Here is a 55559-nt window from a genome sequence, read left to right as displayed (position 1 = left end):
TACTAGTAAAAATTTCTTTAAATAATAAAAAAAATAGATTTAATCGTATTTAAAATGTTCAAAATAAAATTACACACTTACTATAAAAATAATTTGCTACTAATAGTACAATTTAAAAATTCTATTTATTTTCTGTACAATTTATTATACTTCCCACAAAGACCACGTAAAAACAGATTAAATATAAACATAATTCTAAATTGAAACCATCCAATAATAAGGGTAATATTGTAATTTCATATCCAAATAATATGTAAAACTAAAGAGTTCTGCTAGAGCTACCGAAAAAGTGGCCCGAATGAGGCTATTGAATAGTGCATTTCATTTTTTTTTTTGTTCTTTTTTTTTCATGTATTTTTTAATCATCATAAACATTTTTGTAAAAAAATAAAAAATTCACAATATCAGTAAAAAATACTTTCTTAATCACTAAGTTAAAAAAAAAAGAAAAAAAAAACCCCATTCGGGACCCAAATTCGAGTCCCAAAGCATTTTTGAAAACTAAATTTACGTAGCCTCTTAAGAAAACGTTTTCATGCGTTTATGTGGTGCAACAGTCGATGAGGCAAGGGTGCGAGATACTCACCAAGAAGGGAGCATGTGACGGCGCAGGGAGCTGGCTGAGGTCGATGGCAGTGAGGGTGGTGCCTGGGCAGTTGAAAATGATAGAAAGGGAGAGAGAGATGAACGAGAGAAGCACACGGTGAGAGAGTGAGAGACAGACGGAGAGAAATAGAGAGAAGAGAAAAATAAAAAAGAAATGACGTGAGCTTATCGAGGCCTGAGGTGGCGTGCAGCATGTGGCGCCCCCAATCCCCCTTATATAAATACACATGGATCGAGACGCCAGGATGGTGACAACACGGTCACGCATCCCAACAAAATGTGCTCGAGTGTGTGCAACATGCAAAGGTGCACAATAAAAGTCGCAGCGGATAATATAAATAAGTCAACTAAGTACCAGAAATTTAAATACAAATATTTAACACAATTTATCTTTAAAAATTATACAGTCATCCCAAATATAATACAAAAGGTAAATACATAAATTGATAAAAACATAACTCACTAAACAGGAGCAATCCTAGGTCACTCCTCCAACGAAGCCAAGCTAAGGCTCGTCATCATCATCTGCATCAAAATCTGCGATACCATAAAATGGTACCACAGGTAAGTATAAACCTAACAACTCTCGGGATAAAAATACATTAATGCAACCAACAATATAACAAAATACATTTAGCCATAAAATACCATTTTTTCCCAGAAAAATGATTATTTCCAACACACGACAAAAATCTCATTTTGGCCCAAAATATCCGTAAAACATTTTCCCATAAAATGATTCACACAAACAACCCATTTATCGGACACTGTAGGCGGGAATCGCAGGCGGGACTCTACCACCGTCCCTGCTTACCACCATCCCTACCGCGTGCACCGTAGGCGGGAATCACAGGCGGGACACAACCACCATCCCTGCTTACCACCATCCCTATCGCGTGCACCGTAGGCGGGAATCGCAGGCGGGACTCTACCACCATCCCTGCTTACCACCATCCCTTTAGTTCCTTTACACACAATGAATACTTAACAGAGCACTGTAGGCGGGAATCACAGGCGGGATTCTACCACCGTCCCTGCTTACCACCATCCCTACCGCGTGCACCGTAGGCGGGACACAACCACGATCCCTGCTTACCACCATCCCTACCGCGTGCACCGTAGGCGGGAATCGCAGGCGGGACTCTACCACCATCCCTGCTTACCACCATCCCTACAGTCTCTTTTACTTTTACTCACATGAAAATCTAATTTTCAATAAACACATGAACATGTATGCAATCATGCGAAAACCCATTTTTCTTTACAAACATGATCATGCATGCAGTATGCGATGTACATGAACAAGCCATAACCAACAACCAACAACCACAATTCACAATGCAAACAAACACAACTCCGTCCACAATCCATCCGACCCCCGAAACTCCTCGGACTCAGTCCGGCAAAACAAACCAATTCACAGATAATATGTGTTAGTGCAAAAATATATTTAAATCATGAAAGTTCTTTAAGGAAAATACTTACAGTGCAATATAACAATTTTCGAAGGATCACGAAGTTGAAAAATGCGAGGTTTGAGCAACACCACAGTGTAAAATACACTGTGGCCGTGGGTCACAAATACCAACTTTCAAATGGAGGCAAACGAAGACCCAAGATTGATAGGGTAGGGCCTAGGGAGGTCGGTGAAGCCAATGGTGGTGGTAGTTTGCCGTGGGTGGTGGCGAAATGGGCGGTAGAAGACCAAAATGCCCAAATCGGAAATGTAGATGGTGGAGCTTCACCGGTGACGGATCGGAGGTGGGGTTGGGTCCAATGGGTTGCCAAGAGGTCGGGGATGAAGTGGTAGGAAGATGGTGGCCAATGGTGGTGCGACGGCGGCGCAGCGGCGGAAAGAGTGCCGCAGCTTCAATGGGCTCGTGGTGGCTAATGGCGGCGCGAATGGAGCTGGAAACGGAGGTGTGGCGTCGCCGGTGGCTGGGGGAGCTGGGGAGCCAGGCGGTGTCTACCACTGCCGGCGCACGACGGAGGGCTGGGGGAGAGGAAAAACGGACGGAGAGAAAGAGGGAGGGAGAGGGAGTTGCGCGCGCGGGGAGGAGAAATAAGGAGGAAAGAAAAGAAAAAAGAAAAAAAGAAAAGAAAGAAAAGAAAAGGAGAGGAAAGAAAAATAGAGGGAAAAAAATTAGGTCCAATTCTCATAACTTGGGTCACAAAAATGATCCAACGGAGATGATTTTAAAACCACAAGTTAAATAAAATAATTTAAACGTAATGATAAATTCAAATTGAAATAATTAAATCCCACAGTAATTAATTGAATATGAAAAACAATTTAAATGCACAACAATAAATAAATATTAAGAAAGCACATAAAAATTAATTTTTACCAATTAAAATCATAGAAATAAACTCATTAAAAATCCAACCAATTTTAAAATACGAGAATAAAATTTAAATAAATAAAAAATAATCCTTTAGTAAAAATACACTAAAATGCAGGGTGTTACACAGCAAACTAGGGTGACGGGAAGTCTTCGTTGGTAGTTTTTGCATACACTTGTCGTGGTTGATGGCAGTAAGAAAGAGCTGGGGATGGCTGTAAGTAGTGGCTCTGTTTCGGTGTGAGAGAGGACAATGGCTGCCAGCTTTCTGATTGGGGCTAGTGTCTTCTATCGTGCAAGGGCCAATCATGTGGGTTGCGGTGTGGAAGGGCTTGGCAGTGGGACTGCCATTCGGTGGTGGTTGTACGATTTCTCGTGGGGCTCGAGCAGTGGCTATCACATGGTAGTACGCATGGCTGGATTGGTGAAAGCGCATGAAGGGTGGTGCATGGCAGCGTGCGTGAAACAACCAATATGCTGCTGGTTGCTGGGCGTTCCTAAACAGGGAGGCTTGGAGATGCTAATTGCAGCAGTAGTGGTTTTAAATAGAGGGCTCACTCGTGGCAGTGAGAAGCCGAGAGAAGCTTGGGCAACACAGAGATTCGACGGTAACAGGGAGATCAGCTTGATAAGGGTTTTATGATGGTTGCTGGCTAGTGGGGGAAAGGTCTGAGAAGGTTAAAACTGGTGGCGGCACTCTAGTCTAGGATAAAGATCATTTATGTCTTCCACGAACAAGTTCTATATATAGGTAGGGACAGTTACCGTGAAAATAGAATGGAGACGTGCGTGAACTTTGAAGTTAACGTATGAATATGTAGGTGATTGGAACACAAAAAAATAAAAAAAATAAAAAAAATACAAAACCCTAAAGCTGAGGAGAAGAGAGGCATATGTCCATGGGAGTGTTAGATTCGTGCATGGTGCGGGTTTAAAAAAAAAAATTAACGTAATTATCAAGCCCAATAAAATCATAATCCTTCAAAACAAAGATTTTAAATCCGTAGTCTATTCAAAAATTAAAATTAGGGCTTGGCTGAGTCCGGGTGTTACAATATATTTATGTAAGTTATTAATATTTGAATATAACAATAAAATAATTACAAACAAAAAATAGAAATTTATTTAGAAGGAACAAGAATATACTGTCATCAGTACTATTTATATTTAAAGCAGAACAGAGACACATTTAGTTTCAACACAATTTCCATGTAAAAGTTTAAATTTGCATATAACAGGCATTCATGAATTATAATTAGTAATTAGAAATTCATATGTTTGTCAAATATAATATATGAATAAATAGAGTAGTCATTACAAAGTAAATAGCACAAGCATATTTCATGTGAGAAAGATAAGTACATATCAGAAAGTATAGGACAAATAAAAGAACAGTGGAAATGCAGAAAATCAACAACAAGCGAGGTCATGTGAAGTCGAAAAAAGTACAACCAGCATATTTATCTGGAAGAGAATATAAAAACAACAAAATATAATAAAGTTAAAATCACATTTATTAAATGAAACTATAATCGCACGTTAACAATAATGATAAATATAACAAATATAACGGATACTTATAAAATTCAAAGTTAAATACATTATAATACTGCATAAAATGATCTGAATTTTTTTTTAGGTCTAAAAATTTTGTTGTTTTCTTCTTTATGTCCTTATATATTGTTTCTTATATTAATCAATGTGAATAATAGTTTTTTTAATTATCGAACTTGTTTATCAATAAATTATATTATATAAAACTATATCAAATGCATTAAGTAATTGAATAGATAGGTGAGTTTATCTAAATTTTAAGAACATAAACAAACCATAAGATATTACAAAATGTATAACCTCTTAAATGTTGTGATTATAACTAAATTATATTTTAGATTTTTAATACAATTTTATGTGCAATTCGTATATTAAGTGAAAAAAATTAAACAAACTATGAACTAATAAATAAGTCCACAAACACATAACAATGAGGCTTTTTCACATTTTGAGCCCAGACGATAAAGTTGGGCCCAATTTATGTGTGCCCAAAACTGCCCATCAAGCCCATCCCATTTCCTAGCCCCAAATCCAAATCTCTATATGGTGATGATTGAGAAAAATAATCCTACCTATCCTCTATTTCTTCTTCTCTCGGCACCAACACTTTCATTCACCTCATCTCTCTCTCTCTCTCTCTCTCTCTCTCTCTCCCCTAAGATGCACATTCTAGAGGCTTCTCCATTCTCATGGTTTCCCGATTTCTTCATTCTTTCTCTTCTTCTCTCCGTCTCACATCCACACCATCACGATACACAATGGTTTCATCTTCCTCTCAGTCGCATGATATTTTGATATTTTTCATTTTTTTCTCTATGTTTCTGGTTCTCTTGAAAGCTCTTTCTTTGAGCTCCATGTTTTTGGTCCTCGAACAAACAGCAGAAAGATGGGATCCGTTGGTTGTCGATGTGTATGGGTAAAACTTTATTCCTTGTTTGTCTAAAGTTCAATAGATCTATACCTTCTAGTCTAGATCCGAGAAGTTTGAAGATCCATTTATTTTTACATATTGTTCAAATCTACGATTTTGACCTTTTAGTTTTGAAGAAAAAAAAATTATCGTTCTTAATTTGCAAACTGTGACAGATGCAGACGTCTTAGTCTAAATACGAGAGGTTGTACTTCAGATCTGTCGATCTATTTACATAGATGTATTTTTTCTTGTGTATTGTTCATATCTAAGATTTTTATCTTCTACTTTTTAAAAAAATTGTTGTTGTTTGTAAACTTGAATAGATGTACGTATTTTAGTGTAGGTCCAGAAAGTTGAAAGATCTATTTATTGTTATGTATTGTTTAAATCTACGGTTTTCACCTTTTATTTTCGGGGATTTTTTTTTTCTTTGCAAACTTTGACAGATCTAGACCTTTTAGTCTAGATCCGAGAGGTTCCACTTTAGATCTGTTGATCTATTTACCTAGATCTATTTTTTCTTGTGTATTGTTCACATCTAGGATTTTTACCTTCAAGTTTTTTTTTTTAAATAATCATTTTCTAGAAAAAGTTCTCGGTTTTAGCTATGAAAAAAGACGTGATTCTTGAGAAATTTTAAATTTTTTAGAAGTTTTCCTCTTTACATCTACATGTCTTTCAGATTCTTTTGATAGCTCAAAATTTTTAAATTGTTTTTTTATTTTTTTTATCTATCTTTATCTTTAGAAGCTTCGAGACATGTATACATTTTAGTTTACATTTGAGAAGTTTTAATTTTAGTTTACATTTGAGAAGTTTTAATTTAGATCTGAAATTTAGACCCATCGATGTACATGGCTAAATATAATTTTCACTCTATTATTTACAATTCTACAATTTCCTGAGATTTAGATTTGTCTATATAAATGTTTTACATTTTTCTTTGTTATTTACTTTAATTGTGTGTAAATATTGGTGAGTAATCTGTTTAGGCCTAATATTCTTTTGCTTATCTGTAATTTCTACTTTCTCTTTTGCCTATCCTCATATCAATTTATGTAATTATTTTTTACATGCAATTATTGGGTCTCAAAGTATCAAACTCCAGAATTTTTGGCAATTCTATTTAGTTACAGTTCTTTTTCTCTAGCTGTAATGTCTATTTTTTTTAACATGCATATGCCAATGAGGTATTTGATGAAAGCATAGAAAAATTCATATTTAACTGAGAAAAAATAAAAAAGTATTTATATTTTAGATGTTAATATTGGGTCTGAATATATGAAAATTGAAAATTCTTGAAGACTAATCTGTAAAAGCATCTCTTTCATTAATAAATGTTCTAGATGAAAAATATTAAATTAAATAAAGGTAAAATATAGAGTCAATAATATATAACTTTAATTATTTAATTTATATCCATCCACCCATTAAGCTAATTTGTTTTAACTTAATTTTGGCAGTTGTCCTCAATAGTTATTTTAAATCTGGATCCTCAATAAACATTTTTTTAATCAAGAATCCATTAAATTAAAACAAAGAAGAGGATCCATGCAAAATATTACTTGAGCAGTCAATACACACAAGATTTTCTCCTTATTTCTTTTTAGTACTAGTTTTTTGCCATTTATAAGCGGCCCAAATGATATGGGCTTTCTTTGAGAAGCTAGGAACAAGGTTTGATGGGCCTTCTCTGTGCCAGAAAAGCTTTCAGCTGTACATTAAAAATATTTGGCCCATAACATTGCAGGCATCTTCTTATGATCTAGACAGGCAAAAGAGAACAAGAGCAGCCCCGAGTGCTACATGAGATGTGTGGAACTAATAAGCTGTTGGTCTGAAATGTATGATGTATTGGGCTTCGACTTCTGGTGAAGATTGAGGACCCAATTTCTGCACTCGACCTCTACTGTAGCCGGCTGACACTTTTGCTCCAATTTGTCGAATTTTCTTCTAACCAAGTTTAAAGGAACCATTCTTCTGAGGAAGGTTCAGATTTTGATTTTACTTCAAATGAATCTATAAGTTTCTTGTATCCTTTTTGTGCGATTAAAGAATCATAAATGTTTTAACCACAAAGAGATCCTGTAAAAATAAATTAACAAAATGACATGACTTAATGTTGTATCTTAGATTGTAAAATTATTTTTATTATAAAGTAGTTCTAACGTATTATATAAAATCATGTCGATTTGTATGTTTATTTTTATATAATCTCTTTACAGCTATAGTACTTCTCTTAAATTAATGGACCCATATAATAATTTTATTGCAAATTTTGTATAACCTCACTTTCTACGGTTTCCAACATGATAACCCACCGATATAAGTACTATCTCCCTCCAACTCTATGTTTCGGAGCTCAAAGATCTTTATAATTCTCAAAGATGAGCCAATGGTATGTCTATTTATGCCATTTTGATCTTTATTTTCGATAGACAATTGATTTGTGATTGTCTATAAACTGTAATCACAAATACATGATTACCATTATATATACAAAATGCAAAAGTTTTATAAAAAATTAACTATATATTGCCACGTGAAAGTATCATTTTTTTATTCTTTTAATACGTTTGACATTTCTCATATAAATAATTATATTTGAAGGTATTTACAGCATATGTTATTAATCACGCATAAATCAAATTATACAATATAAATAATATAGGGTATAAAGACTTTTAAATAGTATTTACTTTTTCTCCTATTTAGCCAGTACAGCCTGATCATGAGCAGAATAGTCTAAAGTTGTTTTGCCAACACGTGAGGATGATATAATACAGGTAAGAGTTACGAACATGAGCTTTTGCTACGTTCATACCCTTATTCAAAAGTGCAAAAACAAGCTGGGGACTGTCTTAGTATATCAAGAAAAAAGAATATTTATGATAAATTATTTACAACAACAAGAATGATTATTAACTATAAAAATAAATTTATTTTAATAAAAAATAATTATTTTTATAAAAAATAATGACGATAATTAAATAATTTTCTTGAATATCATGTATTGTACTCACGACGTGACCACAGGTCACATGAAATGTGGGGACTCTGTCGGACATGAAGAATACATAATGTACGTACGTACGAGATCTTATGATGAGTTACAGCTAGGAAATAATAATGCTGACCTATATTAATTAGAGAGCCAATATTAGCTGTAATTCGCAAAGAATCCATCTTGATGCATTGTTTTGCTTTTTTGCATAAATCAAATAATAAAGAAAAATTTTATATACTAAATAGTCTAAACCATATGACTCTTATCTTACTATTATATATATATATATATATTACAAAAGATTGTATTTTTTGAAATAAAAAATTGTCTCAGAAAACACAATTTTCGTTTAAAATTAAATTTGAAGATGAAAAAATTTCGTTTCAAATTTGTCTCAAAAAGACCGTCTCAAAAAGTTTTTGGAGATGAAAATCAAAATTCGTCTCAAAAAATCATTTTTAAAGACGAAATTGGATGGATCCAGTCGAAACCGTTCGAACGGATAATTGTTTTTTAGATGAACGAATTTCGTCTCAATATATTATTCGAATGGAATATTTTTCCGTCCTAGCCGAGATCTCTATTCGAACAATATGAAATATTCATTTGAATTAATGTCCATATTTATTCATGTTCGAACAGATTTTATGCTTTCGAACTAATAAAATTTTCAGACGACTTGTGTTCGAATAAAAATTATGTCTGTTCGAACATAAATTTTATTTTTAGAAATTATATTCGTTCGAATGGGGTTTTGCACATAACTGTTGCTCGAACAAATAATTTATTGTTTGAACGTCCGTATTTCTCTTTTGTCATTCGAATGGTTTTGTTTTTGTTCGAATGTAATTACAAATGGTAATTTACCGTTCAAACTGGTTATTTACCGTTCGAACTGTATTAATCATATATATCAGAATTTAATTAAAAATATCATATTAATATTACACAATTTATAATTCAAACATCAATTGTTCAAATGTTTTGGTACATCATAATATAAATGCAATGAAAGAAAAGATAAATTTGAAGACTATGGTGGTGGCATAGAGTTTTGCGACATCATTGACTTGAATTGTTCAAACATTTTTTGGTTATTAAACTGCATCCTCTCTTCTAATCTTGCCTCCAAATCCGCTGCTTGATCTAATCGGGCCAACAACTCTTTTTCCTTGAACCTCAATCGTTCTATCTCAAATGATGCTTCCTCCAATTTCTTAGTCTTGTCGTCCTTCGATCTGGCTCGAGAATAGGATGATGATGATGATGATGGTTTTACGCAACGTCCTAAGCCCTTCAAATATCCAGAACGTGATCCAAGAACTTGAGAAAGGATTTGAGCATCGTTGACAGATAATGCATCAGATGGATCCGCAACAGTTTCCTTAAAAGATATTATCTTGTCCTACAAAAACAAAAACATTAAAGTTAGTATAAGTAACAAAAATATTATATGACAATGGAATTAAAAAAACTTAAACTTACATAATTTGCCTCTGCTTCGGGACTAGCCCAAATACCATCACGATTTTTATGTGTTTTAGCATACAATTAGGTCAAATCATAATCAGCATGACTTTTTTCTTTCTGCAAAAAGAAAATTTATATTAGACCTTAAATTAGAAAATGTGTATTATATGTTAATATCTTACGGGCACTAAAATAACTTACCATTCTGCACTCGACCTCTACTGTAGCCGGCTGACATTTTTGCTCTCAATTTGTCGAATTTTCTTCTAACCAAGTTTAAAGCACCATTCGTCTGAGGAAGGTTCAGATTCTGATTATACTTAAAATGAACCCATAAGTTTCTTGTATCTCCTTACTGCGATTAAAGAATCATAAATGTTATAACCACAAAGAAAACCTATAAAAATAAATTAACAAAATGACATGACTTGATGTTGTATCTTAGATTGTAAAACTACTTTATTATAAAGTAGTTCTAGCATATTATATAAAACCATGTCAATTTGTATGTTTACTTAAATTAATGGACCCATATGACAATTTTGCTACAAACTTTGTATAACGTCACTTTCTACGGTTTCCAACATGATCACCCACCGATATAAGTACTATCTCTCTCCAACTCTATGTTTTGGAGCTCAGAGATCTTTATAATTCTCAAAGATGAGCCAATGGTATGTCTATTTATGCCATTTTGATCTTTATTTTCGATATCCGACTGATTTGTGATTGTTTAGAAACTGTAATCACAAATACATGATTACCATTATATATATGAGCTTCGCTACACAACTAACCACTGTTCACCCAACCTCCGACTCTAGCCAACATGGATTTTTTTTTTAAAAAAGAAAACATGTGTTTCGTCCAGAAGGGCATTTCAATTCCCCTACGTTCTTTTTCACTTCTTCAGAAATCCTTCTCCCACGTTCTCTCCTCCACTCCCCCAGCTCGTGACCTTTCGCCGGCCTTACTCTTTGCTCGCCCCCGTGTGGCTCCATCACTCCAGAACTGTGTTGAGTCATCACTCCGCCACTGTCTAACAAATATTCTCCTCTGGGTTGATCATTTCCGTATGGCAACTCCAGCTTCATTATTTCCGCATGGCTTCAATCCTCCGCTGGTATTGTACCTGCTGAGAGCAACGGTATGTCATCTTAGAAGAGTAAGAAATTAAAGAAAAGGATTTTTATTTTTCTCTTTTCGTTTCATCTCTCAATTTCTAGCATTACTCATTTTGTGTGTTTATGCGTTTATGGATCTGCGATTTGATGTTTGTTTGATCGTGTTTTGTGGGGTTTTTGGGTTGTTGATGTTGTATGTATGCCACTGATTTCTTGGTTGTTGATAACATTTGAAATGAGCCGATTTGATATTTGTTTGATCTCTGTTTTGTGGGGTATTTGAGTTGTTGATGTTGTATGTATGCCACTGATTTTTTGGTTATTGATAACATCTAAAATGAGCGAAATTTATTGGCTGGAACTGGTTGATCGCTTAAATGAGCAAAAAATGGGTCTTGAAATGTGGTGAATTGGTCCAGCGGCTCGAGGCTAAATGCTGCGTCGAGTGAGAGTAGGAAGTTTTCTAGGGTTCGGTGAGGGTTTTGTGGTGAGAAAGAAAAGGCGTGAGAGAGAAGAGTTTGAGGGAGGAGAGGGAGAAGAGGGAGAGTTGAGAGGTCTGAGGGAGAATGAGGGTGAGATGTCTGAAGGAGAACGAGGGTGAGAGGACTGAGGGAGATAGGTCGAGTAAGATGTATGAGGGAGAAGAGAGAATAAATCGTGACGAGGGGAAGAGCGGGGTTCGGCCACATCAGGAGTGTGGCGTGCGATTAGGGAACCGGAGGTTGAGTAGATTATTTGTATATATGTACATATATCTATAATTCAAAAACTTTTAAAAAAATTAACTATATATGCCACGTGAAAGTATCATTTTTATATTCTTTTAATACGCTTGACATTTCTCATATAAATAATTATATTTGAAGACATTTACACCACATGCTATTCACGTGGCATAATTTGATTTGGAAGACTTTCAAATCAAATTTTACAATATAAATAATTTAGGGTATAAGGATTTTTAAATAATATTTACTCTTTCTCCAAAAAGCCAGTACAACCTGATGAGCAGAATACTCCAAAGTTGTTTTGCCAACACGAGAGGATGATATAATGCAGGTAGAGTTACGAACATGCTTTTTCTACGTACAAACCCTTATTCAAAAGTGCAAACAGAAATGCTTTGGGGCCCGAATTTGTGTTCCGAATGAGTTTTTTTTTTTACTTAGTGATTAAGGAAGTGTTTGTTAATGATGTTGTGAATTTTTTATTTTTTTAAAAAAATATTTCTGATGATTAAAAAAATACATAAAAAAATAAAAAATAAAAAACTGAAATCCACTATTCGGTAACTATATTTTGGACACTATTTCTAGGACTGTATCACCGCTCAAGTGCAAAACCAAAGCTGGGCCCAGGACTGTCTTAGTATCATGTATTGTACTAACGACGTGAACATAGGTCACATGAAATGTGGGGACTCTGTCGGACATCAAGATTACATAATGTACAGACCCCCGAACCCTCTAAACTCCTCTCAAACTCTCTAAACCCTTGTCCCTCTCGAACCCTCATTACAGACCTGTCTCGAGGGGGTGGGAGCTTCGGCTCCTTCCCCCTCCCCCCATCCTCTACCGTCTCCGTTGTGTAGTGCTCTGATTTTTTTGTGTTTATTGTGTTTGCAGGCTAAATAAGGGAGAATCACAGATCTTGGACGTCCGGCGACTATAGATCAGCACGCGCCTCTCCATGGAGTTGCCTAGCTGCCGATCCTCAAGACTTCCAAAGGCGGCGCCAATCGGAGCGGCGAGTTGCTCGCACGCGCGGCCAAAAGATCTCAGAGACATTCGGCGAATGGCTCTCTGGCGACGCCAGGAGGCCATCTGCCATCGTCACGCGCGGCGCCACTGGGGTCTGTGAGTCCGGATTTTCCAAGATCGGTCGGCGGTTTTCTCCTAGGGTGGCGCGTGACTGCACGTGCCACCATAGCCTTGTGGAGCATTGTTATTTTCTGTTTGCTACAGTAGTTTTTCCATTGTATTTTATTTTCATGTCCTGTTTTTCTTTTTTTTTGAAAAATAAAAAAATCAAAAAATGTTGTCCCTTCGGACCTTGGTCCGAACTGTGTGATGTCCCCTCTCCACTTAGGCGGTGTATGGGGTTGGTGCACCCTACTCCGCAAAGTCGGAGAATGGGTTTTATCGTTTGGTTACTTTTTCTCTGTTGGGGACAGAGTTTGTGCACGACAGATCCTTTAGACCTGGTCTTTAGAGATCTGTCGTCTGGACTAGACCATGTCAGCCATGAAAGTGTGCTGGGGAGCTATTAACGTTTGTAACTGACTTTTTTAAGTCAAAGTTGTATGAATGAAATGTGATCCCTTTTATAAAAAAAAAAAATACATAATGTACGTACATACGCGATCTTATGAGTTACAACTAGGAAATAATAATGCTGAGCTATATTAATTAGAGAGCCAATATTAGTTGTAATTCGCAAAGAATCCATGATGATGCATTGTTTTGCTTTTTTGTATAAATCAAATAATAAAGAAAAATTTTATATACAAAACAGTCTAAACCATCTTACTCTTATCCTACTATTATGATCTAATACTACAACAAATAAAGTCTTTTGGAACGAAAATTTTCATCCCAAAAGATTGGCATTTCGTCTCAAAGTATATTTTAGGAGGAAAAAAAACTGTCCCAAGTTCATCCCTATAAAATTGTCCCAAAAGGTATTTTGGGATGAAAATCACAAATTCGTCCCAAAATATATCTTTTGGGATGAAATTAAGCTGGACCGTTCGATCATGTTCGAACGGATTTTTTTTTCTGGGACGATTTAAATTCGTCTCGAAAATCCGTTCGAACGTCGTAAATAAAGTTTGAACAATGAGGGACTGTTCGAACGGATATTTCATGGCCAGTCAATCGATATCACTCCGTTCAATCAAATACACATGAAGAAACATTCAAACAAAAAAATTGATGATTTAACGCAAATAATGAATTGCCTATTCGAACGCATTCGAACGACGAGCAATTTTTTACCGTTCAAACTCTAACTTGCGATGTTTGAACGGTTGTGTCCGGTTAATATATGTTCGAACGTTTGATGAGAGTTCGAACGATTATTATTTTCTTGGACAATACTTAAAACCAAATAGATATTTATATTTCAAAAATACATTAGAAATTGTTCAATATAAATAAAACTAATCTAATAAGTCAAAACTAAATAAATAAAATACTAATAATACTAATAAAATTATCAGTACATGATATATAATTGTTCAATATGCAAAAACACTTCTAATTAAATTCAATTGTTTGGAGGCCTGAATTGTTGCATAAGCATCTGCATTTGAAGTTGCATCTGTCTTTGTTGTTCTTTCATTTGGAGTTGCATCTTTCTTTGTTGATCTTCTTGCTGTTTTATGGGCATCTCCGTGTCTGCTTGTTTTGTCAATTGAGCCTCTAACTCTTGTTGTTTTGCCATCAATTATTTGATCCTAGAATTTGCATTCTCTAACGCAATGACAGTAGTACTTGACGTTGATGAAGAGTCTAAAGGCTTTACACAGCAACCCAAACCCCTCAAGTAGACCGAACGTTGACACAAAACTTACGTAAAAATTTCAACATCACTTGTTGATGAATTATGATCTGATGTAGTTTTAGCACGAAGGGCAACCATTTTATCCTACACAGAACATATAAAATTAATAATGACACAATAATTTAAATATGATTAATTAAAAGAAATTATAATGCTTACATAATTCTCCCAAGCATCGGGATGAGTCCACTCTCCATTACTATTAGTAAGTGATGCAACATATAATTTTGTCAGATCATAATTGGTGTCTGACTCTTTCTACAAGAGATATTGTTAAGATATAAAGTCTATATTAAAAACAAACTACATAGAATAAAATAAATAAATAAAAGTACATTACCAATTTCTAAGAAATGCGATGCAAAGATCTTGAGCCTGTATGATGATGAAATTTTAACTTCAATCTATTCGTTTTGTTTATAGAACTTTGCTCCTACATAGAAGTTATAAAAGTTAGTAAGTGAAAATTACAAATATGACACATAATGAATTCACTTAATTTACCTTATGATGGATCCTTAAACATGTCACAAAGTTCTCCCCATTCTTCATGTAGGACATCCTAAAAAGGATGCTGGCATGTATCTTCATTATTCTCGTGCTTCTTATAATGCTCATGACACATTGCCTTATACTTGAGGAATGCATTACACATCAGCTCTTCGACAATATTACACTCTTCTCTCCGACCAAAATTTAGTTCGTAGTCATCATTGAAAAAGTATATATACAAAGATATTATTATTTAGAATATTAAATAATATCAATAAAAATTTATTATTTAAATATTACATACCAATCAACGTTTCTTTATAAGCACTTTCACATCGTGCAGGACTTTATGCCATGAACTCATAGCCAAAGATGCATAAGTCCGTGTAAGAGCACCCACATGCGATGCAAGCCAAGCTGCTTGTTGTCCCTCGCGTCTGATATGTTCGTCAAGAATGTTAACCTTAATCTTACCGACTTTACGATATTTCTCCAACGTCACGCTTCTAGTAGTGCCTCGTCGGTGACGAGATTGCACTGTTATCTCTATAAAATAATATTAGTTATTTAGCTTGTATCAATTATCGTATACCTTAATTAAAAAAATGAGTTTTAGTTTTTTACCTTGTTCCATAGAGTCAGTATCTAATGGTGAGTCACACGGACAGTTAGGAATAGGTGGAGAGGGGATGTGAACTTCCTTCCTCTTTGGTGGCATAATTGCGAGATACTGTATAATATGAACACAAAACCGATCAATCATCTGTATCAGTTTCATCTATAGATTTGCTCAACTATCGCCTCAACTATTTCAGCTTCAATATCTTTCCTATGTAATGGGATTATCTCATACTGACTCAAATCTACAAATAAGTTAAAGGCATGTTGACTCTCTTGGTATGCTTATTGAGTAGAGGGATTATCTTCTTCTTCATCTTGTCCCTCCGCCTCAGGGATAACGTCATAAATATTTCTAGGAGAAAACTTTTGTACTACTTACCATTGATTTCCTAACTGAGGATTGTTTAAATAGAATATTTGAGATGCTTGAGAAGCCAAAATAAAAAGATCATCTTCATACCCTTTTTTTGATGTAGTAATACTCAAAAAATATTCATCTTGACATTTTCCCCTTCCAGGATTGCTTAAATCCCACCAATCACATTTAAATATATAAACCATAAGCTCCCCCACATATCTCATTGCAATTATATCTATGATAACTCTATAGAAATCAACATTGTCTCCATCATGACTTCTTTCGACAAGAACACTATTATTTTGTGTTTTCCTATAAAGTTTTCGATCAATTGTGTGATACCTACTTCCTCGAGAAATACATGCAGAATATCGAGCAATGCGTCTCGAGGGGCCATGCGCCAGTGCATATAGTTTGTCTGATATATCGTTCGGATTGTTCGCATGCATTTGTACAACCTACATATTAAATAAAATATAAATATCCAACCGTTAACAATCCTCTCTATTTAAAATATGTTAGTGCAAAATTTCATCTGTATTAATGTCATTACCTGTTGTTCTAACCATTTCGGGAACTCCTGTTCATGTCTCTGGTCTATATCATTTACTTTCAGTTCTTTTAGCACATTAATATGATTACTGAAATTAAAAATTACCAACAATAAGTATATTCGTATAATTGTTTAATAAGTAAATTTAATGATTAATTAAAAATTAATTTAAACTTACTTCATGTGGCTCTCTAATTTAAACAATTAATTTAAGCTTACTTCTAGAACTCCCTTTCACACAAATCATAACCACGCTGAGCACCAAGTGGACGTACTTGTTGGGAAAATACAGAAAATCTGTTCCGTTATCTTGCTTGGTCAACATCAAAGTTTCTTTCCGGTTGATCAAATCTTGTGTCAACGCCATGGAAGTATTTGGAACAAAATGTATGCCACTCATCATCAATATATATTTCTGCAATTGATCCTTTTGGATGGACCTTATTACCTCCTGTGCATTTTAACTTTCCAAGAAACCGTTTAATGGGATACATCCATCTATACTGGATTGGTCCTGCAAGTTGAGGCTCACGTGGCAAACGAACGGCTAAGTGAACCATGATGTCGAAAAATGACGGTAGGTAAATATTCTCCAACTTACACAACATAACTGCAATTTCCCGTTCCATACGATCCAAAGTTTCTACATTCAACATTCTAGCACATAAATTTTTAAAAAATACACCCAGCTGAATTAACGCAAGCCGCACATCTTTTGTCAAGAATCCACAGATACCAACAAGCAAGATACGTTATAAAAATACATGACAATCATGACTTTTTAATCCAATAATTTTTCAGTCATTTGTTCGCATACACTTTGTTAAATTCGAGGCATACCCGTCCAGTAATTTAATCTTTTGCAACTACTAACAAAATGTAGTCCTTTTTTTCCTTGAGAATGTATAGCACCCAATTGGCATGTAAACAGACGAACCACTTTGTTGGAAGTGTATTTCAGGTCTAATTCCCAACCGCTTTAGATCTTTTCGTAAGTTTATATTATCCTTTGTTTTACCTTCAATTGACATCAATGTTCCTAATATGGACTCGCATATATTTTTTTCAATATGCATAACATCGAGACTATGCCGCAATTTTAACTTCGACCAATAGGGGAGTTCAAAAAATATACTTTTTTTTGTCCAATTCAACTCATTCGTACTTTGTTTTCTCTTCCGTTATTTTTTATCAAAATCATTACTTCCGACATCCACAAATTGTGCAATAACATCTTCGCCAGACAATAATGGTGGAGGCTGCCCCCATTTAACAATGTCATCAAACATCCTACCATTTCCACGCTATCTATGGTCATAGGTAAAAATCGACGATAATCCATGAAATATAGTTTTCTCCCATATGTAAGCTATTCGAATTGGGTATGTTTATTACAAGTCGGACATACCAATTTCCCCTTGGTGCTCCAACCTGCCAAGTTTCCATAAGTGAGAAAATAATTTATTGTCCATAACACCACAACATGCATCTTGAACGACTTGCCTATTGATGAATCAAATGTTAAGATCTCATTCTCCTACAAATCTTTCAATTCTACTATCAGTGGCTGCAAATGTATGTCTATATCATTTCCTGGTGATCTCGGACCTAGAATTAGCAAACTCATCATGAAATATAGATCTTTCATACACTTCCACGGTGGTAGATTGTACGGCATAAGTACAACTGGCCAAGTATTATGACTAGTACTCATGTTCTCAAAAAGATTAAATTCATCTGTTGCTAACCCAAGTCAAACATTACGAGCTTCTTCAACAAACCATGAGTTTTTCAAGTCAAATTCCTTCCAAACTTGAGAGTCTGTAGGATGTGACAAAATATTATCATTCTTGGCTCTAGATGATGAGTGTCATGTCATATCTACAGTCGTTGAACGTGATATAAATAACCATTGTAATCTAGGTATCAATGGAAAGTGACGTACAACCTTCCGCGGCACATTTTGCTTCTCAATTGTTCATCTTGATTCATGGCAAATAGGACACTCGTTCAACTGCTCATTCTCTCGCCAAAATAACACAATCATTTTTACATGCATGTATTACATTGTAATCAAACCCAAGTATTTTTTTCAACTGTTTTGTTTCGTAAAAGTTGCGGGGTAAAATATTGTCTGATGGAAGTCTCTTTAAACAGCTCGAACAACATATTAACAGCCTTAATAGATATTCGACACATGGATTTTATATGAAGTAATTTAATTGTAAATAACAACTTACTGTGCCTTCTATACCCTGAATATAACTCACGCCGTGAATCATTGCACAAGCGAGTAAAAGTGTCATGGCACGAATCATTTGAATTCTACTTTCATCCATAAAGATTCTCGCACCAATATTGCTCAGCACTAGCTTCATATCCTCTTCGGGATCGTCACCAACAACCTCAGGATGTACATCTTCATCAGTGTTTTCTTCTTCATCTCAAAGTTCGAATGACGTTGGATACGGTTCTCCATGTAAGACTCAATCGGTATAACCTTAGTCAATACCTTTGACAAGCAGATGCTCTCTCACCAACTCTATCTTATGAGAATGCAAATTATTGCAAAGTCGGCATGGGTATCTAATACGACCGTCACTGCCAATTGTATAGGATGCGAACTCTAAAAATTTCTTAACTCCTTCAGCGTATACATTGTAATCCTCACCCAACCGATCTCTAACTCGCATCCAACTCTTATCCATGTCTAATATCCAATTGCGAACAGTCACGTGCATCAACAAACAATCAATTATCTAACATATTGTTCAATTTCTTCATTTCACCGGATAGTTGGTCCTATCTCATTCGGGATTGTAAGATCATAATCGCCAATCTACCAACTATTATCTGTTACGGCCAACAAAATTTCGGCAGTATCTCTCTATAGTTCTCTAAATATGCTCGTTTGGTAATACACACCGACAAGTAATACATCGATGCACCTTCACATAAACTACATATCCACAGAACAATAAGGGATGACTTTATCAAAATCATAATGTCGGATGCAATAGATATAATTTGATAGTTTACGAAAATGATCTTACAATCCCAAACTGTCCATTCTGGACAATTCAAGAGTTATCAATCAACCGTTTACATGATTAATAACTCTCGAACGGGTCTAAGGTTTATTTCAATGTCAAGTAGAAGATACGATATTAATAATAAAAAATGCGAGAATACAAGATGATACATTATATATATAATGGGTATTTTAAGTATCCCAAATATATCATGGGTATTACTTATTAGCTTAATTATACATTATAGTTAATTTTAAGTATTAATTAAAATTTAATTTAATTTTTGTTAAATTAGTCCTCATAGTTTAATATTAATTATTTTTTATTATTTGTTAAGTTAGTTCTCATAGTATAATTAATATGAGTTTAAGTATTAATAATTCTTATATTTTTATAATATAATTTTAGCACATATTAAGTAATTAGTTGTAAGATAGCTTTTACAATTATTATCTTTTAAATTTTAATATTAGTTTAAGTATTAATAATCCTTATATTTTAGCCCCTTTTAAGTTAGTTGTAAGATATTTTTTACAACTATTATCTTTTAAATATTAATATGAGTTTAAGTGTAATATAATTCTTATGTTTTTATAATATAATTTTAGCACATATTAAGTAATTAGTTGTAAGATAGTTTTTACAACTATTATCTTTTAAATATTAATATGAGTTTAAGTATTAATAATCCGTATGTTTTTATAATATAATTTTAGCCTCTTTTAAGTTAGTTGTAAGATAATTTTTACAATTATTACATTTTAAATATTAATATGAGTTTAAGTATAATAGAATTCTTATGTTTTTATAATATAATTTTAGCACATATTAAGTAATTAGTTGTAAGATAGTTTTTACAACTATTATCTTTTAAATATGAATATGAGTTTAAGTATTATTAATTCTTACATATATATACTATATATAATCTATTATAATATTACATGTTTATATGATAGTTTAAGATAGTTTTTACAACCGTTCGAACACGGTAATATACTGTTCGAACATATTTATACGTTCGAACGGTATATTACCACGTTCGAACATGTTTATCCTTTCGAATAGTATCAACCTAGTTTCCAAACGCCAGCCAATTCAGACGAGACACAATCTCACAAAACATTATAAACTCATATTCAAAAAACACTACAAACATACAACATATATACTTTGAATAACAACCCTCTAACAAACATACAACATATATACTTCGAATAGAAACCCTCTAACAAACATACAACATATATACTTCGAATAGCAACCCTCTAACAAATATATTTTGTGTTTAATCTAACAAACACCTACACAATATATATATATATATATATATATAAACTACAAAATCAATAAAAAAAGTGATAGATTTAGAAGTAAAATGATAAATAAAGTCATACATTTAAGCAAAATATATTAAGCAATCCTCTTTGTAAGATGATAGAATGAAAGTTTGTGTGAAGAAAATGTAAGATTTTAGAGAGAAAATGGAGAAGAGAGAAAAAGAGGAGATAAAAATGAGGGACTGACGGCATGCAGGAAGATGATAAGTTATGGCCAACCGTTTGAATGTAAATAAAGTGCGGTTGAACGCGAAAAATTTCAGCGCGCCAATTTTTCCGCCTGCACAAATTTCTTTAAGGTCGTTCGATCGACTAAAAATTACGTTCGAACGGTAATCCAAGAGTCTTTAATTGGCGGGATATTTTTCCACCACTACAATAAACCATTCGAACTATAACAAATAACATTCAAATGGTAATTCAAAGTCATTAATTGGCGGGATATTTTTCCATCACTGCAATAATCCGTTCAAATATTTTTTTTCATACGTTCAAACATAAATAATGTGTTCGAACGGTTTACGAATACCGTTCGAACACATCATCTTAATGTTTAAATATATTTCTTTTTCTTCATTAAATGAAAAGTACTATAAGATCATATGTATGTGTAATATATACTAGTATATATATATATATATATATATATATATATATATATAGTAATCTATACTAAATATCATAGATATAGTATAGTATATATTATACTATACTAAAGTATACTATAAAAATGTAAGATGATATGTATTAGTAATATATATATTTTTTCTATTAGTAATATATACTATCATATATATTAGTAATATATACTATATATCATATATATAGTATCATATATATTATACTATACTAAATTAGTATAAAGAAAATATATTAGTAATATATACTATATGATATATACTAATCTATACTATATATCATATATATCGTATCAAATATACTAAGATCACATAGTAAAGTATAGAGAAATTTATAAGATGATAGTATATTAGTAATCTATACTATATATATGTTGTATAGTATCATATATAACATATATAATAAAGTATAATGGAATATATAGTATGATATGTATGTAGTTAAGTATAAACTCATAGTATATGGTACTATATACTATCATATATATATATATATATATATTACAACCTCATATATAACACTTTGATAGTAAAGTATTATGATATATTACTATTATACTATAATAATATATATATATATATAAGTCATTATGTTTTCATTTAAAGTATTATACTATCATAATATATATATTATAATATTACATATATATTAAAGTATATATAATCTACTATAATTGTATATATATTATATTAATTTATAGGATTATAAATATAATATACATTTAATATAAATTTTTACTAAATTTAAAATAAATATCGTTCGACGTTAAACATTAGCGTTCGAACAGTAGTTTAAAACCGTTCGAATGGTTAAGTATAACGTTCGAACGGTTATGCACATATAAGTTATCGCGGGCAGAACTCTCTCTCACGCCGTTGTCCCCATAGTTTGAAAACGAGAGGAAACGTTTGAACACCCATCAATCGCCGTCGTCTGCCACCGTAATCAGCACTTACGTCAAACACTCTTCCTCCCAAGCGAATGTATGCATTTTTAAAGTTATTTTACAGTTTATTTTATGATTTTATGGTTTTATTTGTTTTCTCTAGAAAAATTATATTTTTTCATCAATAGTCACTGTAGAACACCATAAATCCACCGTAGGATGTTTAGAAATGAAGAGTAGTATGTGTTTTGTCGAAGAAATTACGAAATCGATGCATTTTTTGGTGTTTTCATGTCTGCTGAGTTGACTCAACCATGGCTGAGTTCGATCTGGTTTCCATTCGAACACGTTCGAACGATTTAACCATGACGTTCGATCAGTTTTAAAACGTTCGAACGGTTTGCTGTGTCCGTTCGACTATATATTTTATCGTTCGAACGCTTTATGTTACATTCGACCCATTTACTTTGTATTACTTTATTAAATTGTTTTCATCGTTTCATTGAATTGTTCTATCAATTGATTTATTAAATTGCTATTAGTATATAATTTTGTAAATCTTTTCATCGTAATTAGATTTTATCACTAATGTTGAATATGTATTTTATTTTTAAAATTTCAGGTTCATAATAATGTCTTATAGGGCCGTCGTAAACGTGGTAGATCAGGGGAACCTTCCATCCAAACAGTTCAAGAGATGACTATTTTACTTGAGCGACAGGTAAAACTGTCTGATTTTGTGGCTCTTATAGGGGAGGGTCATTCCCTCCCATCAGTATTCAATGATCGTGGTTGGACACCAATCTTAGATCAGCGAGAAAAAGGAATGGAGCTTATTTCCTACATTGAGATCATTACTGAGTTCTATAAAGAGCTCGGTGGTGCCAGCCCAGACGATGGAGGAGCATACAGGATCTGTGTCCGAGGAGCTCCTGTTATATTTTCAACGGATGGACTTGCTGCATATCTCCACATTCTAGGCTTCTTGATGCCTATCCGAACCTGCCGCCTAGAGAGTCTGAGCCTTCAGGTGATGCAGAGATGTCTCAAGACGAGGGACTAGTTTATACAGATGAGATCGACACACTTGTTGATCATGAGGTCAAAGACTTGATTGTTGGTCTAGATGCTCCAGTGTACGATGGGATCAAGAGTATTAGGTAGGCAGATTTATCTTCTTTCTTCAAGATCATGAATTTAATCATTGCCAACAATATTGACCCTCGGCAGCACAAGATCGAGGTCGGCATGGATCGAGCAAGATGTATGATACGGGTCGCTCGTGGCATTTCGATCGACCTCGTGAGTTATATATTTGAGAGGATCCGATCAGAGGCTCGGTTCATTACAACAGATATACTATCGTTTGGGATTCTCATCACTCGATTTTTGCTACATGTCGGGGTCTTGTCGGAACCTGCCGAGCGTTTCTAGAAGCTAATGGGACCGATCAACAGCACCACCCTGTCAAGGAGCACGGGACACTCGAGATTTCGTTTTCATGGAGTTGTTTCTGACAGGGCTGATATTCATAGAGATGCACAGTCGGGAGATACTAGAGTATCGACTGGTGAGACATCTACATAGGCCGAGGCATCACGCACATCTACTCGCGAGGAGATGGTCGACATACTACATGCTAAGATCGGCATACACACATCAACAGTGATTGATGCAGTGTATACTGCAATGCATACTGCTATGTTTGAGTTGCATACAGAGATTATGGCTACCGTCTTTGGATTACGTATAGAGGTTAATGAGTTACGTACAGAGATTAAAGCCAATAATGCAACTCAGGTCACGCTCAGTGCTCGACTGGCATAGATAGAGAGATAATTAGCTGCAGTCGAGGATGTGTGTAGAGACCTCGGATCACAGTAGTTTCTATTTTTTTATTTATATATTTTTTTGTTATAGTTATAGACAGTATATATGGTGTTTTGATAATTTGCTTTAGTTGTAAATTAAATATTTTATCTTTTTTGGAGTAATTATTGATTTATATTATATGGTATATGGTTGATAATATTTATTAACTAAAAATCTTATTTAACATAAAATAAATCATTAAAATATTTTTAAATTAACTACATAAAATTAATTAATGAATCTATATATATGATATATATTTTTTATATTGTGAGTTTCGTACCGAGATTAATATTATACATTCGAATGTATAAATGTGGTGCTTGAATATGTTCTAACTAAATATATTCCATTCCAACAGTTTAGAAACCTTCCCGCTAGGATTTGTCACCAAATATTTTCCGTTCAAACACAAAAAATTATCGTTCGAATGGTTATGAACTTTCTTTGTCCAGACCCAACAGAGCAGGAGGATAAGTACAATCTTTTTCACGGGTTGGCCAGTCAAGAAAGGGTTGCTTCCTAGCTCCTTTGTGTACTAGCACTTTTAAATTTGGAATCTGTGTACGGAAATACCCATGTGGTAAGAGGTTCATAAATACAAAACAATTAAGAGATGGGTACACAGTACACTGAAGTAGTAATGTTTTGAATAATTCATATTGGTATATAGAGTTCTTCTATATAGCATCCACTGTAGCGGTGCACACACTACATAGATGTATTCGGATTTTTTTTTTTAAATCAAAATGCATGTTTTGATTCAATTTGAAAATATTTTCATCCCATTCAATTCATCCTGCGAAAGCCCTGCTCCATCGGAACCCGCGTCTGCTTCCACAACCCAGCACCTCCCGGTGACGCCGTCTCTCTCTCTTCAGTGCCACTGAGCGGCACTCCTCCGTTTGCCTAGCACCTCCACTGTCTCGCGAGCTTGTTGAACGGAGCAAACAATATTTGAATCCCACAAACCCTCATTCCCTGCCACGAACCATCGTCTGTCAGCTTCTTCTTGCCAGCACCGCCTCGCAACGGCATCTCTCCGTTTAGGGCCAACTCGTGATGCTCGTACGTCTACCCAGCGCTGTCGCTCCCAGCGAGCTGATTGAATGGACCAAACCATTGACGGGACCGAGTGCCCTGTTTCGCCAAATAGTTTGCTAGGTAAATATTGTACTACCATTTTCCCGTCCATACCTACTATGTTCTTCATGTGTACATCAAGATGTGATTTTTGTGTTTTCTGAGATGGGTATGCTTAGGGTATGAAGAAATTTCCAGAAAATTATGGTCCTTAACTGCTCTCTTCTCTCTCTCTTTCTTTCACCCCGAAACAAAGGAATCAGAGTCACCCAGAGAAGATTTTAATGTTGCACCACCAGCTCTGAAAACGCCCTCCCCATTCTCCCTCTCTTTTCAAGACTGTCTCTGGTCGGAGCAATTTGTTTGCTTGGAAGAACCATCTCTAGTGATGCCTTTGTAATTCACTCACCACATTTTAGCTGTCTCTGTTTCCCAGATCTGCTCGCAAACCTTTTTTTTTTTAATTTATTTACATTCTTGTGTCCTTCTGCTTGTTCCATTTGAGTTGAAGCTACGAGTAAAGAAGATTTTGTGAAGATCTAGGTACTTCTGCTTGTACCATTTTATTTCCATTTTGTGTCCTTCTGCTTGTACCATTTTATCTACTTTCTTGTTCTTTTTCTTCAAGGGCATTGGTTCAATGTGAAAGAAGAAAAAAGCTCTCATATTTCTTTCTATATTTTGCATTGAATACCCATCCTATAAAATGTGTGCTCGTTTCGTTAACAGGCTTGGTATTTGATTCCATTTTAGTAGCACTTACCTTTGCTTTATGTTTTTATTTTTGGCTTGCTTGTGCATGCAGAAATCTATTCTCAAAGTAGATAATTCCTTATCATGGATGTAAGCAGAAAGTGAAGAAAATCTTGCAAAAAATTGATTACTAAATTCTGAATATGCTTATATGTATGTATGTATGTATTTCAAACAAAGTTACAGAGTATTTACATGTGAAAACATTGAGGAAAAGACATCATGGCTGTTTCCTGATGTAGTTTAGATTTGTGGGTATCATTAACAAACAGGACAAATATTAATTTTCATATTTAATATTTATGCTGATGTGTCAAAGCTTGATTAGAAGGTCTTCCCTCATACAAATTGATGATTTGGCTTATTTAATTTTGGTTGCTCCAAAGTTGTTTATTAGTGATCATAGTTAATCATTCCAATGAATTGTCTCTCTGAAACATATATTTTTTAAATAGCATAATTTATTACAAGAAAATGTGACAAAATATAAGACAATTTTATGTCAGCAAAAGAAAAAATCTCTTAAACTTCATGTCTAGTGAAGACCAATTTGGTTAAACACTATGAGAACAAAGCAAACTTCTGACTTCTTAAATAATAAGTCTCAAAATATGGCTATAACATAGATAGGATGCTGTCAAAGTAATTGTGTTTTCAATATTCATAAAAAAATAAAAAGATAAAACTGTGCCCAATAAGTGTGTTGCAATAGTTTTATGAAAACACTATTAGAAACTATTCTGAGCACTGAGATTAGAATATATCTTAACTCATTTTTTTTGTTCTTGATAAGTAAAAAGACATGAAAATAGACTGACTAAATACTTGCTACATGATTTGATGGATTCCATGATCTAGAAAGATTTGTGTATGCTCACTGAGAGTTATTTGTTTTTATTTTTTCTGTTCAACAATAATTGTACGTTTGTATTTCATTTATGTAGAAAGTGCTTATCTTTTCAGATTCTGCATTACGTATGAGAGTTTAATCTTCATTTTTCTTCTTTTGACATTGTGGAAGACTGGATAGAAATTATTAGAAGACATTCTTAGCCTTATTGTGATGGGAAAACGAAGATGGAATGCATCATTTTGATGTAAATATGCCCTACAATTCGCCGAGTACTCAGGTAGACTTTAGCCCATTTTTTGATTCATTTGAGGTATATTTATTTGAATTTTTAAATTCCAGAAGTTAACATGTTAATTTTTTTAGAGTCATTCAATTTTACCTAAAAACGTGTTTGTTTGAGCAGATGCCACCTTATATGCCCTACCCTCCGCCGAGTAATCCAGATGACTTGAGGCAAGAAGTCCCCCGGCGTCAACTGTGCCAACCGTTATAGAATTTGAACAAAATCTTGGAAGTACATCACGGATGACTCCTGAAAGTTTTCATGACACCGATGGTATTATAGTTTTGTTTGCCTTGATTATAATCATTGTAATATTATTTTGATGCTAATCCATCTATATATTTTCATTTTTAGAAATGGTCTTCGACATAAATGAAGATTTGGAGGGTACCACTGTTGTCCAAGATGATGAGGTACGAGTTGAAGTACCAAGATCTGGTATGGAATTTGACAGTGTGAAAGATCTTACAGCCTACTATATAAGCAGTATGCGAAGCAAGAAGGTTTTGGGGTACGGACACAGAGGACTAGGAAAGATGATGAGGGGAGGCCTGTGTATGTGACCGTTGGTTGTGCCCGTGGCGGAAAGTACCATCCTAAGAACAATAATATCTTGAAGCCACGACTAACAACTAGAACGGATTGTAAAGCGAAAGTAAATGAGACGTTAAGCAAGAATGATAAGTGGGTTTTCACCACTGTTAAAAATGTGCACAATCACATAACTGTGAGCCCTAAGAAGATAAGACTCTTGCAATCTCACAAACATCTAGATGAATACAATCAAAGGATCCTCGACCTTAATGATCGAGCCGGTATACGAATGAACAAGAATTTTTATTCTCTTGTCATTGATGCGGGGGGTTTTCAGAATCTTCAGTTTCAAGAGAAAGATTGTCGAAATTTCATTAACAAGGCTCGACATTTAAGGTTGGGTAAAGGTGGTGGAGAAGCACTTAATCAGTATTTCCAAAGAATGAGAGATCAGAATGATGGGTTTGTTTCTAACATGGACTTGGATGATGAAGGAAGGTTACGAAATGTATTTTGGGTAGATGCTCGAAGTCGAGCGGCATATGAGTATTTCAGAGACATTATAACCTTTGATACAACATACCTAATAAATAGGTATGGGATGCCTTTTGCTCCATTTGTTGGTATTAATCATCATGGTCAGTCCATATTATTAAGAGCGGGATTGCTTTTAAACGAGAACACACAAACTTTTGTGTGGTTGTTCTGAATGTGGTTGGATTGCATGAATGGTTGAGCACCCAAAGTCATGATAACCGACCAAGATCAGACAATGAAGAGTGCTATTGTCATTGTATTTCTCGAAACTTGTCATAGATATTGTTTATGGCATATAATGCACAAACTTTCAGAGAAGTTAGGATATCATGCACAATTCAATGCGGGGTTGAAGACTGACATTCAGACTGCATTTTATGACACACAGACCAGCACAAAATTTGAGGAGAGCTGGAGTCAACTACTTGCAAAGTATGATCTAGTCGGAAATAAATGGCTTCAATCCTTATATGAGGAAAGGTCTTTTTGGGTTCCAGCTTACTTGAAAAGTGTATTTTGGGCTGGAATGAGCACAATACAAAGGTCGGAAAGCATGAATACATTTTTCGATAGTTATGTCCATTACGGTACCACATTGAAGGAATTCGTCGACCAATTTGATAATGCTCTTAGAAAGAAGGTGGAGGTAGAGACAATGACTGGTTTCAATTCTAACAACCAAACTATTCCCTGCATGTCCCATTTTAATATTGAGAAGCAGTTTCAAAACTTATATACAAATGCAAAGTTCAAAGAGGTCCAAAGAGAGTTGCTGGGCCTAATGTGTTGTAATTGTTGGTTGGTAAGCACAGAAGGTTGCATTTTAAAATACGATGTGTTAGATGAAATATCTACTAATTACCACATCAAAATAGTCCATTTCTTAGTTTACTATAACGAAGAGGAGGTGGAGGTAAAATGCACGTGTGCACTATTTGAGATGAGGGGGATTCTATATAGGCATGCACTTAGAGTTTGTCAGTTGAAGAAGATTAATGTGCTGCCATATGTATATGTGTTGGATCGTTGGAGAAATGACTTAAAGATGAGATACACATTACTCAGAAGTAGTTACAATGACTAGCAGGACAAATCTGACGCACGGAATTATGAGTGGGTGGTTAAAAAATGTTTGAAATTAGCAACCAAAATATCCTCAGATAATGAAAAAGTCAATGCATTCTTGCATGTTGTTGATAAGTTTGAGACAAAATGTGAAGGTTCAATAGTAGAGTCGACATTTGAACAAACAAAGGTCAAAGCAAAGGTCATCTTGGATAAACGTAAGAAGATATTAAGCCCCAATGTGGTCCGAGGGAAATGGAGACCCCCAAGTAAGAGGAATGTTCGACCAGTGAAAAAGATGGCAACAAAGAGAAATATACTGGTAATAATAGTCTAAATTTGCATTGTCTTAAGTAAGTATGCAAAGAATCTAATATGTGTCTATTTATGTTTTGGACTTCAGACTTACAGGAAAATCTTGGTAGATAAAACACAATTGGGTGACACACCGGAATCTCAATAACACCAATTTGATGATGGGGTTGATGTTGGAACACAAAACAACATTCTTACACGATCAACTCCAGGGGAAATGAGGTTAATTTTGTCTTTTCAATAACTAAAAACCATGTATGACATCATGATGCACACTTGTAACCTAATATTGTTTTATTTCAGATGTGTGACCATATTGATGCACATTTGTAATTCCATGGTGATGAGAAGCCACATTTTTTGAAGCTCTTGGAGAGGGTATGGTGTAGTTAAAGAGGAAAATGTGAGTCCCTTTTGAAAATGGTGCAATCTTTCTATTTTGAATGATTTAATAGGTGACTATTTTGATATTTGATCCTCAAATGTAGTATATCGATTTTCTTGGAGACATAATCGAAGTAGAGCACATGCAATTCTAGTTAGGGGTGGGCAGCGGGGCCCCGCTCCCGCTGCCCCGCCCGGCTTCCGCCCAGCCCCTCATAGAGAGGGCATAGCGGGGGCGGGGGCGGGATGACCCCAGCGGGGCCCCGACCCCCGCACCCGCCCCACATTAAAAAAAAAAAATTTATTTATATATATTAAATAAATATATTGTATATAGATATACACAATTTATAAAAGACTTAAAATTATATTCAAGTCATTGGATTGCTTTGGCCTCCTAGGCCAATCTTTATATAGGAGGCCAAGGCAATACAATAGTCATCCTTAAGCAATGTGGGACTTACTACTAAGTCCCACATTGTTTAAGGATGACTATTGTATTGCCTTGGCCTCCTATATAAAGATTGGCCTAGGAGGCCAAATCAATCCAAAATCTAACTCTAATGAGTTTAATTTTTTTTTATATTTATAAATTTTAATTTATTATTTAAATTATATTATAATTTTGGTCTAAAAAAATATTTTTAGACCAAATTTTTTTTTTAACATAATGGCGGGGGGCGGGGCGGGGCGGGGCGGGCGGGGGACCCCCAGGAGGCGGGGAAAAAACCCCCAACACCCGCATGGTGCGGGGCGGGGGGCGGGGAAGGGGTGCCCCCGCCCCGCACCATGCAGGTAGCACCCCTAATTCTAGTAAATCTATTATTCTCTTTCGAACCATTTGCCTTTTCCTTTGCCCATATATTCAATTGGTTGGACAATGGAAGATCTTTTTCCAATTTATATTTGCTCATTATCAAAATGGGAATCACGTGCATATCTATGCAATTTTCCTTCTCATGAATAACTGGTAATTATTCACATGCGCGCACGCACACGAATAATTGCTTATAATGTCTCCAAAAGTTGAATAATATATCTCAGTTTTCTGGTTTTGTGTGGCATGAAAATGAGGTCCAGATGATCAAAGTTAAAGAGAAATTGGACAAGTGTAACAAAGAGAAGTTGTCAGAATTTTGTGATGTCCTTGACATTCCAATTGCCAAGGCTACTACAAGGAAGGTTTGTTGATTTGCTACTTTTGCATGTTGATTCTAGAATGTAATTGTGGTTGAATGATTCTGTTTTCCGGTCCCAATTTTAAACGTTGGTTCTTTTTGTTTTGACTAACTGAATTAGGAGGTTGGTGGTGGAAGATTTTCAATTGTTTATTATATGCTGCAAAATCATTAATCTGGGTATTCTTAATCACCCTTTCGTTCATGTGAACATGTAAACCGAGTAGCCAGATAGTTTCAGTGATGTGGTGTCACCTGCACTCTTTGCTGTCCGGGTTTAATCTCAGTTTGAATATTTTCTACTGAAACCAAAGTTGCTATGAGTATACATTTGCAGCATGTGTTTAAGAGCTAGCTTTGATGCTCTTCAAGCTTTACATGTCGAGTGATATTGTTTTAATGAGCTGAAAGTGCACATCCAGGAAGACATTGTTGCAAACCTGATATACTTTTTGGTGGCCCCTCATGCTACAAATACTGTGCTCCTTGCAGAAAAAGAGAAGGTTTGATTACCTGACCGCTAATATTCTACTGACCTTCCATTTTTACAAAGAATTTATATCTTGTAATGGATCCTCAGACTTTTTTTATCCTTTTATGATAATTAGTCATGTAAATCCAGCAAAAAACGGAAGAGGGTGGTCAGAGGAAGTTCATCATCTCGAAGTGCAGCTTCAAAACGTTCAGCAAAGGTGTTATTCTCATCTCATTGACATCAAAATATGGTTTGAGATAAAGAAGTACAGTAAAATTGGTAATTCCCTCTTCATTGGGTAAGAATGGGGTGGAAATTATATTTAGACAATTTGTTGTTGGGTTGGACATTTTCCTTTTTTTTTTTTTTTTTTGCCCCCTACACTGTCTTGCCAGTCTAGTCCATCGTAAAGTTGTATAAGTGAACACTATGGTATTCCATATCATCTGGCAATCTTGTAAGAGTGTAAGCGGTCCTCCTTCCTTGGCCTTGGCCATGATGTTTTCCAAGTCCGTTTTACTTCATAGCAGAGCTGTTATAGTTTTGATTACATTTTTTCTTGTAGGTTTGATATGTTGCCGGGATTCACGAATCCCTCCAAATATGTTTCTGACACAATGCTAATTTGATTGTGTGGTTGTGATCCATTAATATTCTTCAATTGTTTCGGGGTTTTTTTTTTTTTTTTGGCTAAGTTCTTCATTGCTAGGGGCACAACCCAAGTATATTGGGGGTAGGTATACATAGGAGAAACGCCCAGTTTAAAGAAGGGTGGTTGTGACGACTTCTGATATATTCATGTTTTTTTCTATTGCTTTTATTGTCATAGACTCATATGTAAACCTTTCTTCAATCTACTCTTGTATATTTACAATCACTTGTAAAAAAAAGTTCTTATATATTTTCAATTTTTGAAGTTCTTTTACTGGACTAAGCTAAGGCTAATGCATGCCTAAGTTATGCTTGATCATTATAGGATTTCAAACTCCTTATATTGATATACAACAATTTTATGAAGGTCTAAATATGGAAGTGGAGCAGCAAATTCCATTACTCTTGGTTGAGAGACAAGCACTAAATGAAGCAAGAGAAGGAGAAAAGAATGTAAGGGAAAACGCATTGAAACCATATTATATGCATGCTATTTTGCCATACTGACAATTGTCATCCCAGAGATGACACAAAAGCATGTGTAACTCATGTCTGATACCTTCTCGAGCAAATAGCAAGAGTCTACCCTTGTTTTCATAAACATTTTCCAAAAGTCAATAGTAATTTTTCTAATCTTAGTAATTACCTAATCGTTGTATTTTAATTTGTCCTCATTGGTTATCTACATGCATATTTAAAACCAGTCAAGTCAGTGGCTATATTTATACTGAAACGGTAGATTCAGTAGAGCATATCTGCACCTGTCCTTACATCTAGATCTCAAAATCTCATGTCTACCAACTGGTATTATCTCATGTCAATTGACATTTTCATCAATGTCCATTTTTTTTAATATAAAGTTGGTATGTATTTATTTTTTCTTTCTTGACCAGGGCCATTATCACATGCCTGAGACCAGAGCCGACTATGCCTTTCTGAGGAGCAAACTATCAGCACTGTAAGACTATTTTAAAAAGCTTCATTGAGTTCTTACACAGTGATATACAGAGCTCTATTTTGACCATCTATTCGTATTGAGCAATTTATTTTATTTTGACCCCGAAAACCACCAGATTTTAAGGTGACCAAGGAATGGTACAAATATCTAAAGTCTTCTTTTTAGATATTTGTATTTATCATTGATTTGGCTTTATATCCTCTAACATTGTATGATTGTATTTCTCAGATCTGCCGGCATGATTGAGTTTCTGTTTTTGTGTCTGTTGGCAATGGCCATGGTGTAGTTTGTGTCTTAACATGTATTTCATTTTTGTTCCCCTTGGATAGGGTTGGGTGTAGTTTGAAAATATGCAAAGTGTTTCTAGTAGGTTTCCTCTTGGAGAGGGTTGGGTGAACGGATTGTCAATATGCTTTCGGTGTAATTTTTGTATCTCTTTGAGAGGGAAGGATAATAGTTATTCAAAATGCATTTTTGTACCTCTTGGTATAGTTTTGGTGTACTTGGTGAATATGCCAATGGTAAGGTTTTTTGTGGAGATGCAACGGGTAATTTTTTGTACCTCTTGGAGAGGTGGGGTGTTTTGGTACCATGAGCCGACTAGTATGCCAAGCAGCAAGTGTATTTTGGTAGCAAGATTTTGTACGTTGCTGTTTTTGTGTAATAACAGGCAACATGCAGAGGTTTGGTTTGTTTCCATTTTCATTTCAAAATTTACTGTATGAACATTTGACTGAAGAAGGGTAAGGAAAGGTTGGGCATACACCCATTTGTTGTGGCAATAACCAGTATATCTATGTAGAAATATATATATTTATATATATATATATATATATATCTATATATTTTATAATTATATCTTATTTCATTCTTCAGAGTATCTTTTTGGAAACTTCTAACTTCTTATTTGGAATGTGTACTTCTTTGCAATAGTTTCAATTGGAGAAGAGCAGCATTAGCAGGCTTATTTATAATTTTGATAATCTTGTAAGATATTTGTATTTTAATTAATTTGTACTAATTGGGTGTAGTTTGGTGAGCACATATGGAACTTTTGTTTCCTATTGATTTTCTTCAAACATAATGTCACAGGTGAAGGAGGCCATCTATTGTGTAGAATATAGACTGGCCAAGCCAAAAGATGGTCAAAAGTAAGTAAAAAAGTGACTCATGTTTGTGTTATTGATGGTTTCTGATATCTGCTGGTTATTTCCTATTAGTCATGGCAGGGATCATAATTTTACCCCATCCAACTGTTTTATGTTAATATTTGTAGTCAAGCAGTGGAAACAGCCAGACTTAAGGGGTTTAAAGGTATAACTGTGGGTTCTCTCCAAAGGCCAAAACTTGCCAATTCTCGGAATTTTGTGATTTTCATCAAAATTCTAGTTTTTTATTTAATACCTGGAAAGTATCATATTGAGGTTATTTTTCCTCCAAAAGAAATATATTCAGGTTTCCTCTAAATCATATGGTAAGTCACTTAGTTTTGAACTTGCTGCATTTGTATCAGTTTCAATCGTTAGTCTGAAATGGATTTTAAAACTTAGGAAGGAAGTGATGCCAAGGAATTTGTGAGGGAGTGGCTTTGTAGGAGTCATGCTGATCACCATGATAAACTATTAGCTTGTGGGACCATGTTTGTTGCATAACTAAGGATGCAAGTGTTGAGGGAGACTGAATTTACTTGTTCTGCTGGGATTGCTCATAATAAGGCAGATAGTGGTCAATTTTTAAAATCTTCCTTAATAGAACAGATGAATTTTTTTGTCATTAGTTTAGCTATGAATTTGTTAGCAGATGCTGGCCAAACTTGCCACTGCTATGAATAAACTTGCACAACAAACTGTTGTGCCCCTATCACCTGTCAAAGGATTACTCGAATCCTTGCCAATTAAGAAAATGTGAGTTTTTGTTTCAATTTTATACTTCTATCTTGAGTTACAGATGCAAATCATATTGCTGTATACATTAGCTAATTGTCATTTTGCTACTTAGCTGCAAAAAGGAAAGATAAGTGGAAATATGTTTTTTATATTTTTTTGTATTCTTCTCTCCGTTCAAAATTTTGCTGCTGGTAAGTTCTTTTGAACTGCAGTGCTTACTGCCAGAGAAAACATGGTGTTCAGGAAGCAGCTTGGAGGAAAGCTTGAGAGTTCTTTACAAAGTGATTTGGGTGTGAACACTGTTGGAGAGCTATTACAGTTTTCAGAGGAGAAGCTACAAGAGAATTCAAGGGGGAATGTAAAGAAGTTATGACAGTGTTATTACAATGTTAAGACAACGTTATATTTTACTTATTCACAAAATGTATGTGAATTTATTGACTCACAATTTGTTCCTTGAAAGCGTAGTACAATGTATTTGGTTTGCATTATTATTCTGTGTGCATGAGTAGTACAATGGATTGCAACACAGTGTTATATTTTACTTATTCACAATTTATGTTTCATTATTATTCCATTTGCATGAACTCGAAGATCAGATATGAAAATAGATTGCAATCTTGATGTAGCCATCAACCTGAGAAAGCAAGTTAAGTTAGGTTCACTTTGCACCATCAGCAACAATGGAATCAAAACTGAAATCATTCATGAGAATAGGCACCATTAGCAACAATAGAATAGGTAGAAGACCTTTTCATTACAGAGGTTGATTTAACAAAATACAATTTACAAACATGGTTTCCACTTTCAACCATTTTTGCACAAGCTGTTTCTACTAAAAAATTACATAATCCATACAACGTGCTTCTTACATTACATTTATCCGAAATAAGCAAACACTATTACAAAGGTGATAATCCAGTACAAACACAATAACTTTCGCTTTTCTTTTTTTAGATTCTTTGCTATCTATCACTTTTTCGTCCCTTTTTCGAACGGCATACTCGCGTTGTAATACATCATCTCACGTCTTCCAGGCCTTATTCTCTTTTAATAACATGTTCTCCTTTAGCAATTGCAATATATCCGCCCATACGAAGAATTCACACCTCGCATCTCCTTGCACACATTACGAACTCCCAAATTAATATGATAAAAATTACACCCCGCAACAACAAATCGATTAGTTTAATATGACAAACATAAAGCTGCTTTTACCGTATTATACTTGGGGCAGGCAAAAAATCTCCTTTCAGGATTTTTCTTAGTATAGGACGTCTTTAGTGGCGTTTTCAAACCACACCAACAAGTTGGTGACTCCAACACAAAATCATTAACTAAAGATGATGATTGAGAAGATGCCATGCGTGATTTTGAAAAGAAGAAAGACAACTTCAAACACAACAGTCTATCTCATTTATAGAATTGAATACATAGTAATGTTGCCTAGTGAATGTCCGATTAACTAAGACCATTATCAAATTTAAACATAACTAGATTTCAAGTAACCCAACACTAGCAGCTCATTATCATGCCAATCTTTTAGTTCACTAAAAAAATCTTTAGCATCTCAATCTTTATTAACCATTAATTTGTATATGGTATTTAGTATATACAGACTTCAAATGTGCAAGTTAACCTAACAATGTATCATTCCATCAATCTATTTATGACAATAACGACATGCTTCCTTTAAAGGATACAATACTTATAAAGTTACAATAGTTAATGATGTAGTTAGTGATGGTAAATGTATATCTAAGTACACAATAGTGGTAGGAAGGGTGAGGTCAGATTCCATTTTTACTATCTGATATGGCAAATAAAATCAGACTAAACAAACAGAAATTAGTGTTCCCAAATGGATAAAGATGCCAATAAGAATATAGATTTGGATCAGCCAGGTAGCTTATTTATAAAGAAAAGAAGATATTCAAGTGGCAGGGGTTAGTTCTCAGATAATATTGACCATTCGGTTCACTCATGACTAAACCAGAGAGAGAGAGAGAGGGCATTTGCATCAATAGGGTTTTGGCTCTGTATGCATTAGAAACCTTTTCATTTAGTGGAAGATTGCATTTCAAACTACATCCATTTTCTCTCTTTTGATTCCCACCACATACATATAGCAAGAGTTTTGATCTCATTAGGTGACCCTAAGTTGAGTGTCCAAGACCGTAGTCCTCTCCATGTTTATAAATAAATCTACCAAAACTTGACCAGATTTCATGTATATATAAATGCTTGAAAACTTATCAGTAATTAGCTGATTGAATAATAAAAGTAAACCAGATTGACAGTAGTCGAACTGCACTTGATTTTCATCCGCAACCCACTTTAGTGCAAGCTTATCCTATTCCTTTACATCATAGGTTACAGATGCTTCACCCAATGCAATTAAATTAAAGTACCCAAACCAAGATTAGAAAAATCACTACAATCACCCAAAAATTAACACATACCCAAGATTAAAAAAAGAATAACATACAATTATACTTCAATCATTGTCACCAACTGATATCTATCTACCTTTTTAAATAGTTTCATATGCCAACCACATAAATAGACATATATTTAAAATGTGCCCCTTAATAAATTTGGTTAAAGAGACAAAATTTAAGAAGAAGAGTTTTACTCATCTCATTTCTAGGCTGCTTTCACTGCAATAGCAAAAACTTTGACATTACTAGTCAAACCAGGGGGTTTAACTAATAATAGAAAGCCATATAGTCTAATTTTCTATTAACTAGTGTGAATAAAGTACAACCACATGCATGGTCTATTTCAAAGTAATCAAACCCAACCTAGGTAAGTGAAGAGAACATGCATTCTATTCTAATAAGCGTTGGAAATATTGGGTGTATTCTATCCTAGCTAGTTTTAGTTTATTATTGAAGGTGGAAATAACTGATTTTGGTTGTACATTTCAAACAAAATCAGCTTCATAGTGGGAAAGACCCACCATCAACTTCTATAATAGCCTAGGTTTAATTTTCTGGTTTTGCTTTGAATGGTTGTAATAGTTTAGATTATTTTTCTATAACTGAACTCAATTTACAGTTTTTGCATTGAAGATCTAATAGTTTGAAAGAAAATATATATATATATATATATTTATATATATATATAGAAGAAGAAGAAGAAGAAGAAGAAGATGTCAAGGAAGGATGTATAGGTTAGGTTAGGTGCACCTTGAATGTTTCAAGCTACTTCGAGTTTTGTACGCACTGTTTTCTTCATCATCGCCCCAAGTGAGAAATAAAAACAAGTATGGGGAGATCCATCGTTTCTACCATGACAAGGGAGAACCAAAGTAATGCCATCCACACACAGTTTTGAACAAACCCGACTAGAGTCCCATAGTGATGCACCATCCATCGCCTACATTCGTGATTCAAAGCAATATAAGTCCAGTACAACACATATATATCTATATACATGACCAAAATCAAGATATACAACATACCCAAGAGGTTACATTGCACCACCCTCCACTAAAATCTGATTCGTTTTAGCTTTAACTATTTCCACCTTCAATAATAAACTAACACCAGCCAGGATAGAATGCAACCTCCAATCTCTAGCTAATACTAGATATGCATCATCCAGAAACAACCCCATTAATTTCTAACAAAATACTATTAATTTATAACTCATATAACTAAACCCTAGAGGAAAAAAGAGATGCTGTAAATACAGAGAGAGAAAAAAAAAAAAAAGAAATGTGTGACTAGACCCTAGAATCATAGAGAAAAAATGTGTGATACATGGAAAAACATGAAGAAGATTATTTACAAGAAACGATACATTACCCATCCCGTAGATCTGAGGCTTCACGTCGGTGGATTGAGGGTTTCAATCTGAGTGTGTCGAACTCGCAGAGAAGAAGAAGAAACCTTAGAGAAGAAAAAATCCTTTTTTAAATGAAGAAGAAGAAGAAATCTCATAAGAGAAGAAGAAGAAGAAGAAGAAGAAGAAGAAATTGTTAGGATCACCTGCGAACTTGAAATCGCAGTGCAAAGGAACTCTGGGAATCACAGTGCAGAGGAGCTCGGGGGTGTGGGGGAGAATAAGGAAGGAAATGGGAAGGGAGAAGAGGAAGAAAGAAACAGGGAGGGAGGAAGAAAGCATTACGTGGGGGGGGGGGGGGGGGGGGGAGACGAAATGAATTTTCAAAATGTGTTGCAAATCTCCCAAGACGACGCACGCAGTGACACGTAATGTGTGCAATTTGGATGCAGCAAACAGTGGCTGCACCTAAGATTTTTTCCAATCATGCATGCAGATGATCTGATCTCAGAAATGTCCACCCAGAACTTAAAAACCCTCTGGGATTTACCAACGGCTAATTTATTTAAAGTATCGTCGTCCATTTGAAAGATACTGTGCATGGATATATAGCTAGCGTTGATTCTCACATGCATTTTGATCACTCCCTGGTCACGATTTTCTCTTCAGATTATTCTACATTTGTTTTGACATTGGGTGATGCTATCTGCAGTCACGAAATGGTCAAATAATTGTGGGTGTGGAAGTAGATCATCATGTGGAAATTGTTCAGCCTGTACTAGTTTTGAAAGCCAAAAGGCCATCAACTCTAATGGTATAAGGCATGTGGTGCAACTTCAGTGTCAGAGATGAAGGAGTACTTTATAATATGCACAACCATTTTGTGTGGAAAGGAAATGAAATGCCATGATGATTAGGCTCGAAGAATATAACAAATCATTCCCAATAATAATCAAATACATTAGTAATAAAATAGTAGTGAACTGTTTATGAATTATAATGAACGAGCTGAAAATAGATAAATGTTTTAGCTATAAAAAAATTTCATAAAAATAAACTCACAATTTAACGTGACGTTATATGTTAAATTATAAAATTATTTTTATTATAAAATAAATCTTATATTAATATAAATTATATTAATTTATAAATTTATTTTTATAAAATCTATTTATAATTGGAAGTTTTTTATTTTTTTAAGTACGTTAGAGAATTATATATAAAGATACAAATGATGAAACATCATGAAAGTTTGAAGAACGTGTGCATATTTAATAAGCATAGGGAAAATGCTAGGACCACCGTTGTTAGACACCGTTTTTGTGTCTCTTGATGTGTGCACTTTACTGTGACATTTCTTTCCTTTTTTTATTCATTTGCATCCGTGCCCATGTCTCTCTATTCCCCTTCGCACATTTTGTTTTCTCCAAACCAGTGCTGCCCCCGATTGACTGATCCCAAACCCCGACCGTCACAAGAGACCCATCTCCGACCGGCACAAGAGTCCCCTCTTCGTATGGGGGCTGCGCAGGAAGCTTCGTAATTTATTTATTACATTAATTCATTACTATCATGCTGAAAACTACATTCTTTATGTTGTCCAGTTCCAAGAGAAAGCCAAAGTTTTTAAATAAAAATATGAAAATCTTCAAGACTTGAAAAGGAATACATCTGTTTTTACTTTGTTTATTTTTTCTCGTATTCTTCTCCTGTCAACCAGAATTCATCCACTGGTGTATAAAATATTGGTTCCAATCAAAGACTCAGCATATCTATAATATCTCTTAAGAAGGGCCGATGGCCTTTGGTTTGAAGTCTTCTATTTTCAATTTGTATTTTCTACAAGTTTCTATCATCTTCTTGTTTTGTTGTTGTTGATTTGTATTCATTAGTATTTTAATCATCATCTGCAGTTTGTTGCATTTACAGGTGCTTCTGCTTTCATTCTTGTTGTCCAATGGTTTGTTTCTTTTGGCTTATGTCTCGTGGTTCATCATTGTTGTGGTTGGAGGATAAACATAAAAGGAAAAAGATCGCACTGTTCACAAAGAATTGATCTTGTACTGGGTTTGGGGGCAGTCAATTGGGGGTAGGACTGGTTTGGGGAAAATGAAATGGGTGCAGAGGGGAATAGAGCTGGGCACGGGCGCGGGAAGCAAATGAATAAAAAAAGAAAAGAACTGCTTTAGTAGAGTGCACACGTCAAGCGGGACTCAACAACGTGTCTAACAATGGTGACTGTAGCATTACCCTAAGCATAAACCACTACCAAAAGTACAGATTTCGAATCTTTTGAGGCCCTAGTCCATTTCTTGGAACTACACCTGCCACTTTTACTTAGTCTAATTGTAGAAAGAAACTCATCATTCTTAAATACTACATATAATATATAATTTTTTATTTTTATTTTTTCTTTTATTAAATATATATTATATAAATGATGAGTAAAAGAATTAAATAAGATTAAGAAGAATAAAACAAAATAAATATTAAATATTAAATATTAAATAAATATAATATGTAGTGTGTAGAAATAATAAATAACAAAGCAGAAATTGACGAAATTTCTTACTATTCTTTCTTTTGATCTAAATAGTTTTTACAATTTGAAAAAAAAAAAAAAAAAACACAAGTATCATTGCATCTCACTGTATTAAATATTCCATGCAAATCCCACCGCATGCTAAGATAAGAGTCCCATATTGTGTCTATATCTCTATCTAAATTATATTTGAATTAATAAAATTAAAGAAAATCTCAATCTCTTTCAAAACTATCTGTCACAACTGATTCTCATTAAAAGAAAATGCTAATCATCATCTAGATCTTATTAACCCCAATCCTAACCCCAATTTTTTGAGATATTTTAATCTTATCTTATTTCATCTTAATATCCAAACACCATAAATATAAATACAAATATTTTTTAATTTCAAATTTTTAACTTTTTTATCTAGACATTATCTAGTAATTATAAATTTTTCAAACTTCCAAACAAAATACAAAAAATAATTCAACATTTTCAAATCCAAAACAAAAATAATATTAAAAATTTATATTCTAACAATATTCGAACTTTATAATATTTTTATTCAATTTTTTTTTCTCTTTTTCCAACACTTCACATAACATTTTAACTAAAACCATTTCATTATTATTTACAAACCATCTCACTACTATTCACAAACCTCATCTTATCTCAACTCACTATTCAAACTAGCCCTAAATGTGTTTATATATTAACTACTTGAATTGTCACCACTTAAATATTCCACCTAGTAAGAATAATTTGGGATGAAAAAATTTAAGACAAAAAAGCATTTCTCTTTCTTTTTTTATTCATTTTTTTTTCTAAGTAAACATATCATATATGAATTAAAGAATTATAGGATACAAGGTTTGATGGGGTGGAAGCCCCTATAATCTTTACAAAGCAAACAGATACAACACGAGAGAGAGAGAGAGCAAAAAATTTGGCTCCACCCATTTTCTGTAAGGGGAAGTTGTTTGAAACGGTTTTTACATAATTTGATAAACAGACTATAAAACTACGGCTAGAAGTCGCAATGAAGAATTATGTGCTACATTTTGTTGGCCTGGACTGACTGAATGAGACTTTCATGATCATTTTAACTTGAACATTGGTTAGAAAAAAGGGGAAGATATGATAGTAGCAACCTGGAACTGTGTCGAATCACTGGCAAAAGATCGTCACTGGCTGTGGCAGTGTGTGCAGCTCATGCACCACACTAAGAGTAAAATTATAGGTCAGATCTAGAAGATCCGATGCCACTGTTCCCAAGGCTATTGCACGTGGCGGCATTAGGCTCTCCAAGGCATGGTGGCACGCGCGTGTAACATAAAAAATAGAACGTACTAAATGTAAATACTAACAAATAATAATCTTCTTGTTAATTTTAGATGATGTGCATATTTAGAGGTATACGATGATAGTGAATCTATAGCAGTCGTAACGTTCAGATAAACAGCAGAACAGATCATCAATTGCACCACAATGAATCTCTTAAAACATGAAAACGAGGTAAGATGTGTATTTATAAATCTATTTTAGAAATTTTATACATTACTTATTTATATGTTTCCATCATAACAGGATCGACTTCCATATTTTTAAAATATAGCAGGTCAAATTTCAACTAAAGAATGGATGATCCTGTTGGACGCACAGATAAATGAATATAGCCAATTGTGCCAAAACAAGCTGAATGTACTATTTGTTGATGCCGTTCCCGAGACAATAAGTTGAATATTTTAAATATCTCATTTCAAATTTATCGCTCTTGTAATATATATTTTAAAAATATATGTACATAGTTATGACTTAGTTCTTGTAAATGATTGTATTATACTTATAAATATTATGCAGATCGTGTATATAATGTGTTATAAACAGGAAAATTTTTTTAAAAATATAGACAAATTTCTGTCCATTTATAGTTAAAAATTTGAAACATAATAAAATTGGTCAACTGATCGCACATTACCCTTACTTTTATATATATATATATATATATATATATATATATTAAAAGAAATATGCTCGGGAGCTCATTTACTTTATAATCAAAATCGATCCAATAACTTTTTTTGTTTGTTGATGACGTGGCGGCAGTGAGTTTACATTACCACAATCATTTAATAAATATGAATTGTTAAATTGGAGGCTCCAAACACTACAAAAAATAAAATAAAAATAAACTCGGGATGATATTCTGGCGCAGAAAATAGCTTGATTTTAAAAGATCCATGTATTAAATAATAATGATCTAGCCCAAGCCCAATAAAAAGGACCTATTAAGTGAATCCAAGACAAAAGTCCACAATCAACTGGAGAAGGCCTGAGCTTACCAAATGCATTCTCAGTAAGATTGCAGAAGGATCACTTCTCGTTCTCCTGATCAAAAGACCCAAATTGCCCCGGGTCAGACATAGCACAAATTGGAACCTTGATGATCTGGATACCCAAAAGAGCAAATACTTTGACTGAAAAAATAATATGAAAAATGCTACTTGCAAGCACATGATGTAAACAGCTTGCAATCGGCGTAGCCACGCTAGTGTTTTTATTTTTCCTTCTCTCTTAATTCTCTCTTAAGGGAGTGAAGGCGAACTCAAGGTCTCACTCCTCAGTCTCCTCTAACCTCTCCCCCCGCCCCCTCCTCTCCGTCTCGATTGAAATGGCTGCTACAGTTACGTCAGTCTTCAAGGCCTTGTCAATGGCCGACTCATCTTGCGTAACCACCTTTCCCTCACTCTTTACCACCACCACAAAAAACCCATATTGGATTCTCTGTGTACCCTCCAAACCTATCAAGCTCAACCTCTCGTGCTCTCACTCTTCACTCTTTTCCCCATGTCTCTCCCTCAAAAACAATACCCAATCTTCCTCCATAGCTACCTTTAGCCCAGACCTCAAACAAGACCCAATCTTCCTCCATCTTCCTCCATAGCTACCTTTGTAGCCCAGACCTCAAACAACACCATCACCATTGACACCGAGGACCGTGTTTCAGGTTGGGAAGCTGAGGGAGAGGATTCGGTCATGGAGGGCGTTGAAGCGGAGGTAGAGAGTAGTGATGATGGGATTTTTAAGGAGATAGAAGAACATGTAGACTAGTTTGTAGAATCTCCAGAAGAAGCAAAACTTTTTGTTGGAAATTTGCCTTATGACGTTGATAGTCAAAAATTGGTTATGCTTTTCGAGCAGGTCAGGATGGTGGAGATTGCCGAAGTTATTTACAATAGGGAGACTGATCAGAGTTGTGGGTTTGGGTTTATGACGTTGAGTACTGTTGAAGAAGCTGAAAAGAGAGAAGTCTTATTTTTCTTTTTTTACATTTTTATTTTTTTTATTACACGTCACATCCTGATTACCTGCCGCTTGCACGCCCCGCTTGTATCCAGCAAAACTGAAATAATATTAGTGTTATACCTATAAAAAAAAAAAATTCATAAATATATAAATTTATAACTTGACATAACTTCATCGATCTCCTTTACAATATAAATAGTTTTATAATGTAATGTACAACATCAAACCACGTATATTTCATAAGATTTATATATAGTCAAAGCATTTATTTTGAAATAAAAATCCCTTAGGAGGATAAATCAATGATAGTAATCCTCCAACCCATTGATCATCCATCATAAGATGGCGCTATAATATTCCTTAGAAGAATTCAACATAAAAACTTTTTGCTATATAGTTTCACCTAATCAAAATATGATTTATTACTATTTTTTTTAAATATTTAAATATGCATATGTTTAAATAGAATGATAAAAATAAATAATCACATATTAATTAAATAAAAATACTGTTTGGTAGAAGATTTCCTCGTAATCTGTCTCTTCCCCTTAAATAGTCTCCTCGCTTTAAAAAATAATAAAAAAAATGCACTCGAATGAATATGCAAGGGACCCACATACTCATACTCGCACGCTCTCGTACTGTTTTGAACTTTTTCTTACGGTTGCCTTGAGTTCAGGATGCTATTACCATCATGTTCTCTTTTCTTCCTTTTTAGTTTAAAACACCATCTTGTTTGTTATAAAAAGAAATTCTTAATTTCCTCGCACTTATTGAGTGCTCGAGCAAGGAAAGGAATTTCCTCCGAAATTTTATTTGCCCTAGTTCCCCTTATTCTATTTTATAGGAAATTTCACGTACGCCGCCATGCAGAATGTTTTCAGGGGTTGAATATATATTTGATAAACTGAATTTTCAAAATGAAATATGACACGAAATTGTTTATTAAAGAATGCATTAACATTGATTACATTAAAGAATTATGTATCAAAGAATATACTTACAATTGATTAACGTATATATAGTGCTGTCGATGTCAATAAATTATAAAATCGTATGGCAAGAAAAAGTGCGAATGTTCACAAGGCTCATTTAGAGCAAGTGTATGTAGAACAGGCTGTTTGCACCACGGATAGCAATATTAGAATATTCGCTCCCAAAAAGGTTAGACATGGCCATCAAGAAAAGATATAATTCTTCATGTTTAGGTTCATGCTCACTTTCCAACTCTTCGAATAATAAGTATTCGCGCTTTCAATGGCCTTGTCAAGAACTGGAACTTTCGTTACCCTCACAGACTTCGTCATCCCATTCCAAAGTGTTGCCACTTCTACATCACTTTTGAGGCAGTTCAAGATGATCCCTGCGTTACGAAGAATCCTCACATCCTCCTCTGTATCAATTATTCCATTCATCAACTCTGTATAACGTGTAAAAGCCATCACCTCAGGCGCAATACATGCCTCGTAGGCCACGAGGTTCCTTAGCACCACCTCGGAGTTATCATCTAAGTGAATAACTGGAAGGTAAAATGAGCCAGAAGACTTGTCAAATTTTATACTTCTCAATCCACCCTTTGTTGGACGAAATTTTACACCAATTTTATGAAGCTTAGTCACACTTGGGATTGCAATCTCTTCGACTAAAGACTTTCGTCTTTCCCGTCGTCATGACTAGATGGGATTTCCAAATTCTCAGCCACGTTCTCTGCAGTCGATATTAGGTCGGTTATAGCAGTAGCACTCTTGCTTCCTCGATTCGCAAAAGTCGAGATTATTGTGAATGGTATTGAGAGTATGAGTGTGACTACTTTCGACTTGAAAATTCTGTTAAGGAGGAGGAGTGGGGTAAAATAAATATACCACAGCGATTTCAAGATTAATTTCCAGGCTTTTCTAGACCAACCAATCTCTTTATCCTCTTCTGGCTTTTCCTGCTCACAATCAGTTGAAAGTTGCAAGTTTGGCGCAATTACCATGTAGTATAGAAGATCTAGCAAATGGGCTCTCGCGAAACATTCTTCCCTGAAATTTTGTTGATCATTAACATACTTGATGGGTGATAGATCTTTGCAGAAACCCAACAGCATGTCGGCTAATACTTCGTCACGATCTTCGTAATAATAAAATGCGTGGTGGACTTCTTTAAGCAAAAAGAGAGGGATCTGATTTTCCAGCATGATGATATCCCTGAGTATTGCATGGTCATGTGTGGTTTTCTTCCTAGCGTAGTCGATCCACTGCGCCATTTTAGAAGATATTCGCAAAAATGAGCCTCGGTTTGTTATGGAAGAATAGGTTTGGAGGCACTCCAATATGAAGGCAGAATCAATGGCAAATATCCATGCGAGTGTTTCTGGGTCAAACACCAAGAATCGATGGTAGCAAGCTCGAATGATGCAATCACTTTCCACAATGCGGTTAACCAAATCACGAAATTTGATTTCTTTGATGTGCTTTTGCACTCTCATAGCTGAAGCAAGCTTGGAGTGCTCCATTTCCAAGAGTTCAAGCCGCCGGTGGTGGTATGGGCCGAGGGCTACAAGCTGTGGCGTGTATGCTTCTGGTTTGATAGACATTAGGATTTTGGGTACGCTGAAGATGCTAGTGGGAACTGGTTCATCGTCCTCTTCGAGGCGTTCTTCTAGGGCTCGACTTATATGTATGACCCATTCGTGGTCATGGGTAAGTTTTGGTGGTTCCATTGCTTTTCACGCGTAGGATATGTTCTCCTTTGGAAAATGGAGAGGGTGAAGGCTTGGAGTAATCTGCTTTGAAGATTGCGAGGAAACAGAAACGCCCTTTTATAAAGGATTGGATCGGGAGTTTTAAGAGTAGAGTACAAGTTAAGAATTAATTTATGCATCTCGTTTTGTACTTATCATTTCAGTAGATTTCCACGTGCGAATCAACTTTGTTATTTATCATTCTCATTTATTTTTCTAGAATTGTAATTGGGCCAAGTCGAGCCGGTCTTTGACTTGTCGAGCTTGGTTCGACTCAAAATACTCGAGCTTGAACTCGATATTTTTTTTATTCTTTATTCGAGTTCGACTCGATAAGTTAAACTCTCAATTCGAGCTCGAGCTTGAAGTCGACCCACAAACGAGTTCAAATCGAGTCGAGCTTGAACTATTTATTTTTTTATTTTTTGAATAAGATTTAATAAATAATAAATTAAATAAAAAATAAAAGATTTAATATTAATTTATACAACTAACAAGTAAAACCTCTATTGAATTATAAAATTTTGAAAAATTTATAAATAATTAATATCTAACTAGTTGATATTTATTCAAAATAATAATATATTATATGTATACATATATTTTTAATGCATACACTTAATATGATAGCATATATCTATTTTATATATAATTTTCACATACTAGTATATAAAATTATTAAATTTTATCAACTAATTATTATGCAAATTATAAAATATACCTATGAAGTATATTCACAATATAGACATAAGTAATTAGATTACATAATATATTTAATTATAAAAGTGGTATGCTTATATTATTAGCTAATACACATATATATATGTATACATATGTAGGTGTATATATATATTTATCAATATATGAATGACTTTTAATTTAGTCGACTCAAGCCTAAACGAGCAGGCTTTAATGAGTCTTAACCGAGCCGAGTCGAGTTTTATCGGGTATGTGACATTTACAAATTGAGCGGATATTTACTTTCACAAACGAACTTTTTTTTTTCACGAATCGAGTTCGATTCGAGTTTAATCGAGCAAGTACCGACCCGGTTATCGAAGAGAAAGATTCACAACCCTACTAATCACACATCACATTTTTTTTTTTAATTTTTTAATTTTATTCTTCTTAAAATTAATAAATTCTTCTATTTATCATATATATATATATCATATATTTGATAAAATAATTTGATAAAAAGAAAAAAATAAGAAAAAATAAAAAAAGAGTATGATGTGAGTTGTGTACATGGGATGGGATATATGATGAATATACTTTTTCCATAATACTAATAGTCAATCGCTGGATCAAATCAAACGTGATGAATCGGTGGTCCTTATCTGGTACGTTGATTTAGACAAGACGACCGCCATATTTATTTCAAAGTCAACCTCAATATCCGAGCCTCTGTTAATTTCCAAGTTACGAAGATCTTGCATGCCACTGCATAATAAAAATTCTATATTTATCATCACCAACCATTACACGTTCTTTTTTTTTTTCTTTTTTTTTTCTCTCTCTTATAAAATATGTGTTATATAAATAATGAATAAAAAAATTTAATAAATTTAAAAAAAATAAAACAAAAATGAAATTTTAAAAACTAAAAAATAAAAAGAAATATGATATGTAATGTATAGAATGATGAGTAACATAACCACTACATAATAATTGCCTACTGCCTATTTTGTGCAATATATAAGAGGTGGTTTTCAAATCAACATTTTTTTTATTTGGAGAATCGGTGACGCTATTAGGTGCACTTGAATATATATATATATATATATATATTATATATTATGTTCCATGTAGCATTTTACTTGTATGTTTATTTTCCTACAACATTTTGTTAATTATAAGAAAAATTACTTGAATTCGAACAGCTTGACAGGCGTGTACACTAGAATCGTGATAGTCGGCCATTTGGTATAAATTGGTATTTCATGTCTTTGACGCCAGAGTTCGAGTAAGGACATTAAGTAAAATCATTTGTGATAGTAAAATTTGACTTTTAGATTATGAAATGGGCTTTGGACAAATTGAATATTTTGAAGGTGAGCACTGTGGTGCTCAAGATAGTAGTTATGGTTCAAACCGAATATTTTACAGTGAAAATGGGCTCCTATGATTACACTCAGAGAGATTTTCTATGCTGGTTGTCCCGCCTCTCATTTTTTTAAAAAAAAAAAAAACCCGTGTTTATCATAATTAGCTTGGTCGTGTTCATGCACGTTTTCGTTTTGGCAATTAGCTGCATGTAATGTCCTCGTTACCAGAATATTGCCGTAACTCTCTTTTGTTCATCGATCGAGAATTATTCAAGATGATATTGTTGTCAGAAGCTACGTACGTACGTACGTGCATGTCAGAGGAACGGGGGAAGGGTTTGATCGTTATCTGGTGGGTTTATAGATGTATAAATACGAATAGTACTCCTAGGTTACTGTGTTTGAACATATCATTTGTATATGGTACACATTCACGATCGCATGCATCTTATTATATTAGGCAAGCACGCACATTATGAAAAAAATAGAGTCGTGATTTTAGAATAGATATCTTTAAGTTCAAAATCAGTCTCTCATGGCTCGAAATTGACCTAGATGATCGAATATGATCATTTATTGAAAGGGTTTATAATTATATATATATGTCTACCAAAAAGTGGTTACACCTCGAGATATAAATGCACGTGTCATACAATTCTTGATCGCGTCGTTATTATTGTATTAATTAGTACCAGAACTTGAGCAACTGTTCAAATAATATCTTGGAATATTATTGCGTTGAACGGCATTTGTGGTTAATATTAAGCCAATTGAATCAATCAGTTTTCCAACCCCCATGAGATATTCCAAGTCTACTTGCATTTTGAAAATGACAACCTTACGTATTCCAAGAAATATCGTGTTTCCTAATTAATGAGATTGGTGGAAAAAAAATCTCTTTTGTGGAAAAAAAAATCTTGTTTTGTGAAAAAAATGCTGTTTCCACAAATTTTATCTTTGGAAGTTTGTGGGATATAAGTCGCCACAAAAAATATTATATACCACAAAAACTCTTAACTCATGAGAAATACATGTGTTTCTCTACGGCGCATTCCGTGGCAAGAGCTTGCCACTACTCGTGGCAAAAGCCAATTTAATTTCTTTACAACTCGCGGTAATAAATCCATTTCTATGAGAGAATCTGGGTATTAGTATTATCTACTAATATCATTGATGGGAAAATTGTTGTAAAAAACGTTTTTTAATCATGTTGGCTGATCTTTTCCCTGTCGAGTTTTTGGTGGGAAATGCTGATCAATTGCCATGCACAGTTCTTGTGGAAAATATTCTTAGCATGAGAGTGGTTTGCTTTTTCCCCACAAACACATCATTCCGGGAAAATATTTAATTTCCATGAATTCTATCTTTAGGAAATAGTTTTACCTTAGGAAACCGATTTTATTCCCAAAAATCTATGCTCATAGGAAATAGTTATTTTACATGGAGGAATCTTGTAGCAAATAGGGTTGTTTGGGACATTTCGCAACAATTTGTATGCTAGCTTTTCATAAAGGGTTGTTTGATACCTAGGTGAGATATATGGCAAATATACTACAAAATACACTCACAGCCATATAACATAATTTATATATCAATATTTACAACATTCACGCATGTTTCACTGTTCATTGAAGGCAATGAAAATACATTGATGTTTACTGAGTGGGAAGGACAAGAGGGTCATCAAGCATGATTATGCATACTATTTTATAACCCATATAACAACTATAGCTCTACATATACAACTTGGCTCCAAATTAAATCTCCTAATAGCTTCATTCACATTCATGTATTAGACAGCTCAACCTGATCTGTCCAGATGATCAATTTCTACGATAGCCTCTACATCCACACATTTCAGAGGGCTGATAACGACATAAAAAAATAGCACAAACATTAAAAATGAGTCTATTTTTATCACAAATAATTGGCATCGTCACAAATAATCGTTGCAAATAATCCATCGCAAATATGGTCTTATATATAATTTTTTCTTTTACGTACCTAACTTATGATTATTATTCTTCTTCTAGCTAGCTACATATATATAGGTATTTTAGGCGGCAGACACATACTAATTCGCCCACTTATTAGAGTTATATATATATATATATATATATATATATAAACGCGAATGATGGAGTAACAATGTTTTCGTCGACACTTTTTTTTCCATTTTGCCCTTGCTTCTATTCTCAAATTTCCATTTTGCCCCTAGTTTCTCCAGCGCGTGAGCCCCTCCTCCCCTCTCCCCCGTCTATTTCTTCGTCTCTTGTAATGTGTTGCCACACGCAGGCATGGCTGACACGGCCCAACCAATTCTCTTCCCTTTCGTCCGGCATCATTCTCCTTCCAATCTCAGCCTCTCTCATGCCGTCGTTAACCGCCATGAGGGAATCCAAACCCTCGCCCGTCCGTTTCTTCGTCCCCTCCAGTACGCTGCCGTACGCGGGCATGGCCAACACCAACCCGTCCATTCTCTTCCCCTTCGGCAGGTGTCCTTCCGCTTCCAATCTCAGCCCCTCTCGTGCCGCCATTAATTGCCACGAGGGAATCCAAGCTGTAGCCCTTTTTCGTTCTAGTGCCATCGTTGACCACCATCTCTTCACCACACCACCATCGACCCTCCAGACACCTAAATGACCCAACCTCAACTCCGATCCGCCACCGTTGAAGCCCCTCTAGCTCATTTTCCTATTTTGGTATTTTGGCCTCCAACTCCCGCCCACGCCACCACCCGCGGCCAACCACCACCACCACTTGTTTCACCAACACCTTTAAGCGCTTCTCTAGCCATTCCAAATATTAGATTGTTCCTATTCAAAATTTGGCATTTTGACACCCACAACCATAGTCCAAAATACACTATTATATTGTTGTGCCGCCACCTCTTGCACCTCCTTGATCATTCGAAAATTATATTTCATCACTGTAAGTAGTTTTCCAAAGAATTTTGTGAGATTTGAATATATTTTTGCACTAACAAATTTTCTGTAGTTTGGTTAGTTGTACTGAACTTTGACTCCTAGAAGTATGGGGGTCGGTTGGATGTGAGAATATGTTGTTTATTTAATTGAATTATGCGTATGTGCATTTATGTTGTGTTTGGCATCATGGCATTTATTGTATCATTTCATGCATGCTCATGTGTCGTGAATGAAAACTAGGTTTTCATATGAGAGATGATTTTTGAGTATGTTTGAAATGAATGAATTGAAAGGAATAAGAAAAAGAAAAAAAGACTGTAGGGATAGTGATAAGTAAGGACGGTGGTAGAGTCCCGCCAGGGTGATTTTTTTATTAATAACATTATTAATAAGAAATTTCATTTCCTTCGGTCTTTTATTATGTTTAGTTTTAAATTCTATAAATATTGAATTTATTTATTATATCTGTTATTATTCTTAATATATTAATATAGTGTTACTTAACAAATACGACTACATAATTATTGTGTTTTATTTCTCTAGCTAATTTTTTTATTTATTTACAAATCTCTCGCCTTTATCTTTATTTCGCTCTTCCTCATTCTACCTATTGTTGGTCTCTTTTGTTTGGACAGTTCTTTTATTTGTCTTCTCTTTTATGATGTGTAATTCTGTCTGCTACAATATTATACTCTATTCAATTTACAATTTTATAAATGCTTGTCTTGTTCATTATGTTTGTTTTCATTCTTAATTATTTATTATAGCGTCATTCAATAAATAAAATTTTAATTTAATTATATTTTGTTTGTTTATATGTTCTTTGTTATGGATTAGCTGGTTCAATTTTTATCTTGGTCGACAACATTTCACTACTTGTTCATCTACGCTATTCTTACTGTTCATTTATTTCACCTCTACTTTTCAGTATTTTTCATCGCTTTTACTTTAAGTATATTTTTTATTTTTATTTTTTGTAATATTTATTCTGTTTATTCATATGGCATATTTAGATTAGTTAATTTAATGTCCCGTTTAGAGACTTTTTTTTTTTAAAAAATAAATATTTCCTTTTCTTGCATTAAATATAAATATTTACTATATCATCTATGTTTATATTCATGTATGTATGCATGTATACCTGTATGTTTGATACATTATTATTTAATTCTTATATTTTACTATTAAATTCGTGCAACATCAATAATTTACCATAAAAAACGAGATTTGGGGAAACGATATTGTTAACTTAAAAAATTATACTTAAATTTTCTAATATCATCATTATTAACTCTTATGTAAATTTTCCTATTAAAAAATTTTAAAAATTTAAATGAAAAAACCTAAAAAAGAAATTGATATACTGTTCAATTGGAGGAGGAAAAAGAAGACACTTACCGAAAGAAATCACTTAATATGTTTGATGTAAGGTTATTTAATATAATTTAATAATAAAGAAATTATTTTAGACATCTCATGTCCATTAATAAATATCAATTAATATATTATTAATAAATTTGATATTAACAACAATGTTGATGTTCTTATTAGTAAAATCCCTTATAATTAAACAAATTTAATAATTTTATTAATATGATTATAAATTTGGCCAAAACAAACTGAATATGCTATTTGTTAATGTCATTCGTGAGACATCAACTTGAATGTTCTAAATATCTCCTTTAAAACTTGTCGCTCTTGTAATATATACTTTAAAAACATCTATATATAGTTGTGATTTGGTTTTTGTAAATCGTTGTATTATAGTTATAAACATTATGCAGATCATATATATAATGTGTTCTAAACAAGAAAAAAGTTTTAAAAATATCGACAAAATTATGTCCGTTTATAGTTAAATATTTGAAAATGACAAAATTGGTCAACTAGTATATAAATAGATCGTTAATGAAAGATCAAAGAACCTTCGGCTCAGGTGCATGTGGCGAAAGGAAGACTAATTTATATAAGGGAAAATCGTTCCACCGGTACATCTATACTTAGACTGAAAACAACCTCCAATAGAAGCTAATCATGTAGTCCACCCATTTTACTAATAATGGAACGTAATGCAGGGAAGCAAAACGACCCGAAGTACCCTCATCTCCTCGTCTTTCACCCTTGTCAAACTCTCCTAAAGCCCCTCTCTTGCTCACCCTCGTCTCTCTCTCCCTGAAGCAAACGGGTAGCTACCCAAGTCAGACGACCCTCGTATCTCTCTCACCCTCGTCTTTCTCTCGCACTCTCGTCTCTCTCTCCTCAAAGACTCATAACTCATACATGTTTTGAGAGATTTTTTCAAAAAAATATGTAAAATTTGATGGTAGAGAGATTTATATTTCAGACGGAATTCACATCAATCCAGCCTTTGGATGCGAGAGGGAGACAAGAGACATTCACATGAATTATAATTTTTTTATGACTTGTTCACTGATATCTCACTTGTTCACTGTTATGACTAATTAAGTTTTAACAATTTCATTTCTTTTTTCACATTCTTTATCTTTATTTTTTTGTTCTGTACTTGGTTTCTAAAAACATATAGTTGAGTGGCAGTTCAGGATCTTTAAATTTGGATTTTAGGCATGTACATAGGGAGTTAATGCTTGTTCATTTTCCCCATGCCCTAGCTATGTTTTATATGCTGTGTTGCTGTGTTTCATTTTCCCCACCATATCTTGTTCATTTTAGGCATGTAAACATGGATAAGAAGCACTAAATCTCTGCTTCCTAGCATATGTTTTATAGCATATCTTTGTTTGTCTGTCATGAGCAGAATATAAATTTTTATGAAGAGTCTAGTTTTTTCAAAGTTTGATCAAGATCACACGAGCCCATAACCACCACCCCAAAAAAAAAAGGAAATTTTGGTAATGTATTTTCACAGAACAATGGAAGAATGACAAGGA

The 55559-nt window shown here is 34.2% G+C and overlaps 3 protein-coding genes and 1 long non-coding RNA gene across 8 annotated transcripts; 2 read left to right on the top strand and 2 right to left on the bottom strand.

Moving 5' to 3' along the window:
* Positions 1-27701: 27701 nt before the first annotated feature.
* LOC121262027 (protein FAR1-RELATED SEQUENCE 5-like) lies at positions 27702-29944 on the top strand. Its single transcript, XM_041164465.1, has 5 exons — positions 27702-27758; positions 27800-28517; positions 28731-29078; positions 29637-29803; positions 29885-29944. Exons 1-5 carry the CDS (start codon positions 27702-27704, stop codon positions 29942-29944), a joined length of 1350 nt encoding a protein of 449 aa, XP_041020399.1.
* Positions 29945-31208: 1264 nt separating this feature from the next.
* Positions 31209-35822, top strand: LOC121263420. Of its 5 annotated transcripts, none has more exons than XR_005940259.1 (5): positions 31209-31362; positions 31586-31861; positions 31967-32050; positions 32810-32937; positions 35554-35822. XR_005940259.1 is itself a non-coding variant. In XM_041166295.1 (5 exons), the coding sequence occupies exons 1-5, from the start codon at positions 31261-31263 to the stop codon at positions 35593-35595; spliced, it is 366 nt and encodes a 121-aa protein (XP_041022229.1). In that variant the 5' UTR covers positions 31209-31260; the 3' UTR covers positions 35596-35822. The 5 variants fall into 5 exon arrangements, 4 of the variants coding, with proteins under 4 accessions (XP_041022229.1, XP_041022228.1, XP_041022226.1 ...); XM_041166295.1 differs by having other exon boundaries at positions 31781-31861; positions 32863-32937; positions 35572-35822; XM_041166294.1 differs by having other exon boundaries at positions 31781-31861; positions 32863-32937.
* An 8524-nt stretch (positions 35823-44346) lies between these two features.
* On the bottom strand, positions 44347-44693 carry LOC121263419. Its single transcript, XR_005940258.1, has 2 exons — positions 44593-44693; positions 44347-44536 (listed from the first exon to the last, which is right to left on the bottom strand). It is a non-coding gene; the product is annotated as an uncharacterized LOC121263419 (long non-coding RNA).
* Positions 44694-46128: 1435 nt separating this feature from the next.
* LOC121262026 (putative UPF0481 protein At3g02645) lies at positions 46129-47654 on the bottom strand. Its single transcript, XM_041164463.1, has 2 exons — positions 46601-47654; positions 46129-46469 (listed from the first exon to the last, which is right to left on the bottom strand). Exons 1-2 carry the CDS (start codon positions 47652-47654, stop codon positions 46129-46131), a joined length of 1395 nt encoding a protein of 464 aa, XP_041020397.1.
* Positions 47655-55559: the final 7905 nt, after the last annotated feature.

Source organism: Juglans microcarpa x Juglans regia, chromosome 4S (genome assembly GCF_004785595.1).
Source record: "Juglans microcarpa x Juglans regia isolate MS1-56 chromosome 4S, Jm3101_v1.0, whole genome shotgun sequence".
Classification (NCBI taxonomy): domain Eukaryota; kingdom Viridiplantae; phylum Streptophyta; class Magnoliopsida; order Fagales; family Juglandaceae; genus Juglans; species Juglans microcarpa x Juglans regia.
Note: the sequence above shows the minus strand (reverse complement) of the source record. Positions and strands in the feature narration are given on the sequence as shown.

Coding starts and splice junctions, on each gene's coding strand:
- LOC121262027 (XM_041164465.1), top strand. CDS start 27,702: ATGGTCTTCGACATAAATGAAGATTTGGAGGGTACCACTGTTGTCCAA. Junction 27,759..27,799: donor CTGTTGTCCAAGATGATGAG/GTACGAGTTGAA, acceptor GGAATTTGACAG/TGTGAAAGATCTTACAGCCT. Junction 29,804..29,884: donor CAACAAAGAGAAATATACTG/GTAATAATAGTC, acceptor TTTGGACTTCAG/ACTTACAGGAAAATCTTGGT.
- LOC121263420 (XM_041166292.1), top strand. CDS start 31,261: ATGATCAAAGTTAAAGAGAAATTGGACAAGTGTAACAAAGAGAAGTTG. Junction 31,363..31,780: donor CCAAGGCTACTACAAGGAAG/GTTTGTTGATTT, acceptor GTGCACATCCAG/GAAGACATTGTTGCAAACCT. Junction 31,862..31,966: donor TCCTTGCAGAAAAAGAGAAG/GTTTGATTACCT, acceptor TATGATAATTAG/TCATGTAAATCCAGCAAAAA.
- LOC121262026 (XM_041164463.1), bottom strand. CDS start 47,654: ATGGAACCACCAAAACTTACCCATGACCACGAATGGGTCATACATATA. Junction 46,470..46,600: donor TGACGACGGGAAAGACGAAA/GTCTTTAGTCGA, acceptor TTTACCTTCCAG/TTATTCACTTAGATGATAAC.